General features: G+C 40.8%; 1 protein-coding gene across 1 annotated transcript; it reads right to left on the bottom strand.

Annotated features, from left to right (window-relative positions):
- Window positions 1–35,095: 35,095 nt before the first annotated feature.
- LOC116884355 (TATA-binding protein-associated factor 2N-like) lies at window positions 35,096–37,890 on the bottom strand. Its single transcript, XM_032885483.1, is given in 6 exon segments — window positions 35,096–35,120; window positions 35,122–35,290; window positions 35,293–36,423; window positions 36,426–36,694; window positions 36,696–36,843; window positions 37,827–37,890. Coding segments are annotated over 6 exon segments (1,806 nt in total).
- Window positions 37,891–72,089: the final 34,199 nt, after the last annotated feature.

The raw sequence follows: 72,089 nt of genomic DNA on the forward strand, positions 1-72,089 counted from the left end.
TTTGACTCACTCTGTCTGTCATTTTGAGTACGTAACTAATTCTTGGTTTTCACGCACAGATCTGCTACCACCCTCTTCCCCATTCTTCAGTGTAGTTCTGCAGTATCTGTCATTCTTTAGTAACACATAAACCTAACCAACCCATACCCAGAAAAGTTAACTATGTCCTGGTAGGTTCTAGGTGTTTGGCATGCCTTTTAGATCTCATTTCTCCCTAACCCTCTAATGGATCACTTGCCAAGCCACACTGGACTGCAGGATGCTCCCTGGGCACACCTTTCCTAATCACACATACCCCAAGCTTCCAGGGCTTCGTGTTTACAGCTTCTAGCACCACAGAATGAACCCAGGCATTCCCTCAACCTCTCCAGACATAAACTGCTTCCTCCCTAGAAAAGCGTCTTCTGGCTACTGCATACCTCCTTCTCTGCCCACTTACCCTGTCTTATGTTCTTTTCTTAGTGCTCTCACATGTTGTTGTTATAGTCATCCCATGTAGGATGTCAGGTTCCTAGGTAAAGATTGAACTGCATTTATAAGTGTATCTGAAACTGAGACTGGCACAAAGTAGGGCTTCAAAATTTTTTGGTGGGGAGGGGTGAACAACCATAATGAAACTATCATCTTTCAGAATATAACAATATCATATTATTCACATGGTCCCACTGGAAACCGTATGCGAAGAAAATCAATAGTCACAAGAGGTTTTTGGAATTTGGGATAAGGAGGAGAACATTAAGAAACTTATTGAGAGTCAAGAGCATTACCAGACAATTCAGAACATCTACAATTCAGAAAGAAGGTCAGGTTGGTCAGGAAGAAGTCTACTAGAAAAGACAGCAGCTGAAAGTACTATTGGCCATGTTCTTACTCATTGGATCTCTTTCCTGAGTTTTACTTTAACAAAACTGTCAAGACATGTTGGAGTGAGAAAGGAAGTAATGGGAGTACAAGGCCAGTCACCATCACCACCACCACCACCACCACCACCACCACCACCACCACCACCACCACCACTACCACCATCACCAGCACCACCACCACCATCACCACCACCACCACCACCATCATCAAAACCATCATCATTATCCTTGTCATCGTTTTGTGATTTTCTAAGAGCAAAGTAACCTCATTGGTTCCTTTCTAGGCAAAGATCCAAGGGCCTTGCAAACGTTAGGGACTAGTCATATCTTCTCAAGCTAAGGGGGTAGATAAGTAATGACCAGATGTCTGGTCTCAAAAGCAGCCATACCTTTGAGCTTTACTTTCCTGTACCCCATCTTTTTTTTTTATTTTTTTTTTATTTTATTTATGAGTACACTGTCACTGTCTTCAGACACACCAGAAGAGGGCATCGGATCCCATTACAGGTGGTTGTGAGCCACCATGTGGTTGCTGGGAATTGAACTCAGGACCTCTGGAAGAGCAGTCAGTGCTCTTAACCACTGAGCCATCTCTCCAGCCCCTCCTGTACCCCATCTTATTGTGATTTAATGACTGACTGTTTCTATATTGCTTTTGTTTAGCCCTTAAAACAAAATGTTACCAATAGGATGACTGGAACAATACAAATCCTACACACTCTACAGGGGTAAGTCTCCCTACAGGCTATAGATCACTCCCACGGAGAAAGGAAGAAAAGAGTGAGGGAGGAAAGGCTCATGATCATATCAATATATATGAGTGCATGTAAATGTGTGAGATGTAGTATGAGATGGTAGTGAGAGGTTTCAGGTTGTATATGTATGAAAGGGAGTGATTTATAGTTCTTTCCTTTTATCCCTCATAGGTATTTTCAAAACTACAGAGGTCTTAGCCTGCACTAGGTTATTTTGGATTGACTGGTTTGGATATAATAGGTAGAAATGAACTAAATATGGTATTTTCAAAGTATTCATATTAGATTATTTATCATAAATATCCAATATAAAATTATATAATCTATCTAGACTAAATTTTATGTTACTTTAATTTCTATTTATTTATCTACTGATCAACTGTTTATTTGGGAATCTCATATCATTCACTCAACTCTATTCATTTCTGTCTTTCCATGTGCACCACCCCCTTCCCCACAGAAAGCAAGTCTGTTTTGTGTTGTTTATGTACTCACCAGAGCATGGTCAAATTCCTAGTGGCCAGCCCCCTAACACCCCACTCCCCACCCCCAGGGAGGATGAGACTTTCTCCTCTTGCATGGGGGCATCAGAAGCCATCATCTGAGGAGAGCCATGTGGTTTCTGGGGAGGGACAGGCTGGTTCTCCCAAGCCCATGTCTATGTGGTAAAAACGAGGGAGAAAGAATTTAGTTTATTTGAGCTGACTTGTTCAGGCTACTGGGAGGAGAAGCTAAGCTGAGGTGTTTGGAAATAAAGGAACTGAGACTGTCATATTCAACCCTGCTTTGTAACAAATAATCTATTCTGATGTCCTCCTCAAATACTGTTTTATGTGGGATGTTCGTAGCTATATGTCTTCTTTGAATGTTTGCTATTTCAGTTGGTTTTCTCTGTGCTTTAGTGAGCTAGTGATTCTTTTAATATTCTTCCCCTCGTGGGTATTGTCAGAACTATAGGGGGCTAAACCAACAATGACTTGAGTTCTTTTGGACCTCTTGCTTTGGATGTAATACAAATTGATATTTTCAAATTGTCCATATATGGTTGAGTACAATATTCAATATAAAATCATTTAATCATTTTATATCACATTTTTTGATGGCTTATCTTCCAAGAGGCTTCAGAAATATTTTTATACTCAGCTGGCAGGTAAAGATGATAGCAATCGCTTTCCTCCCAACAGACAAAAGTATGTTACATGACAGCAGTTTGCAGTTAGGTCATCCTACATATTTATGTCATCCTTTAAATTGTTGGTTCTATAAATTCAAATGCTCCAAAGGGCATGATTTGTCCTTTGAAATACTTTATTGGGACTATATTCCATACTGAATTCATTTTGGGTAGGCTTTTAGAGGCCTTACACTAAGCCCATACTTCTTGACTCTAGTATTTGGTAAATACTAACATTTTCAAATAAAACATTCCGACCACTTTTAAATTTATCTGAATGTGAATTACATCTTAATTTGCTTCTTACTATTATCTGTTAAAATGCAAAGAAGAAACCATTCTTCTTTCATCTGGTAGGAAGTCTTGTATCACTTCTTGTCATAGAAATCATAATTGTATGGTTCACTTACCACACAGAAATGCATTCTAATACAATACAGTGTGATGTTTGAAAGTCTTTCAGCTCGTTATACATCTCTGGAACCCAAATGTGTGCTATGTAAATTTACACTTTAGAAGGTTTTCTAACATCTTAAAGTTCTAAGGTGTGAATATTTTTTTCATTTAGAATGGGTTACTGTTGCAATTATTTTTTTTTGTTTTTTTGTTTTTTGTATAATGATGAGAAACAGAAGTTTATTGAATATTAAAATCAATCAGTTCATTGGGAATGCATCCCATACTGAATTCAGTTTAGATGCTTTTCCTCTCTTTGTCACTTGAGAAGATTCACCAAAGCAGTGATTCCCTTGGGTACTTTCCCTTTGTTAGCAAAGAATTTTTATGAATGAGGGAATCCCTATATGGCTGCAGGTACTATTCCAGGTCATTCATGGTTTAGGACTGTGTACTCAGAAACTAAACATTGCAACAATGGACCCATACACCTCATGTGCCTGTATTGCTCTCAAGGTGACAGTAGCCTCCTCTAAAGACACTGTTTTCAGGAAATGCTGCCATGGTACACTTCAAGCATACTGGGGAAGAATAGATACCAGATTCCTGTCTAGGCTTTAGTTTCAGGATACTCATTTGGGTGGCTAGACACCAAATGAGATGATTTGACTATGGCTAGAAGAATGGATTCATATTTGTTTTAACATGGGAAACAATAAAAGAGCAAGTTAAACTGACAGATACCATTTCTTTTTCAGGTACTAGGATATTGGGTTAAATCAGTGAAAGCTAAAATTAGTTATTTTAAGGGATTATTAGAAATTAATTCTAATACAGTTGCACTCTCATAAGGGCAGAAATGACCTCAAAAAGTCACAACAAAAGATATTTTGGGGTTCAAATGAACAAAAGACCAGTGCAGATACCAAAGGGGATTTATTAAGGGTTTATTATTAAGGACCTTAGGGAAGGTTTTCTACCAGGGCCCAGTGAAATACAAGCCAAGTGGGCATGTCAAACATAAGACAAAGAATGCTCCTAATAGAACTGCAGAATTAAACTGCATTGATGGATTGGCTCAAGGGAAAGCAGGACAAAGGACGTATTCCTACAAGGTGAGGTATTGTCTTGGAATGGAGTACCTCATGAAATTTCGCTTTTAAAATGAGCTCAATTTACATTCGAGACCAGTTGTCTGACTTAAAAAGAAGCCTTTAGATTAGAACACGAAGAGGAATACAGAAGCCCTCTGCTACCTGAAGACCATCTGGGGTTCTGTTAGGATTTGGTGGGAGGGTCAGCATTACCAGCTCTTTTCTAGTTTCCTGGGTAGGGATGGCATCTCTATCCACTCTTGTGACAGGTACACATGCTGGACCACTGTGAGGAGCTCTTCTGTCTGTCCCAAGTGCAGGGCATCCATTTTGCTAACCCTACTCCTAGGTAGATGATTACACAGCAGCAAGGCTCTCCATGACCTCCTACTTTCCCTGGGTTTCTTGGCAGGTGTGATGTACTATTTTAATATAGAAAGCGTTGGAGAGTGTGAGGTACTGGACACTTCAGGAAAAATTCTGAGAGCAAGTGCAAGAGTGTTCCTTTGCTTTTATTTGTGCTCTGGCTCCCTGATGATGCACCGTTATTGAAAAGATATAAATATCTCTGCTACTGTGAATTTATTCTGGAACGTCTCTAATGATAAGAGTTTTGTTGCTTCAATGCTAAGAAAGGTAATTGTTTTAAAGACTTTGGTCTTTTCTGTACTCTGGGTCTCTTGTAATCAAAGACAGTGGCATTAAGTATTAGGAAGTAAAGTAGATTACTATTTCCATTTACTTTTTAAAATGTATTAATCTGCAACTGCAGATGTAGTTCACTGGTAGTGTGCCTGCCTAGCATGCACAAGAACCTGGGTTCAATCCTCAGTACCGCAGATGATGATGGTGATGATGATGGCGATTCTGGGCAATTTTTACTAACTTAATTAATATTAAATGAAAAGAATGTGAAGATTTAAAAAATTAACAAGTGACACAAATTACATATTTACATAATACTGTTGTTTTTTGGAGAATCCAGCCTCACTTTTTAGCAATTCCATAAGTGTAAGGTGAACATATCATTGATAAGCTGGGTGGTGGTGACACGTACCTTTAATTCCAGCACTCAGAAGGCAGAGGCAGACAGATCTCTGAATTTGAGGCAAGCATGATTTACAGAGCGAGTTCCAGGACAGCCAGGGCTATACGAAGAAGCCCTGTTACAAAAACCATATGTGCATATATGTATATATGTATACATATATGTATATGTATATATGTATATATGCACATATGAATATATATTATTTAAATGGTGTTTATTAATTAATTAAATAAATGATTTTTGTCTCCATGAACAACAAATGTAGTATTGTTATGTTTATACTCAAATTATGAAATTACTGATGTATATACTTCATACATTAATACATTATAAATCCATAAGTCATATATATTATATAAAATATGAATACTTCACTTTATAACTTGTTTATTCAAACCTAAAATCTGCCTTAAGCAATAGTCACTGGAACGTTTTGGCTGCCTTTGCTATAGGTACAAGGCACGATCTTGAGTTATACCAAGATAAACATGAAGGGACAAGGAAAGGGGTGGGGAGAATTGGAGGATTTAATATTTAGAAAGATGCTTACTTGGAATTAAATGACCTTCCCTATAAATCAGAAGAGAAAAATTGTCAGCTCGGTGCTTCCTCATTTGCAGCATGTGTAAGCAGCAGGAGAATGAGCCCAAGTACCCTTTGGAGCAAACACCATAGACTATGCAATCCAATTCACTTTCACCGAGGTCTCTCCAATACATATTACTAGAGATAAATCAGGTGAGGCCCTGGTGCGTCTCAGTCCCCGACAGGCTGTTCCAGTTAGTAACATCTTTATTTTACGGCTCAAGGTTGAAGAACTCTTGCCTTTCTGAACATTCAGAGCCAGATAAAGTGAGTGTGTGCTGAATTAGCACCTCGTGATAAGAAAATGATTGATTCGCAATATTGCGAACAGGAGATTTGGGTTGCTTTATTTCAGGAGGTTTTATGAGTCAGATGAACATTTCTTGGGGTTAATTTCAAATTGCCAGTGCTTTGTGATTCCTGGAAATTCTGTTGGTTTGGCATCATGGAGACTTTCCTTGGACACTCGTGAAACCACAGTAATTCTGTCTATCTCTTTAGACTCAGAGAAATGTCAGAAATCCCAATGACTACCTGAGAACTGTAGTGCTCCTCTCTCAAGGAAAAGGTCAGCCTTCTTTTCTTCCTTGAGAAAAATGTCTTATAATATCTTACTGCTAATTTTCATCTGTATTCCTTTTGTGTACTACTCTTAACTAATTAATTAGAGACAAAGTCCTGCTATGCAAGCCAAGCTGGTCTCAAACTCATGGTTCTCTTCTCTAAGTCACCTTCCATGTGCTGGGATACCATGAGCTGCCATGGTAGCAGGATGTTATTTTTGATGGCACTGAATGTGTTGCTTGTCATTCTATCCTGCTTCCCAAGTGGCTATCCCACCATACTCTTCCCCTCTCTGAGCTTCCATTCCCATTCTCCTCCTGCCCTTCTGATCCCCTCAGCTACAAGTCTAACATGTCTGCTACTGTAGGGGAGTGCTCAGGATTATTTTCTTCTTTCTAACCCACTTCCTCTTTTAAACAGTCACTGCCTTTTTCATTGTGACTCAGTTTGGCGGGGAGAGTGCTCCTAGAGAGTGTTAGGTGAGTTTCCATATACAAAAGGGAAAGCAGAGTACTGTCATGGTTAGATTAGATTGCTACTTATCACCCTCGAGCACTCATTTTTGCCCTCGTGTTCACAGCTTCAGCAATACATAAATAAAATGTCTGAATGACACACAGCATCTAATAAACTCCAATACCTAGGATGGTTCTTTTTCCAGCGTTTTAATAGTCTCGACTTTAGAATAGTATTTAGCGAAAATAGACATGTTCTGATCTGAGCAGTAGTCCTAATAATACAAGAAAATTAAGCCCAACTCTCGTCAGCTATGGAGTCTTTAGTCGGGTTTTGGAAGCATGTTGTTTTGGGAGGGGTTATACTGAGGGAGGACCTTCAGAGATTGGGACCGTTATCAGTGGCATGAGATTTAGGTACTATGCTAAGCATAGGGGTTGGGCATCAGAACACAACTGATGAGATGCAGATACAGAAACCTTAGTGTCCCTCCCTTGGCTGCTGGTATTAGGATTTCTACTCTGTTTGGTCTCAACTGTTCTGTCCAGGGATTTAAGTATTCAGGCAGAACATTGTATTAATTATGAATTCCCTTCTGCACTGGCTAATTTTATGTCAGCTTGTCATAAGCTAAAGTCATCTGAGAGGGAGGAACTTCAGTTAAGAAAATGCCTCCATAAGGTGGGCCTGTAGGCAAGGCTGTAGGACCTTTTGTTAATTGGTGATTAATGTGGGGGATCCAGCTCATTATGGGTGGAGCCATCCCTAATCTGACCATGACATTTAACATCTGTTCCTTTCCGTATATTCACCTAAATTTACCTAAATCCCCTAGGAGAGCTTTCTTCACTGACATCTTGAACCAAGACACACTGAACAGACAGTTTTAGAGGGGAGTAGAGTAGAGGAGAAGTATCAATCCTGAATGCAGAGATTGCAGAGATGTTATAGTTGGGTAGCAAGAAATCAGGCTGAGCAAGGCATAAGGAGCAAGCCAATAAGCAGCACTCCTCCATGGCCTCTGTACCAGCTCCTACCTCCAGGTTCTGTTTGAGTTTCTGTCCTGATTGCCTTTGATGATGAACACTGATGGTGAAACGTAAGCTGCCCTCTCTCCTACCCCAGTTGCTTTGGTCATGGTACTTCCTCACGGTGATTTTAACCTTATCTAGGATGTTAGGGCACCTTCTTACTAGAAGAGTGCTCCAATATTTTGATTACATGGAATAATAGAAGTATTGTAGGAAATGTTTGGTGAATACTTGTGAGAGGGTTAGTTTAGGCCTGCTGGACCAGGTACTGCCCATGCCCAAGGAGCCTTGATAGAGGTCATTAGAAGCAAGTCTCTCTCATCATTGTTCCTAGGCTCATGGACAACAAATACCTGTCTTTTTTTTTTTTTTTGATTTATTTATTTATTTTATATACATGAACACACTGTTGTTGTCTTCAGACACAGCAGAAGAGGGCATCGGATCCCATTACAGATGGTTGTGAGCCACCATGTGGTTGCTGGGATTTGAACTCAGGACCTCTGGAAGAGCAGTCAGTGCTCTTAACCTCTGAGCCATCTCTCCAGCCCACAAATACCTGTCTTAATGTTTATCCCATGTCAGATCACAAAGAACCAGATACATATGCCTTGGCCTTTGCCTTAATGCCTTCTTCCTTTAGAACCATTCCCAGGGGCTGGACCTTGGTGAAAGACAGGAGGAGGAATGGAAGAGTAATGTATAATGAAGTAGGCACACATGCTTCCTCCCCCAATTATGCTTATAGATCTACAACAAGAGCGTCCTAGGTTTGGGGGGAAGACATTCTAAAATAGATAAAATTTGGGTTTGATTTTTCTCCTTAGGGTCATGATTTCCAAGTTGAAACATAAGGTTATTCAAAAATCAGGGATGAATTAGTTTCAGACACAGTTCAAACCAGAGCAGGTTGTATTTGCTTGTACCCTCTGATGTGTAGCCTAGTCCATTAAGCAACTACGGCCTTTACCGTCCATTTTATGGAATTCCAGTGCAAAGTGACTCGTTGCTTTAACTAGATGGGATTGTGGGTAATTTCAAAGATGCTCTTAGCTAGTCTTAACTCAGTTGAAATCCTGTGTATGCAAGGGGCCCTCAGTGGTATCAGTCCTCATGATAATTCATGTTGGAATGAGCCGGAATATGGGGCAGCAGCAGTCCGACCTGGCTCTATCAGTAGCGTGCTCATCCACATGCAGCTTCTTCCTATCTCAATCCTTGGAATGAAGGCTCAAAGCTTCAGAGTGTGTTCCTTCACCCTGATTTCATTCTCAAGGAACGACATCTCGATTTTCTTCTGTTCTGCTCTCCCTGTTAACTCCACGTTTCTTCTGGCTCTCTTTTACTCTCCCCCTGTTTTCTTCTCCACACCTTCAAGTCTTCCTTCAGTTTGCTGCTGTTTCATGGCTGTGGCAGCACAGGTTGCAGTGGGAATTGTATCTGGGTCAGAGGTCATCTGCAACCCTGCAGCCTTGGAGGGGAATGCTTTTCCTTTGCAGTGATTCTGTGGCTCTTGCCACAGGAATAGTGAAGGAAGTGACTACAAAGGGGTGATCAATTTTTGGCTTAGATTTTGGTTTTCCCTCAGGAAAAAAGATTGTACCCCCGTTTTCCCAACTGTGTATTTTGAAGTAAAATGATTGGTTTCATCCTGTCTGGAACTAGTGAAATGTGCATACACAGGTTCGGAGCTGTGATGAACTGATCCTGACTTAATGCAGCTCGACAGTGCGAGCACTGCAGAAGTCACTGTTAGGGGGATGCACTTCCTCACTCACTCAGCTGAGAGACAGAGAGCGATAAGGTTTCAGCTTTTGCTCAGCACTGAACCAGAAACTCGTGAATTGTTTCCCTTTTGTGAGAATTGCCTCACTCTATTCAGACAAGGTGACAACCATGCTGGAAGAAGCTCTCCCAAGCCAATTTGTCTCAGGCATGTGGGCACAGATTTTTGGAGGAAAACTGTAGTTAATGGAGCACTGTTTTCCCAGCTCAAAAGTTGTCTGATGGCCATGTGACTGTGCTATGCTTTCAGAAGCCATAGGCTTTCTCCAAGGATAAAAGTTCCCTTTCATACACTCATGGGCAGGGAGACCTCGGCAAAACCTTTCGCCTGATAGAGCCTTATCTGCTTTAGCATTAACACGGTGGAAGGCCCTTAACGAATGGCAGATGATGTGAATGCTAAGTCTATTTTCTCATTTTTTTCTGTAGATGGGTCTCAGAGGTTCTGTGAGTGATTTAGACTGTTAATGGCTGAGGTGGTCTATCAAGTTCTGGCCTTGTCATTTGAAGACAAATGTGGGCCCTGACACTCTGCCCTCTCATGGCTCAGAGATAAAGGGAACTGCAAGCAGATTCATTATTCTAAAAGGTAAGAATGCTTTGAAGTGAAAGACAGGTTATAGATTCTCATCTTTTAGTATCGAATAGCTCCATATAATATTACACCATTTCTGCTGATTCTTAAAGAAAGTTGCATCAGGAGATGCAATCTGTAGCTCTTAGCTGAAATACTCAGGTTATGAATGTCGTCCGTTGAAAACAGAAGTTTTCTTAGCATTCTTATGTATTGGTCACCCTGAGAAGAGACTGTAGATATGTGTATGTGTGTGCTTACTTGTGTGGATTTGTGTTTGTGTGTGGAAGTGGAAGGAACAAAGGAGGAGGGAGAGAGACACTGGAAAAAGAGAAGAGGAAAGGCTTCTATGTACTTTTGATGAACTTACCTTAACTCTTAGAGTGCCGTAGAGATGCTTTAAGGTAGGTCTCTCCTGAACTGAAGGTACAAGACAGACTCCTGAAACTGAAAAATGACTCACGTCTTCCCTTCCCTTTCATGGTCTCCACTGGGCTGCTCAGTCTGAGCCACCGAGGTGCCCTGTACAGTTGCTGAGGGAGTACAAAGTTCCACGCTCAGTGAGGGCCATGCTACAAATCTACAGGAGTAGGAATGTTGAATCAAGGACCAATTAAACTTCAAAATCCTATCAATTTGTTATTCCGTGTGTCTTTGTTCATATGTTGTGAGTGGTGTGAGTATGGGTATGGGTGTAGGTATGTGCAAGGTCAGCTTTTGGGAGTTGGTTGTCTCTTCCCATTTTTTTCTTTGAGGCAGGATCTCTCTTCTTGATTCCACTGTGCTTTTTACTCCAAGCTACTGGCTCCCAGTTTTCTGGGACAGTCTCCTGCCTCTGTCTCTCATCAGCCTTAGGAGTGCTGGGATTGCAGGTTCAGGTCAACACATCCAACTTCTTTGTATGGGTTCTGGGGACCAAACTTCAGTTTTTAGGCTTTTACCCTCTAAGCCATTTATTCTCTGGCCCTAAAACCAATTAAACTTTTGACTTTGACTCAAATACATGGCTATATAATGTACTTGGCTGATTGAAATTTGGATAGGGTATTTGTACTGTCAACTGGAATTCTGATACATGGTCCAGAAAGGAATTGATGGCCTTAGTGTTCCAGTGATTTTTAAGAAGATACTTTTCAAAACAACTTACAGTTTTTCATTTTGAAATTATCCAGGAACAAATCAAATGTTAACAATAGATAATATTTTATTACCCCTTTGAAAGCATATTGATCTAAATTGTTCTGGAATCTTTGAATCATTAGTTAGTATTCAGGGGTTGACTCTCATGTAATGAGATGGCTTATAACAAACTCATTTAAACACATTCTGTTGAGAAAAAAATAAATTGAATGTAGACTATTTGTAGGGCAAGCTAGGAAAACTAAAATGCATAAGACAGTCTTTGCCCCTAAGGAGCTTACATATGGTAATAATTTTTACTTGCACATAATCACCCTAAAAAGCTATCATCTTTTTGCAGTGAGATTACTACTGTAAAACATTCAGGCCCTTTTGCTTAAGAGTCATCTTCAAAGAGAGTTTACCATGTTTACTTCTCTGTGCACATATCTACTACAGCCACTGCCCTAGTTATTCTTTGGTACCCTTACTAGTAAGGTAGTATGGTTTGTAAATAAAACCCTGATTCATGAGTTTTGTTTTTTGCTGCAACCCTATAACTAATAATAATTAAAATAAATTAAATGCCCCAAAGACATACTAACAGTAATATTCCATGACACATGAAATTTATGTAAAAGTCTAAATTAATCACTCATAAATAACATTTATTCTTATAAGTAAATGTCAGTTCTCGCTCTCACCTCACATGTTGTCTGCCACTGCTTTCCTGGCACAGTAGCTCTTGCAGAGACCATGCACCTGAGAGCCCACATATTTGTTACCTTATTCCATAAGTACATCATGCTTTGGGACTATGTATTGTTCTCTTTTAAGTATTCCTCAGTTTGAGCTATGGTGTTCTACAGACTTCCTTTGAATTGATTTATATTTCTTCTTCAATAATAAAATATTTTTACAAATCAAGATTATATTTTTTTCATGGACATTCAGAGAAATCTGAATCAAGGTTTTAAAGGTGGTCCCAAGAGTTCATAAATGCACAATGAAGAGAAGTGTTGTTGAGATGATTAAGATAGAAGAAATAGTGAGAACACAGACTGTCATCTCAGGAGTTCACCAGTAAGGCCTGAGAGAGTCTTGGAACAATGCTTGGGTACAACAGAAACATATAGACCACTGTCTTTTGTTTAAATGTCTTGCTTCTAGGTCCCTTTGTGTCTGATCCAATTTTCTCTACTTGTGAGTTCACAGACTGCCACTTCTCCCTTCCAATGTTCCCTACCTCATAGTTACAGTTTGTTGGTGGCCACCATTGTCTTGCTGCTTCTGACAGTTAGTGTTAGAAATCATCGTGACAGAGTCTAGAATTACCGGAGAGGTGGGCCTCCACGTAGGTCCATGGTGTTGACCTTGAGTTAACAACCAAGAGCATGCCTAATGTATATGGCATCATTTCCTGGCTGGGATCCTGGCCTGTCAAAGTAGGGGAGGGAGCTGAGTCACAGCATGGAGTCATCATTCCCTGCTTCTTAGCTGTGGAATGCAAGTGACCAGTTCTCCCAAGCTCCTGTTGCCATGACATTTCCCAGTGACAGACTGGACCTTGGAACTCTGCAGAGACATAAACCTTTTCTTCCTTAATTTGCCTTCTCTGGAGTAGTTTGGCATAGCAATAGGAAAAGAATATTCACTGCCCAGTGGTTATTCAGACATTTTGAGGGGAGGGAAACTGTTAGCTTTGACAGTGGCTAAGGTGTGCAGTGTGACTTTGATACACACAGTCTTTGATTTGGATTCTTTCTCGGAGAGTGGAACAGTCCCTCAGTAACTGAGTGATCAGGTAAAGGTCCAAATGTGATCTGTTACCCCCGCTTTGGAAGTGGTTCAGGAGAATCATCTACTGACTTTTTGGTTCTCTAAGAGCCTGGTGCATGGTTCTCCCAGCTTCAGGAACTCTGCTCAGCTGCACATGTATCCTTACCATGATTGCAGAAAGCAACCAAACAGCACCATCTTGGTGAATATGGTCAGGAAATGCCAGCCGTGTCCCACTGATAGAGATCTCACTGTAAGTCTGGGAGGAAAAGGAACTCAACTACCATTGAGTGTAATCCAGATAGTTAAAAGGGGAGAGCGATGTATGTGAAGACTAAGTTTAAAATGGTCAATAACCACCGGACTGTGAATCAGGGATCCCCAAACCTTGTTATTTGCATTGTTTTTTCTTCTGTAACAAAATTACCATTTTAGGACATTTAGTGGCACATACATAGGTCTTTATTCTATATTTAAGACATTTGAATCTGAATAATGAGTCAGCCACATTTTCAAAACTGCAATCTTTTTCTCTCTCTTCTCTCCCTTTAACTAATGTTTTGGTCCTTGTAAGTTGGAGGTTACACCAAGGCCGATGCTCTGCTTTAGTGAAGGGTTGGGGCAGAGAGACAAAAGTGACCTAGACTTCTGGAGGCAGGCCTGTGGTCTGAATCCTACCACAGACCTTCTGATTGACTTGCCTGAGTCACATTTGCCTTTCTGGGGGGACCTAGAGCTCCTCACTCTAGTGTGAGGAGAATCTTGTTTCCTCAGTCACAAACATCTATGGCCCAGGGAAGCTAACTCTGCTCTTCCTTTCCATCCTCTCAGAAAGAGGAACAATGGGTTCATAGAAAGCCACTCAGTCCATCCCTGAAGGGCCTCTGTTAGAATCTGCAACATCAGTCTGGCTGCATTTCCCAGGGAGTACACAGTTTATCGTTCCTATAAAATGCACGCGTGGATCCAGTTTGTAGCAGCTGCTCTCCCTTTACTAGAGATCACTGTATAATCACTGCCTAAAACTAAACTAAACTCTGGGAAGCAAAGCAGGAAAGCCTGTGACAATGAACCTGGTCCTCAGATTTATCTCAAGATACAGGGACTGTAAATGCACATCTTGGCTTGTATTAAAGGTGGGTTACCCACTAAGATTGCATGAACACTAATAACTAATCATTATACCAGGAAAGGAGGTGTATACCTGTAATCCCAGCATTCTGGAGATGGACCCAGGCAGGACTGAAATTTTTATGCCACCCTGGGCTACCTACTGAGACCCTAAAACCCTCAAAATTAATATGTAATAGGGGCTGTAGTAGAGAATAAGGAAAGAGATCATTTGCACACTATTTTATATTTAGTATTTTATATGGAATTAGCTTCTCTTTCTGTCTCTCTTTTTTGACCATTCTTCCTAAGTTTTTCTTAGTCGTTAAATGCAATGGTTGCTGCAAACCAAAGGAATAGACTGTGAATGGCCGTCTACCAGTTATTACCTCCTTGTTTCTCTTTATGAGAGAATGGACAGGAAGAACACAGAGTGAACCCTGGGCCATAGATGTTTGTGACTGAGGAAACGAGATGACGGGAGCTGCTGTGGTAACCATTCTGCAGTGCAACAGAACTGTGCAGGAAATTAATGAGCCCATCCAGATAAGAGACAGAAGCAAGAGGCACATTTCAGAGCTCCAGACAGATTGGGGCAGCAGGGTAGTTTTAGAGTAAAATATTTTGAAATTATACAGTGATCACTATTAAAGAGATAACAGCTGGTATGAACTTGACAAGCCAGTGAGTTCTATAGGAAAGATAAACGGCATACTTTCTGGGAAACCCAGCCAGACTGATGTCGGGGACTCTAACAGACCAGAGGCACTTACCACTGTCAGGACAACATGCATTCTAGATGACCTTTCGGAGATGGATGATAATATGTTTAGCAAACCCCAGGAAGATATATTGACAGGTACCCAGAGGTGAATGGTGGGGAGAGGGGGGTTTCAGGTTTGCTAAACCCACCAGTGATTGCCGCACTGCTTGCTATAGCTCTGCAAACCTTGCTGCCTGATGGAGAGCGTGGTGCTTGGAGGGCTCTTTATTGACTCCAATTGCTGTTCAGCAGGTGTGTCGCTCCCTCGAACCTTCGCAATCATGTTCGTCAATTTGAAACTCAGTGTGGCCAGCATCCTCCACCAGCCTCCACAGCAAATGCTCCAGCCTTGGATCCCGTCCTGTGTTTAGCCAGTGTTCTCCTTCGTGCCCTGTAGTTTGCCTTGTCGTCTGAGGCTTTTTATCAGGAAAGCGTGTTTCCGGTTCCTCCGGCATTGCTTCTTTTAAATAGCTCTCAATGAAAACGAGGCCCTGGGGATGATTACAAACAAGGTAGTTAATATCTCTGTCTGTGGGCCACAGAAAGGTTGTCAGTATGTGTTCAGTTCAGGACCCCTGCTTTTTTACTAAGACACATATACCAAGCCCCTCATTTGCTGGGATTGGGAGGCATTTTATAAGTAGGTGACCCTATCGCTCATTTCCTGCCCATCCCCCAGCAACAATAATCAATTAGACACAACGGCCAGAAATGCTTCTCAAATGTTAGTCCAAACTTGCTACTTCCACCGAGCAGAGAGCTGTCAGAATTGTCCCAGTGACCTCCCAGGAGACTGAAATTCAAGGGCAATGGGACTGAGCCCTCAAGCTGGAATGGAACACCAGTGTTCCCATCTCTCTCCTTAGCTCAGTAACGAGGCAGGTTATTTACAGTGCCCTCTTTGTGTGCTGCCTCTGTTAGCACTTTTCTTTTCAATTTGGACCTTGGCCCGTATCCTGCCCCCTCTCACGAGGCACGTGCCATTTTGATTTTAAAATAATGGGAAGAACGCTTCATTGCTGCTAGTTGGTGATATGGCTCTCAAACTGTCCACAGATTGCCGAGTAAGTGAAATGTTTTGACAGAGAGAAATATGTGTTGTCAACATTTCTTTCCCTGTGGTTGAGAAAGGAAATTGAAACTGTACTTCAGCAGAGTTCAGATGTTGAGAACTACAATGAAGTGACTACGGACCACTTTGTTTCTCTTTCTCCTCCATTCTTCTCTAATGAAATGCTCAATTAAAGGCATAGCTCATGTGCTTTAACAAAAGGCTTAGGGAGGATTCTGGGGTGGAACAGTGATGGTAGCAGTTCCTTAACAAAGGAGAAAAATAGCAGAGAACAGTACCATAGTGTGATCTACGGGGTCTGGAATAGTGACTGTACCTGGCCTTTTTAAGATGACAAGTTTGTGGTGTGTGTGTGTGTGTGTATGTGTGTGTGTGTGTGTGTGTGTGTGTGCATATGTGTGCACCTGTGTGTATGTGTATCTCTGTGTGTGTCTGTCTGTATGTGTGTATGTGTGTGTATGTGTATATGTGTGTATGTGTGTCTGTGTGTGTATGTGTGTATATGTGTGTGCATGTACATGTGTGTGTGTGTGTATGCACGTGCATGTGCAGATAGGTCACTAAAGGAAACAGACTATTGAGAGATTGACTGTGGTATATGTATCCAATAATAGACACTGAAAAATTAAAAACTAAAAAGGAAGTCGAATCGCACCCAGACTGGAACATTTAGGGCAGTGTGTGCATTTATCTCTGGGCTTAGTAGAGTAAGGGTCTGCACAGCTGTGTGTTGTCTCCTGGCAGAATGAGGTGTGTTCTGTTTCCCTGGCAGGCGTACTCTTGTCAAGAGCTTGTTGGAACAGGACTACGGGCAGCTTGCTGAGCTCTGCTGACCATTATCTTCACGTTCAAGTTTGCAGTGTGGAAGCTGTTCTCTATTCTCTCACTGAGAGAACACTTTGATAAGAAAAAATGTTGACAGCTTTGCCTTTCCTCAGGCTCATGGAGGAAACATTTCCTTTTTTTCTCTTGCCAATCTCCTTTCACGTGCTGGGTAGAACAAAGGGAAGGAATATTGCTTTAGAGGCTAGCCCGACTTTCAACATCTAACAACCTGCATGCGTGAGCCACGACTAGCCATACGAAGATGAGCAATACTGACTATCTTTAAGTAGTTGGGTACAGCCAATCATCTGACTGGAAAACCTATAAGAAGAGCAAAGGTAAAGTAATATAGTTACTTATATGGGTTGAATGTGGCTCACTCTATGGGTTCTAAAATTAGATAGATCTGAGTCTACACTCTGACTCCAGAACTATTCTCCATAGCATGGGTTTGCACGGTACATTTTAAGTTCTCTATATGCCTGTTTGTGACACTTTCCTTGAGCACTGTTAGGCCGACTAAGTGAGACATTACATGTATCATGTATAGTGCCTGGTACTTGCACATCTACCTGTAATGTCAGCTTTCTTCTTTTTTTTTCCATGTGGAAAGGTTTAATGAGAGAAGAAGAGGAGAGGAGAGGAAAGGAGGCCGGTCATGGGCACGTGGAGGGAAGGGGAGGTAGAGAGAAGGGACAGGGAAGAGGGGAAGAACAGCGAAGAACAAAGAGCAAGAGCAGCTTTCTTCTAGCTCTTTCATGCTGAGCTGTATTCTGTGGTAACCATTCTCATGCCTCTCACAGGTTTCACCATACCTACTGCCCCTGAGGATGACTTGTATGAGCTTGTGAGAGGGCTGTAAGAAATGTAGAGGTAAAGTAATAAGGTTACTTATATGGGTTGAACATGGAGCACTCTATGGGTTCTGATATTAGACAATATGGCCATACAGTGATAATGGAGTTTGAAAAACGATTTTCCTTTTCATGCTTAAAGTGTGATCACATGGAAAGGATGTAGATAGGCATTATAGGTTAATGAACAATAGACTGCCTTTCTCATTCCCAGAACACGAAAGAGTTATACTTTTCTGTCCCATGGAAGTTAGATATACTCTTTGATTCATCTTGGCCAATGAAATGTAATCAGAAGTGACTGTCAGTTTTAGAAGGAAGCTTTAAAAGACTACATTCACTACCACCATGGCCATGGAGTCCCATGGTGAGGTGAGGGTTGAATCAGCCCAGGCTCATGAGATGTTATAAGCAGCAGAGTATCACTGGTTATCCATGTTAAAAAATATATAAACTGGATGGGAAAGTAACTTCTGTTAAGTTGCACTATAGGGACTTTAGAGAACTTGGCCTTTGTCTGCGTAGATGAATAGAGGAAATCCTGCACACATCCCTCCAGTTTGCTGGGGCTGACGACACTTCAGTGATTCTTCTCATGGTACTCCTTTCAGGCACAGTCTGTTGATGAGCCATGCTTGCTCTCTGCCCAATAACACATTGCCAGGCCACAAATTCAGTTTTATTCATCAGACTTGACCCTGATGGCATCTCCTGCAAAGAAGAAACTAAGCATCATTGACTAATTGGACAGACTGCACCCTTCACTCTCAATGCCATGTAAAAGTGTGGGAATGAGAGGCCATTTTCCCAGGGTGTTGACCATAGGAACGGCCATTGACTTCAGGAAATTTTTAAGGCAATAGAAGCAACATTTTTTTTATCATTACAAATCCACAATTCTAAACAATGTTAGGAACCAAAGACTTTTTCACTGTCAACTTGAATTCTTAGCACACTGTGTAGTAGCCCAAGATGAAGGTACAAGGGGGCAGGAGATTCTAAAATGTTTGAAAACAGAAAGGATAATTGGGATGTTGCTCCTACTGCAGTGGAAGCACTAACTTAGAATGTGCCCCGAAGAAATATCGCTCCTTTTTTATGTTTGCTTTCTGTACATTGATTTGGATAATACTAGCTTACGATTTTTCTCTATAGTTACATGTACTTGTTGCAATTTTTCTTTCTAGAGCATATAAGACCTGTGAGGGCAAGGCTGAACCTCTTTCACCCTTGGGTGTCGTTGGGTCTGACTAGTACTTAATACTTATGTAATTAGGGCTCCGTGCTAGATTTCTGTCAAAGTTACAAAAACTGGAGATGATCAACTTATAAGGATGACTGAGGATTCCAGAGATTTCAGTCCGTGGTTGCTTGGCTTTACTGTTCTGGGCCTACTTTAGTATGGTTTATCATGGAAGGAGCTTGTGGTAGATGTATTCTCCTCATGATTGTCATTAAGTCACAAAGGAGTTGTTGTTGTAAAAATATAAAAATAAAAGAGTATTGTTGTCTTTTACCCCGCTGGGTCTGCACCGCGGTGCCCCAAGATATCTAGCAGATATCTTGGCGGAAACACATCCTAGCTGTACGCTTTCCTACACTCAAGCCCTCACATAAAAGAACACACAACACAATAATCTTTGACCCAGTTGGTAAGATACAATTGCCCGTTTAAACATACAAAGCCCAGTACCATCCATCCCTTAGGAACATTAATAACAACATGTAAATACACAGAGCAGATTCTTTTTTTTTTTTTTTTTTTATTATCTTTTGTATTTCTTATATACATTTCGACTGTTATTCCCTTTCCCGTTTTCCGGGCAAACATCCCCCTCCCCCCTCCCCTTCCTTATGGGTGTTCCCCTCCCCACCCTCCCCCCATTGCTGTCCTCCCCCCAACAGTCTAGTTCACTGGGGGTTCAGTCTTAGCAGGACCCAGAGCTTCCCCTTCCACTGGTGCTCTTCTAGGATATTCATTGCTACCTATGAGGTCAGAGTCCAGGGTCAGTCCATGTATAGTCTTTAGGTAGTGGCTTAGTCCCCGGAAGCTCTGGTTGCTTGGCATTGTTGTACATATGGGGTCTCGAGCCCCTTCAAGCTCTTCCAGTTCTTTCTCTGATTCCTTCAACGGGGGTCCTATTCTCAGTTCAGCGGTTTGCTGCTGGCATTCGCCTCTGTGTTTGCTGTATTCTGGTTGTGTCTCTCAGGAGAGATCTACATCCGGCTCCTGTCGGTCTGCCTTCTTTGCTTCATCCATCTTGTCTAATTGGGTGGCTGTATATGTATGGGCCACATGTGGGGCAGGCTCTGAATGGGTGTTCCTTCAGTCTCTGTTTTAATCTTTGCCTCTCTCTTCCCTGCCAAGGGTATTCTTGTTCCCCTTTTAAAGAAGGAGTGAAGCATTCACATTTTGATCATCCGTCTTGAGTTTCATTTGTTCTAGGCATCTAGGGTAATTCAAGCATTTGGGCTAATAGCCACTTATCAATGAGTGCATACCATGTATGTCTTTCTGTGATTGGGTTAGCTCACTCAGGATGATATTTTCTAGTTCAACCATTTGCCCTCTGAATTTCATAAACTTCGTTTTTTTGATAGCTGAGTAATATTCCATTGTGTAGATGTACCACATTTTCTGTATCCATTCCTCTGTTGAAGGGCATCTGGGCTCTTTCCAGCTTCTGGCTATTATAAATAAGGCTGCGATGAACATAGTGGAGCACGTGTCTTTTTTATATGTTGGGGCATCTTTTGGGTATATGCCCAAGAGAGGTATAGCTGGATCCTCAGGCAGTTCAATGTCCAATTTTCTGAGGAACCTCCAGACTGATTTCCAGAATGGTTGTACCAGTCTGCAACCCCACCAACAATGGAGGAGTGTTCCTCTTTCTCCACATCCTCGCCAGCATTTGCTGTCACCTGAGTTTTTGATCTTAGCCATTCTCACTGGTGTGAGGTGAAATCTCAGGGTTGTTTTGATTTGCATTTCCCTGATGACTAAAGATGTTGAACATTTCTTTAGGTGTTTCTCAGCCATTCGGCATTCCTCAGCTGTGAATTCTTTGTTTAGCTCTGAACCCCATTTTTTAATAGGGTTATTTGTCTCCCTGTGGTCTAACTTTTTGAGTTCTTTGTATATTTTGGATATAAGGCCTCTATCTGTTGTAGGATTGGTAAAGATCTTTTCCCAATCTGTTGGTTGCCGTTTGTCCTAACCACAGTGTCCTTTTGCCTTACAGAAGCTTTGCAGTTTTATGAGATCCCATTTGTCGATTCTTGATCTTAGAGCATAAGCCATTGGTGTTTTGTTCAGGAAATTTTTCCAGTGCCCATGTGTTCCAGATGCTTCCCTAGTTTTCTTCTATTAGTTTGAGTGTGTCTGGTTTGATGTGGAGGTCCTTGATCCACTTGGACTTAAGCTTTGTACAGGGTGATAAGCATGGATCGATCTGCATTCTTCTACATGTTGACCTCCAGTTGAACCAGCACCATTTGCTGAAAATGCTATCATTTTTCCATTGGATGGATTTGGCTCCTTTGTCAAAAATCAAGTGACCATAGGTGTGTGGGTTCATTTCTGGGTACAGAGCAGATTCTTAACATCACCTGCCATGGCTTCTCCCCCTCTCCTCTTCCTGTGTCTCCTCTTTCTGTTGTAGTCTCCTCCTCCTCCTTCAAACTTCTCTCCCGCCCATCCTTCCTTCTCCTCCAATGACAGGCCTCCTTCTATCCTGTACCTGCCCCTCACCTGTACTTTACAAATTCAATGGGGAGAAGGTTCTGGTGAAGTCACCAGAGTTCTGAGTACATGTGACTAGGCAGCTGTCTTTGGGGCAGTGGAATTAGCATCAAAATACAGATAACTTCAGGGCAAACCACAACAAAGAATGGTGTTCCAGTATCTCTTTCAAGCACATTCTTCCAATGAGCTAAGCTCTTCCAATTTGGCCCTGACTCTTAAAAGAATGACTTTATGGTGTCACAGGTTCTGTGTAGCAAACATTGCCACTTTGGGGGACCTTTAAGATACAAACTAGAGAAATCCCAGTATACATGTACTTGCATGAACTTGAGCTAGGGTACCAATGGAATGACTTTTCTCTTTGTAGCAGTCAGGTGGGTGAGAATCAGGGGGATAGTACTTCTGGTGGTTGATACTAAGAAACCCCAGATACTTGCTATTGGGAAAGAGATGTGTTCTAACTGATTTTGCCAATAAAGATCTGAGGCTTTTATAAATAGCACATTACCCATGCCTAGCAGCATTCCCACAAGTTGAGATGGGCTGCCTCCCCTATGTCCATACATATTCTTTTCTGTGAGTATCATAGTTAGTTACATATATCCATAAACTTTATGGCAGGATGAAAGGGGGCAGGTTGTTTTGTCCCAGGTGCTACACTCCTATGCAAGAGTCCATGTGAGGTGGGATTTTGTAGAAGGCAAGAGGCAGGGGTGTAGTTGAAGGACAGCTCCAATGCTGTCTATGACTTCGTACTTGAGTTTGGAAAGGCCCACATGAATAGGGCACTTACAAAAATAGTGGTTGGGATTGGCTCACAATGGTAAGTAATTATGGTGTTTCCTGTTACCAGATCATGATGATCTCAGCTTTGGGGGAAACCGTCCTCCTGAATTCTGTTTGTTTTATGGATAAGTTATGTAAGTGGGGGGCGTGGCAGACAGAGAGAAAACTGGGCCAGAAAAGTCTTTTGCTTTTTTTTCTTTGCTTTTGTTGTTATTGTTGCTTTCCACTACTCTACAAGCCTGTTTTAATGTTTTCCATTTAAGATTGAAAGCAAACACTCTAGCTTACTATCTACCCATTTCTAAGGGGCCTACCAGATAGAGCATGGTATTTGACGGCCATGCTGTGAGTTATAGCATAGCTCTAAGCTGGGTAAATGTCACCTGGACTACTCTCGAGACTGCTCAGAGATTTTCATTACTGCCTTCCTCTCTTGGAAAAATAAAAAGATATAGTCATCTTAAACTTCTGGGATGAATAGTTGAAAATAGAGAAGCTAGAAAATAGCAGTATTCAGTATTTCTCTGCTACAAATGCTACAATCAAATTTGCCAGAAAGAGTTTAATTGATGGGTCTGGAATGCTTTTGAACTTAGTTGATAAGATATTCAAATTAATGAACATCTCATATGTTTAGCTTTGGTTTTGTTCACTGAAAGAACTGATAGTCATCTTCTTGTATTATTGTTTGTTCTTTGATAGTCAGTGTCACACATATAAGTATTATTTTTTTGTCCATATCTACCTCCTTTTGCCTTTGCCTACCTGCTTCCCTCCTTTTCAATTAGTTCTTCTACTTCATGTTGTGTGTGTGCACATGTATACATGCGTATGTGTGTCCATGTGCATGTGTGTACATATATACCTGCATACGTATGTACATGTATATAAATGCATATGTGTGCATGAGTGTACACGTATACATACACATGTGTATGCATGTGTGTATACATGTATACATGCATATGTGTGCCTATGTGTACATGTATACATGCCTGTGTGTGTGCACATTCATACAGGCATATGTGTATGTGTGCATGTGTGTGTACATGTATACATGCATATGTGTGTTTGCATGTATACATATATGTGTGTGTATGCATGTGAATGTGTGTACATGTAGACATGTCTATGTGTGTGTATGTTTGTGTACATATAGACATGCCTATGTGTATGTATATGATCATGTACATTTTTACATGCATGCGTGCGTGTGTGTGTATGTGTGTGTATAGTTTGCTGACTTTAGTTATGATGGCTTTAAAACAGAATATAGTTTTTCATTATAGAATGTAGATTTATATTAACCTTTGTGGAAAGAGCAGTTTTGTGAGCTGGATGATTTTAAATAAAGCAAGTATACTTGGAATAATACCTGGTTTTAAAAAATACTTTTCTTGCCTTTGGAAACTTATCCACATGCATTTCTTGTTACTAAGAAAATGCTTTAATGGATACTTGGATTCAGGAACCACGATCATGAGCATTTTCTTTACAAGAAGTCTTTGGGCAATTCATTTATTTTGCAATATCAGATATTGGATCCAGAGCCTTGAGTGTCCTAGGAAACTGCTCCACTAATTGGCCATAGCCACAACCATCCTATTCTAGGGCAGGGGGATTACAATATGGCCTCCTTTGCTTTTTTCAATTTGATAATTTGTTATTTAGACAACAGAAAGACGACAGCTTAAGTATGACCTTGTGGGAATCACTTCACAGTTTTAAGCCCATAAACTGTGAGATGCCTGTGTTGAACTCTGTAACAACTCAGGTCCCTGGCAACAAATCGGGTCTCTGAATTAGTTGCATTCAGAGAGGCAGCTGTCGTGGGCAAAGCTGTGTATGCACCCTGTGTTGTTCTTTCTCACTGTTGCCTTACAATTTCCTTTGTGCCTGAAAAATACCATTTCATCACAGGCAGGCCTTAAAATAGTTTTTTGCTTCTAAAGTAAGTGTTTGGATTTTACAAAAACATTCTGGATAAAATGGAACAATTAGAGAATTATTGAAACATTATTTTTAGTTCCGCGTATTATTCCATGAACCCATTCCCTTTGTCTCTTCTTTGTCAAAGGATTCGAGCAGCTTGTTTCTTTGGCTTTCATCAAATATCTTTTTTTTCTTTCCTGTTCAAAATAAACTCTGTTTCCTTTTTCCCAGCCAGATGAAAGCCCAAATACTCTGCTCTTTCTGATACCAACCCCGGGATGGTGGGACACGGGTCCACGTCATTCACGATTGTCAGTTTCAAAGGATAATTTGGAGACTGTAGGATGAAAAACAAGCTTCAATTTTCCTCTTCAGATCTTTCCCATACACACTGCCTGTGTATTATTTTAGAAAACCCATTCAAAAGTAGACTGTTTCCTTCCCTGACTGGGCACCAAATCAAGAAGCTGTGGATAGTGCACCATAGTGTTTATTATGCATCATTTTGCTGCTGACACTGAGCCATCAAATATTGGGGAATTTACAACCAGGGAGGTTCAGTCATCATGCCTGAACTGAAGGACAAAATATTCTCGTATTCATTCCCAGCTTTGGTTCTTTATGGTTAGACAGTAAGCAATATACTTATCAAAGTCAAAATAACCTTCCTTTTGCAAAGCACACTTGTTCCTAATTGGTGGACGAAAAGTGCATACGTCATCTCTTCCTCCATCATGGGATAAAGGCTGAATTAATATAACTGAGTATTTTGAAATTTAATGACAGCGATATGAGTAGTGAGTTATGTTTTAATTTACAGACTATATGTGTGCTGTAATGAAGAAGCAGAAAGGTTCTTGGAGTTGAAAACACCATACAGACTAAATATTTTATTTATGAAATATCTATGATGTGTTTTTATTTGTTTTTCTATTTTTGTTTTTTTTTCTTTTTTGTTTTGTTTTTTGAGGCAGGATTTTTCTGTGTGGCCCTGGTTGTCCTGAAGGTTACTTTGTAGATCAGGTTGGCCTAGAACTCAGAGTTCCAACTGTCTCTGCCTCCCAAATGCTATTTCTTTTGAATAAAAGCTAAGGTTGGAAGTCCTATTTATGTACTTTAGAGCATGACTAGTGGGTCTTGGAATCTGAAACCAAAAGGATGTGTGTTTGAATCCCTGCCTATCCTGTAAAAGGGACATATGCCTCCTTCTACTTCTCTGTAAAATAGTAATAAAGAGTTCTGACTCCTATCAACATGTTTCAACGATTAAATGAGACTCTACACATTGAACGACTCTTAATAAAATGCCATTTTGTTAAGAGACCCAGAGAGATGCAACCACTGTTCTGACTATTCCTAGTTTCCCCCCTGTTACTCTAAAGAGCAGTAGTCCCAAGAGTACCCATACATGAGGCAAGAGGGAAACGTTAGTTCCAGCTGTGAAATATATTATCATTTCTCTTATGGAACTCGGTGGCAAATGGGAGGTATACAGTTTTGGGAGTTTTAGTAGACTTCCAAAAGCAAGCAGAAGCAATGAGAATAATTCTTGATAATGCAGTTGGTTACTATGATTACCTCAGGTGTACTTTGTGGAAGATATAGGATGCCTCTTTCATCATTTATAAAGTAGCCATCTCAGCATGCAAAGTTAGGGCTGCTTATTTGCAACAGGCTGGTTCTCCTGTGTGGACATTAAACTTGCTGCCTGCTCATTTCAGTGGGGACAATTAAAAAAGACAGAGAGTGGCCAGAAAATGATCTCCACCTCCATTCTGGGAAAAGCAAGGCCATTGTTCTTCCTAGCTGAGACCTGCATTGACAGGTAAGTATCTTCAGAGCTGTAAGATCGAGCTGTCAGCATTGGTACTTCACTGTTTTCAAAGGTCCTCTGTAATGAGTGTGTGAGGTTTTAAATAGTGAAGTAGACCAAGGGTCTGGAGAAGGAACAAGTGAAATAACCGACCATTTTAGCACCTGAACAACTGGCCTGGCAGGTCTGCTGGTTTGGTTGTTGTTCTCTGTGGTGTTACTTTAAGATTAAGCTTATGCAAATGAACTATTAATGGGCTGTCATTTCAGGCAAGCAGCTCATTCAAAAGCCATAAGACAAGCAATAGATTCCATTTGAAATGAAAATTACAGTTTGAGCATGTTTTCAAAATTTTTAATTTTCTCCTTTTCAAACTAAGTAGAATGCAAGGTGGAAGGTAGAAGGGTAAAACTATTGGGATCTATTCATGAGTCTCTCTTACACACACACATACACACACATACACACACACACGTGTACACACATATGCACACATGCACACACATACACACACACACCAAACCCTCAAAGCCAAAGTCTTATCTACATCCTTCAAGCAGTCCCACTCAATCTCCATGTAGATTACATAAAACTCATTTGGCTTTCCTAGGGGTCACTGTTGTGAGAAGAGGAACTATAATGCATATTAATAAGGGGAGAAACCCTTCGTAGGAAGGACCATAAACCCCAGGAAGCCATAAACCTCAGAACTGGACTCTAGACTGGAGGCATAGGCAAATGTGGGGAACAGGAAAGACTGAGCAAATGAAGCTTTGGGTCCCAAAGTGCCAACCACAATGAGTCTGTTGTCTACTGGGTTCCAACACCTCCAGCTTTCCCTTGTTTTCTTAGGCTGTTCATTGCTTTCTGAGTGTGAGCTTGCAGTTGACCAAAAATGCACAATTTAATATAGCAGGATAAAATAAGAAAAGGATTTACTATAAATTTTAAAGAGATGTCCTCAACTCTGCCATTTTGGTCTGAACAGGAAACAGACCACCATATTAGTATGTTTACCTTCTGAGGTCTAGCTCTTTCCAGCGGGACACCTTTGTGGGCACAGCTGCTTCCCTGGGCCAGAGAGGGAGACTAGAACTGTTTTGCCTTGTCCATAGGCTTGAAGCTTAAAAGTGAATGAGTCGACTTTCCAAATGGCTTCCTGTTTCTTCAGGCTGCACTCTCAAAAGGGCCTGTGTTTTCACAGTCCTCACAAAGCTATGAAGGAGGGCTTGTTACCAGATTTACAGCCCTGGTCTATATACATCCACACCAGGCTGCACTAGTGTCTCTGCCAAGCTCCACAGGCTCTACCTTGGCCTCCCACAGTGTGGTGAGAGCACATGTGTTCTGAGGAAACCCAGTGCTGTTGTCTTTGTGTGTATTTTTGTCTTTAAATCTTCCATGTTCCTATGACTATTCTCTAGGCCTCCAGCCAGTAGTGTATTGCATGTGTGAAGATCATGTCTCTCTACAGAGAGTTGAGCCTTCCTGCCTTGAAGGTGTTAAGAAACCTCATGTGTTGCACGGAATAGACTTTAGTTGGAAGAACGCTCTTCTATGATCTATACCCAAGACCAGAGCCAGCCCTACAGAATGCAGATGGATTGCTTATTGTGACAGTACTCGTGTGTGTAGTTCTCTAACTATGGCATATGTTCCTTTTGCTTCAAGTTTCACTGAGCCACAGTCACTCTTTGTGGGATTATCTGGACTTCTTGTGCTTAGTAGCACTAGGGCTGAAGCTGTCTTCCACAGGAAGTGAAGGATTCCGCCAACAAAGAATTGACAAGTGTACATGAGCCCTTGGAGACCGGAGACAAAAATGTCACATATGTCAGTCTTAATCCCCTTGGGCAGCGTTCTGCTGTGATTTGATCAGTTTTAAAGCATTGGGGTGTGTAATCTTTTAAGACAAGTTAGCTTGTATGCACCTGGGGTCGGAGAGGGAAGAAATGGTGCAAGGTAGGTTGTCACTGACAGTGCAGAGCCACTCCTGTTGGTTAGCACTGTCACCTACCTTCTCTAGACTTCTTGCCTTAGTTCCTCACTGAGAAGTGAAGAAGGTACTTGAGAGAGTTGAGGATGATGGTGATGATGACGACGATGACAACGACGATGATGATGAAAGGAAAAGAATTTCCAAGATAGATTCTGGGTGGCAGACTCCAAACAGAAAGCTTATCACTTATGAACATGATGGAACCTCTCTTTTTCCTTCTACAATCCTTCGTAGATTGCTGACTCTATGCCATAAATGTTTGCCTGGAGGATCATGAGCTGTCATCATTAGTCACATCAATATTTTTATCAAAGGTTTTTTTTAATCAATCCATGCATGCTCTGTGCTCCAGGAGAGTTAACTTGAGTCAGTAGTGGCCTTCCTGAACTCTGTGTAAAAGACAAGGGGCACAGGCTTCTTTGCAGTGTTTGCAAAGGAGCAGTTTCATAATGTTATGCAAACACCAAGGTAACAGAACATGGCTAAATTACAATAGATAGAATTACTCACAGAGAGATTTATTAGTGCTTAGTTATGTTATTGTGTTCAGTGTATATTATCGCTTGTTACTAATATACTTACCCACTTAAGTTTCAAAACAGAAATGAAATACTGGCACATCTTCCTTTTTCAAGAGTGATATATGTGCTTCTTATATTACATCAGGCAGGTTAATTTGCATTTATAACAGGAAACTTTATTAGCATGATAAAATAAATGCATGCAGGGCAATATCGTCTGAACCAGTATACCAGTAGATAAAGTCTGATGTGGCAATTGCTAACTGAATGTTGCCTCGTGGTTATTACTGAGGTAAAATCATTTACTATGGGGTGATCAGGGATATTGTAAATGATAGAAGAGTCACATCTACTTTCTAGTTTTAATTAGCTCAAGAGGTGTCCTGGGTATTTTAGAAAGCTCATCTTATCAATACTGTTATTTAGAAATGATTTACAATATTGTTATAGGCGCTACTAATGTTTTTCTCATTAGAGGTTTGTATCATTGCTTCCATTGTAAATTCTGTTGTTGAAGGCTTTAAAGATGCATTAAATATTTACATCAAATCCCTGTATTTGTAGAAATATGTATATAGGCATGTGTGTGTTGTAGCAAAAACAGTTTTGTAAGACCTTAAACCCCAGAAGTTCCTGTTAGTGGATGTGCTAATATAGGACTTCTTTGCTCCTGTATCATCAGTATCCAGCTTTAGTTTCACAAAAAGATGTAGGTTCAGTGCTACTTCAGAAAAGATTTTTCTTTTCTTCCATTGACTATTTAAGCCTGAAAGAGAGGCCTGGATACCCTAAAAATCTCCATGAGCAAACCTGATGAGCTACAGTTCTGACATTTAATCATTAGGTTGCTGCTGCTGATGGTGCTCCAGCTGTTAGTCAGGTTTCCAGTGAACACCGGAAGTGGTACTAACAAAGTGCACAAACCGCTCAGCTCCTGAATGAGAATTAGAAGTATTTTTGTAGAAAATGGAGCTCCTCTTCCTCCTGACAAAGATATTCAAGAAAACCTTGACAGATGACATCTCTGCAGCTAAAATCCCTTTCTTTGGTCACAGTGTTTGCAGCATGACATTTCCCAGGAACAGTTGGGGGTAGTTAGCTCTGCCCCTCAGGAGAATTGGACACTGGACCCAGGCTGTGCAGTCCATGGATATTTTTGATCCACTATTTACATGTGTCTCACTAACGATTGGGGAGGTGATAAACATTTTTTAAAAAGATTTATTTATTTATTTTATGTATATGAATCCACTGTAGCTGTCTTCAGACACACCAGAAGAGGGCATTGGATCCTATTACAGACCGTTGTGAGCCACTATGTGGTTGCTGGGAATTGAACTCAGGACCTCTAGAAGATCAGTCAGTCTTTTAACTGCTGAGCCACCTCTCCAGCCCCCAAGTAATGAAGTTTTATGATAGTTTTTGTTTGACACCTGAAGGGACCGACAATGCCAAGCAACCAGAGCTTCCAGGGACTAAGCCACTACCTAAAGACTATACATGGACTGACCCTGGACTCTGACCTCATAGGTAGCAATGAATATCCTAGTAAGAGCACCAGTGGAAGGGGAAGCCCTGGGTCCTGCTAAGACTGAACCCCCAGTGAACGTGATTGTTAGGGGGGGAGGGCAGTAATGGGGGAGGATGGGGAGGGAACACCCATAAAGAAGGGGGAAGGGAGAGGGATTAGGGGATGTTTGCCCGGAAACCAGGAAAGGAATAACACTCGAAATGTAAATAAGAAATACTCAAGTTAATAAAAAAAAAAAAAAAAAAAAAAGAAAGGAAGTTTAGCCCTTAGTAGGCTCTGAGAGTCATGGTGCTTCCTCTGCCATTACTGTGCATAGAGTGATTATGGTGACCAAACCTAGGTAGAATGTAGTCTTCTATAACATGCAAGCTAGTTACCAGAGGCCAATCACAAGTCCACTGATTCCTCCAACTATGTCCATATGTCTGTATTTGTACATTATACCAGCACAGTCATACAGTTAACATGCTAACAAGAGCCTACCAAAGTCTGCAACCAAATCTTCTATTTTATAGACTGGGCCATAGAGGTGACAAAACAGGCCTCTTGGATCTGGAAAAATGGCTCAATAAAAGATCACTTGATGCTTTTGCAAAGATTCAGCACCCACAAAAGCAGTTGGCAACCTACTGTAACTCCAGTCCCAGGAAACCTGACACCCTTTTCTGACCTTTCTGAGCACACATACACATAAAAACATGCACGAAGACACACGCACACACACACACACACACACACACACACACACACACACACACACTGAACAAACAAATAAAGCACTACATAAATAGATAAATAGATATTTTTTCCCCAAAAGCAAGTTTTCAAAGGCCATACAGAGACTGCCCCATCTAGAGATCAATCCCATCTGATGACACCAAACCCAGACACTATTGTTGATACCAAGAAGTGCTTACTGACTAGGAGCCCAGTATAGCTGTCCCCTGAGGGTCTCTGCCAGAGCTAGACCAATACAGACATGGCTTACACAGCCAAACAAACATTGGAGTGAGCATAGGGACCCCAATAAGGAAGTTAGGGCAAGGACTGTAGGAGCCAAAGGGGTTTGCAACCTCATAGGAAGAACAGCAATATCAATCAACCAGACTCCAAAGCTCCCAGGGAACAAACCACCAACCAAAGAGTACACAGGAGGTACCTATGGCCCTAGCTGGATATGTAGCAGAGGATTGCCGTATCTGGCATCACTGAGACGGGAGTCCCTTGGTCCTATGGAACCCTGATGACCCAGGATAGGGGAACACTAGGCCACTGAGGCAGGAGTGGGTTGGTGGGTGGGGGAGCACCCTCATAGAGGCAGGGGTTGGGGGCTGAGGATGGGATAGGGGTCTTATGGAGGGGAAACTGGGAAGGGGGATAATATTTGAAATGTAAATAAATAAAATAACCAATAAAAAAATTACCCAGTTTTTAAAGCAGGTAATTACTGTGTGATATTTGTGATATGTAAATTTGTTCTTCATTCTTGTGTACTACTGTGAATTAATTATTGTTATTGATCATTTACAAGTAAGAAAAATGAAAGTGAGGTGTGAACCAGGAACCCAGTATCTTTTTATCTTGCAAGCCCATCCTCAGTGTAGAATTTTCCAGTGTGATTGTTTCCACCCTGGAGCAAGTGAAGGTCTGGAGGGTACTCTGGATCCTTAACAGAGCCAGGTTTTCTCATCCCCAAGAGTGGTCCCTCTGGATTCAGGATACCCTTTGTCTGTCAGGTAAATCTTTCTAAGCAACACTTGTGTATTGTAGAAATACATGGAGTTGTTACTTTGCTCTGTAACTTACTTCAATTTACATTCAAAACCCATAATAAAGAGTCTTTGGAGGCTAATAAATTGAACAATTGTTTTCTATGACTGAATAAATCTGTATTCATTCAGAAGGCATGATTTGGCAGTGGCTTGAGGTAGGTTGGCCCAGATAAGTACCCCAACAAAACTACATCTCTTTTCAAAGTAATAGTTAAAAATATTTGTCTGATAGTTATTTAGCATGGATGAAGAGGTTTAATCTGAAAAATATAAAAACATTTATGTCTTAGTATATGGAATATCCAAGGTAGATAGCTTATTAAAGGATAGTTTTCAAGTGTAAGGAAAAATGATATCATGAAACTTTCGGATGGATTATAATTAGAAAAGATCATAGTGAATGAGGAAACCAGACCCAGAATGACAAATGTCAAATGTTCTCTTTCATTTCAAATTCCCAGTGTAGGGGGTGGGGGTTCACTCTAGAAGGAGGAGTAATGGGAAATAAGTGATTCGAAAGGGGAAATTAGAAAAAGAAGGGACTTTAATTAGAAAGGGGGAGAAAATACACATGAAGGAAAGTAAAATAATAGAATTATGTAAGTCAAAGAATTATGTATGTCCTCCACCATATATATATATATATATATATATATATATATATATATATATATATATATATATATATATATATGACAGCATGAGAAATAGTCTTCTCCAGAGAAGAACACCAACTGGCTACCCAATACCATATGGTCAGACCTGAAAATATTTCATACAAGTAACAGTATATAGACAGAGCAGGTTTAATTACATATATATATATATATATATATATATATAAATTTACACACACACACACACACACACACACACACACACACACACACACACACGGATTTTAATCCAGCAATGTGACTTGTCTGGCAAGGGATTAAATATCTGGCTGGAATGCGGACATGTCACTCATGTTTAATCCCTCTGGCTGGAATATAGAGATGACTTTAGTACATACTTAATCATAATTGGTGATGTCTAATTGAGGGGCGGACAAAATGACAAATCAGAGAAAGATTTGACAGAATAAATCAAGAGATAGAATATGCCCAAGTGGCACTAGAACAGGCAGGAAAGAGATGTTATGAGAGGGAGAGAGAAATGAGCAATTCAATTCAGTTCAGCATGGAGCAGAGCAGTTGAGTTTGGAATAGTTCAGTTTGTGGAGTTCAGAGGCAGATTTTCCAAGAACAATTTAGGTAGAAGCTGAAGAAGCCAATTTGAATCAGTCAGCTTGGAGAGGAGTTTGAGCTGAGTTGAATCAGAGTCAGGAAGAGCTAGAAAGAGTGAGTTTATTCAGCAGTAAGACTCAGAGGTTGAGGGGTTGGGGATTTAGCTCAGTGGTAGAGCGCTTACCTAGCAAACGCAAGGCCTTGGGTTCGGTCCTCAGCTCCGGAAAAAAAAAGACTCAGAGGTTGAAACATTCTAGACCTAAGTTAGCAGATGGAGGCTAGAAGCTGAAGTCTTCAAAGTCTGGGCTTGCAGAAGATTAGGTTGTACAGAGGCTAGAAGCTAGGGATAGTTAGAAAGAAATGCTCTGGGGTCAACCCAAGACAATATCCGTAAAGTTTGGGTATGGCTCTTATCCCTTCCTCTGAGTAATTAAAGTGATATTTACATTTATACATATATGCTTAAACATATATGTATATGTATCAACAAAGAAAGAGTGGTCATAAATTTGAAAGAAAGCAAGGCAGATACATGGGAGAGTTTAGAGGGAGAAGAAAAAAGAGAGAAAATATATAATTAAATTATAATTTTGAAAAATAAAAATTGATTTTTAGAAAAGAGAATTGGGGATTTGCAAAGTCTAAGGTTAACTCCCTAGCTACACATTCTCTCTCCCTCCCTCTCTCTCTCTCTCTCTCTCTCTCTCTCTCTCTCTCACACACACACACACACACAGAGAGACAGAGAGAGACAGAGAGACAGAGAAAGACAGAGAGACAGAGAGAGAGATTTTTAAAGGATTTCTGGAGCTACCTAGCAATTCTTATCAGTTATTTTAGAATAGCAATAGAATAGAATTAAATGAAAACAAAATGATAGAATTACCCATGGCCCTCAAATTTTATAACTAGCTTAATTACCTTTTGCCTGGCTTCAGAATCATGTCATGAAAGTTGTTTTTCTTAGTAAAAAAACTATTTTAACTGAAAACATGATATATGTATGTGACATGTGTAAGAAATATACAGTGTACTACATACATACTTTCTTTTATGTCTATAAATTATCAAGTAAAGAATAAGCCATTTACTCTAAGTTCAAAATTTCACACACCATGCAGTAGGAGTTTGAACAGACTGTGTCTGCTAGGTTACTCAACTCCCAGGGAGTTGTTACAGCAGGCTTCAGACATGGTGGCTTTCTGCAGAACAAGGTACAATTTACATCACTGAAACCTCAAAGATAATGGGTCCAAAGTAGCTGAGAAGAGATTTTCTTGCCACTTAAGGGCACTATCAATTTGAGCACAAGTGTTTCCATTCCAATTTTGTAGTTACTATAAAAACTACGTTGAAAATCCAAAATAACTGTCGCCCTCTTCCCAATTTACTCCAATAGTATGTCAGCCTCAGGGTTGCCCACCAATTATCTCTGCTTGCCCTTTTGTCAATTTTTTTGCCAGATTATTCCACAGGTCTACAACCTGACAGGATTTATTTATGGTCTCTGGAGAGGTATATTGCTTCTAATACTGACAAAGGTAATCAATCCCTGTAAGATCTATGGATCTGTCTCTACACAGCAAAGTGATGTTTGGAGGACTTTTTTGAGGTCACTGTTCTCTTAAAGGCATGGGGGCGCTGAAGCAGTTGTGTTGACTGGCAACATCTTCTCAAGCAATGCTCAATGGTTGGCAATGCACTAGAACCACTGCAGTAAAAGCTTTTGAGGAAAGCACTGATGGTAGCTCTCCTCCAGCCCTGGTGCCTCAGGTTATCTTAGAATGAGACCCTCCCACCCAAATAAAGACCCAAATGTCAATTTCACTTCCCAACAGGCCATGAGGAAAGCAACAGGTACATTCTGACAATTCCCCATGGATTATGTCAGAGACAAGGGAGTATTGGAAACAGTCATCAGTACGGTCGGTTGTGCTGATCATCTGTAGTCATTTCTTCCTCCCATTTTGCCTCCATAGCCACCTCGGTCTCCTCCATAGCCACCTCTGTCGCCTCCATTACCCCCACCTCGGTCTCCTCCATAGCCAACACTTTGGTCTCCACCATAGCCTCCACTGCCACCACCACCACGGTCTCCTCCATAGGCCCCCGGCTGTGGTCTCCTCCGTATCCTCCTCGATCTCCTCCATAGCTGGCCCCTCGGTCTTCACCATAACCATCTCTGTCTCCTCCATAACCACCTCCTCTATTCCCACCATAGCCACCTCCACTCCTGTCTCCACCATAACCACTCCCACTCCTGTCTGCACCATAGCTACCACCACTCCTATCTCCACCATAACCACCCCCACTCCTGTCTGCACCATAGCCACCTCGGTCTCCATCTCTGCCCCCACGACCTCTGAAGCCCCTTTCTCCGCCATAGCCTCTCCTCTGGAAATCTCCCCGTGAGGGACGAGAGTCCTCTCGTCTTGGCTCATTGCACTGATTACAAGAATTCCTTTGATCAAAATTCATATTCCCACATGACGGATTAGGGCAAACCCAGTCCCCATTCTTGGGATCTCCACCTTGCTCCTGAAAACTTCCACGGCCTATATATCCTCCACGACCTCGCCGTCCACCTCTACTTTCACCACCTCTCATGAATTCAGGCCTTCTCGTGGCAAATGACACTTTAATGATGTTTCCATGGAATTCTTTTCCATCAAACCAATCAATGGCTGCCTTAGTTGATGGAGGGTCATCAAATGACACTGTTGCTTCCCCTTTTGGCTTTCCTGTGTCTTTGTCTGTGTAAAGATTTATCATTGGTTTTCCAGTCTTTTTGTTAGTCTTGATAATTCCTATTTGCTTAAAGAACTCTCCCACTTGATCTGTAGACAAGCCCTCTCCAAGTCCTTGCACAAAGATTGTATTGTTATCTAAATTATCAGACTCTGAATCAGCATCTGGTCTGGGTCCATAATCCCTGTGACCACCAAAATTTTTGAAGCCACCACGGTCACCACCACTTGATCCTCTCACAGGACCTCTTCCATCCCTGTTATATCCCCCACGCCCTCTACCTCTTCCCTGTGACCCGCCATATCCTCTATTATCTTCTCCATACCTACTCACATCACGCCGGTCATCTTGTGTGTGGTGGCTGTAGTTTTCCCTTTGTGGATGGTGAGACTGCTGGTTTTGATTATAGGAATCATGCTGCTGAAAATTGGACTGCTCATCATACGAGCCTTGGTGCTGATCATAACCTGACTGCTGGTCATAAGAATCTTGCTGACATAGTCTGACTGGCCATATGAAGGTGCTCTTCCACCTTGACCTCCTGATGATTCCGTGTTTTGTTGTCCCAGGTTATATGACTGCTGGCCATAGGAACTCTGCTTTTGATTCTCATAATTACCATAAGACTGTGAATAACCTGATTGATTTTGTCCATAACCAGAGTAACCACCATAGTTTTGTCCATATGAAGAATCAGTTGTTTGCCCATAGCCAGAATAGCTTTGTTGTGTCTGTCCATAGTCTTGACTGCCTTGATTTCCATAGGAAGTAACTTTGCTGCTCAACCCTAGACTGACTGTAACTTCCAGAATCTGACAAGACTAACAGTGGTGGGGGGCTCCGCACCGCCCGCCGAGAACAAGGAAAACGAAAAGCCAGGCAGTGCAGCTGCTGGAGCTGCTCCGAGTCCTCCTTTCCTCCCCCCCCCCACGCCCTCCTTTACTTTTTTTGTAACTTGTCATTTTCCTATGGGCCATGTCTGTCTCCTCTCTGTTTAGAGGCAGTCCTTTGATGACCTCTCCTAGCCCCCACGACAAATATCCCTCCTCCTTCTCCCTTGTTAACTTTCCTCTTCTCCCTGGTCCTATTATCTCCTGTCTTTGTCTCTTATTTCCTCCCTGTACTTTATCCTTCTGGGGCAAATAAATTCCCTTTGTGCTGAGTACTTGCTATTGGGGGTTCTGAGCCAATACTGACTACTTTAGCAGTAATGAGCACTCAGAAGACGGGGCAGTAGAAAATTAGGCTCAGATAGAATTGGAGACCCTATAGGATCTTCAGTTCTATTGTCCAGCTATATGTCCAGGCCTTGAGCTTGTGAAAGGCTGAGTTTAGGAGGGATGAACCAGGATGCACATTTCTTAACTGGACATTTTTCTGGCTTTGGTGTGCCTATTATCTATAAGTCATGTTATTGTAAATTACAAAGAGACTCAGTAGCAAAAAGAAGCACAATGGGGAGATTGGGGAAAGTCACAGGTTGCTTAAAATTATGACAAACCATTGCATTTTTGGGACAGTATAGAATATTCAGGTGACTGAAAACAAGGGATTCAGATATTGTCACAAGGCAGTGAGACAAAGGCCTTCAGGGTGGCTCAAAAGTCTTAGCAACTGTTCTCTCATTAGAGTCCTAGAGGCCCAAGCAGTCAGTGGGTTCAGGATATCCCATATTAGGTATCCCATAATGCTCTCTCAGGATTCTGCTTTATGCTTCCTAGAGAGGTGTTCTTAATCGTCAGTTAATGCAGGAGTGCCTGAGGCACTGTCGGATGCAAGCAAGGACAGGAAGTAGCAGCCACGTGCTGTAGATTCTACAGGTATACAGAATGAAATGGTGGTAGGGTCATAGGGGCTTTCTGTTTCTTCTTTTGTGATCTCAATGAAAAGTAGACATTACCTTGGAGATGGAGCAGTGACAGAGATTTGTCCAGTGAGTCCAGGAGAGTATAGGTGGAACCCATGATTGGGCCATCAGTGGGAGAGAAAGTCAGGGACTACCAAAACTTGAGGTGGGGCTGCCTAAGCCCTTCACACACACACACACACACACACACACACACACACACACACACACACATATATATAGTACAAGCTACACAGGGGTTGCCCATTTGGAGTTGGAAGAGTTAATGTTTATTATTATTTTTTTTTCTGGCTTTCAGTTTGTTATTGGACCAGTCAATGTCTTCTGCTTCCTTGTTTCCATCCCTGTCCTACCAGAGAATCTTGGACATAGTGACTTGTTTTGACTTTCTGGTTTGCAGTGAGAGTGTGTTTTCTTGAGTCTCAGATGTAACTTAGGGTTTGGACTTGATTGAAGATTTGGGGACTATCAGAGACCGAATTGCTTTGTATCAGAGAAACAAATGAACCTTGGAGAGTAGGGGAGAGGTGCTATGTGTTGGAATGAATTGGCCTCCAGGGATTCATATAATAGAGACCCAGTACCCAGTCCAGAAATATCAAGTAGTGGTAGAAGCTTTAAGAGGTAAAGTTTCACGGGAAGTTGCTAAGGCACTGCCCTTTGTAGGTATTGATGTTGGTTTAGAGAATGAATTAGCATTAGTTGTCATTGGAAGATCATCTCACATCCTTGGACCCCTTTGCACATGATTCTCTTTCTGCAATCTGCACTTTTGCCTCAACATAGATCAAACAGCTGAAACTCTTTCCCCCAAATCTCTCAGTCAAATAGAGTGTTTTCTTTGACTTTCTTTCCTTTCCTTTTCTTTTTCTATCCCTCTTTCTTTTGTATTTATTTATTTATTTATTTATTTATTTATTTATTTATTTATTTATTTTAGACAAAGTCTTATTCTATAGTTTTGGCTGGCTTAAATCACTGTGTAGACCAGGATAACCTTGAACTCGTAACATTCCTTCTGCCCTGATTCTCAAATGCTGAAACTATATAGACATTTACTACCATGCATGACCAAAGTACTTTTTATAAAATAATTACCTAGCCTCAGATATTTTACTGCAGCAACCGAAAACACCAAATCTACTAATTAATCTTTTTATACTACTTTTTAATTCCCCAGTACCATTTCTCACTCATTAATTTATCAAACTTTAATAGCTAAAATCTACATAGCTCTTAATTTATGTCAATACTCTATTCATTTCTTAAAATATTAACTTACACAGTTACTATAAAAAACACTATTTTCTTATTCTACTTACAGAGATAAAAATTGAACAGGTAAAGCTAAGTAACTCACCCAAGTAATGAATAATCAAAAACAAAAGCTAATAACAGAAACATTTAAAGACTCAGAAGTGATATTATACCTTATAATATCACTTGGGGGGTGGAGACAGGAAAATCAGGAGGAGTTCAAGATTATTCTTGTCTCCATCATTAGATCAAGCTCATCTGGGGCTATATGAGACTCTGACTTGAAAATATTTTCCCTCATAGATAAATGTTATAGATGAATACATGTTAGTCATAGTTATTTCTGACTACTTCTGAGCATACAACTATAGATACCAGAAAAAATAACAATATTACTGAAAAGAACTGAAACAGACATTTCAAAGACGTCCTGAAGCAAGTGTGTGACTTCTAGAACACCAAGGTGTTATACTTCTAGTTATTTCCCAATGTTCTTGAAATCCATAATTTCTTAATACATAAAATGTGTTTTGATCAAACTCATCCCATATTTTCTATCCTTCAGTTTCTCTACTATGTGACTTTTTCCTCTTAACTTCATATATCTTTCTATTTTAATCTTTTTAAATCCTTTGAGTCTACTTAGTTTTACCTGGGGATAAGACCATCTACTGGTGAATGGATAGCCATTAAGGGACTCCATCCTGAAGAAAACTTACTCTTTCTCCCCCTGCCAACATCTTCTCAACTATGAGTAGAACTTCATGAGAAACCCACCCCTACCATGCCCGGGATTTGTCTGGGGTGATGTTAGGGGAAATAGATGGAGTTGGATACTATCACACCAGTGAAGTAATGCAGACCCAAAAGAACAAATGCCGCATATTCTTTCTATGGAGTGAAGGCCAGATTTGAAACTTTGGAGATAGGTATCTAAATAATTGGAGTTTCCATAGAAGCTAGGAAACTAGTAAGGGGCCATGGAATTGGGGTTTCAAGGATATAATGCAGGTTATATGAAAGAGAGAGGCAAATAATGAAGCAAGAAGAATAAAATAAAATAAAGGTTAAAAAATGGGGGTATTTGGGCATGATAGTAGAGAAAGGACGTGAAGAGGGATAGCTAACACTTAAAACCTTTGAAAGAGTCATAAGGAAACCTACGTTTTAGAGCTGCTTAAGGTATTTATATACATTGTATCTATGGAACTTAAATGGAGTTACAATATAACTGAAAGACAGTGCCTCTCCTAGACACCAGAACTTATCAAATAAAAGGCCCAGTGCCAGTTTATTCCTTTTTGGATCATTGGGCAGTTAGGGCCATGGACTCCCTTCAAACATTACAGGTCACGTCATTGCCTTTGATTACTTTGGAGAATTTGATGCTGAGACCTTATTACTTGAATCATAGAACATGGAAACCTCAAGCTTGTTCCAACCTGAATAGCTTTCATGGTGCTAGAAGTTTCTATTTATGCTGCCAGTGAAGAAAGTTTCAACACACTCTCTCTCAGGCATGACACTTGTAAGTTGCAATAGAAGATGGGCCAGGTAATGCAATAGGGCACAAATGCTCTAGGTGTTTTCATCTTCAAAATGCCCTTGTTCAAGCATCAATACTGGAAGATGTTGAATAAATGAGTAAGGAAAGGGCCTCCACCAAGGATGCAGTGAGCCTTGAGCCCGAGAGCAATGAGCCTCAGGCATGATTGCAGGTGAGGCAGTGCAAGTGAGGCAGTGAGCCTCAGGCTGTGAATGTGGTCAACCTCAATGCAAGTAGAGTGGGCCTCAGAAATGAATTCAGTGAGCCCTGGATGTGAGTTCAGATTAGTCTCAGATGTGAGTACAGTGAGTCAGGGATGAGAGTACAGAGATCCAGTGAGGGCATGACTCTGAGAAAACAGACCTTTCTAATTCTATTGCACTACCTTTGTAGTTAGGCAGAGGACACAAGCACTTTATCATAGTACAACCAGGAGACATTTGCTAGAACAGAAGCCAGTTCTCAGCAGCATCTAAATAATAAGTAAAGTTGAGTCATAAAATAACACTCTGACTCATCTCTAAGTTTACAGTGCAGAAAGAATTAGTCTTCCAGTGCAGGCAAGACATGGAGGAATAACTATATGTTTTCAAAATAGTCCATTATTAACAACTGTACCAAACTGATTGGTGCACCCAATTCAGCCAGTTTTTACATAAGCTGGACATTAGCTGAAGTGATTGTTTAGAGTAAATACTGCCATTGTAAAATGTGGTAAATATCTTATGACACCAATATAGAGATTTTTTTTCTCAATTTTCCAGTTCATTCCACTTCTACTTAGACCAGTCTCCTTGCCAGAAATAGAATCTCTCTGTCAAGAATGTTTCAGTTATGTGAATGAGGCAAGACAGGACATATCTTGTAAAAGTTTTCCATTTTAATATTCCTTAATGACCAATAATGAAGCCTTTATAGTTAATCTGCTGTTCTCATGAAAACAATCTAGATGGCTTAAAAAAATCAATCATTAGTGAACAGTAAGTGACAGCTCCCCAACAACACAGCTGTATTTTTGTGAAAGTGATTAAACATTGTCTGCATTCGTAATTGCATGGTTAATAAGAATGTTGAGCACTAAGTCAAGCATTGTTGTTAATGATGACAGATTACGATGCTATGAATGCTTTGGGTTACCAAGCTAAATTTTCAAAGGCAGTCCTTGGAACGGAATGCACACAGACCCACTAAGTATTCAATTTGCATGGACCATTACCAGGTTTGTGTATGGCATTTGGGAGTTTTTCAGTTGAGTTTCTTTTGAAAATCTGGCCCATTATGACAGAAAACATCTGTAATTAACAGTAACTGAGCTCCCTTTACCAAGATTGGTAAAAGGTGTAAAAAACACAGTGGGTGGTTTCTTGTAGTCCAAAGCCCCTTTGATGAAGAGCCCTGGGGCCCAAGAAGAAGGCAAGAACCTGTGTGGATATAATTCAGATAGAGATGGAATAAGCACTGGAGTTTGCCAGCAGGTGAGGAGTGGGCAAGCCTTCCTGAATAGGAACGGGAAAGGGCTTATCTTTGAGCTCTTATCAGTGATTGCCTTTCTCATTTCGGCCATAAACACAATCATGGAATCTTGGGAATTAATGGGTCATTTCACTGGTTTAACTATTCAAAATCTGAGGTTGCCCCATGATTCCCTGGGGATTGAGAGCTGTACTGTGGTCTGGATTTCAGTCTGTTTGGAGCTACAGATGGAGTGAGTCACTTCGTTATTGAAAAGCAATTCTTCATCTCAGTTTGTCTATATTTTTGCTCAGGAAGGAAACAATTCCATTTATGGGCTATGCATATCCACAATTTATAGGCAAAGCTACATACTGAAAATAATATATGAATTTGTATGTTCCTGAAAATATTGTGCATCTCTTGAGATGTTGAAGATCTGATGGAATTTTTTGGAAGCATTGGTAGTATTATGACTTGTGGTGTTTACTTATTCCTTCTTTTCTGTATATCTCATCTTGACAATAGCTTGGCCTAGAGAAGAGGAACAATTTGTTATGTGCTCTGACATACTGATAGCACCTCATTCAGTGCTATTTTTCCTGTCCTAGTCAGCGGTGGTATGAGCAGAGGGCTATAAACTCTCCCAGTTGTCTAAGATGGATTCACACAGGGTTGAGAACATGGCTTTCTGATGACTGGGATTGAACTGCCACTCTGTCGTCCACGAGTAACATTCTACGACTCTTGGAGTGTTTCTTTTTCTCATTAGTAAAACAGAAAATAAGATTAATAGGTACTGGATCGGGGCTTTATGAGGACTCCTGAGGTAAGTGTAAGAGAGTCTTAGTTTGGGACATGATATACACTAGATGAAAGTGTATCCCTTTTGTCTTTATTGCTGTTAAGGTCACAGGACTTGGATATGGGCAATTACAGGCCACAGTGGAATCAAGAATCTCATTCTTCATGGGTCTCAGAGGAGATGAGGCAGAATCTTTTATCCATATGTGACGTGATTATAGCCAACAATCAGCTACTTACATATCGTGAGATACAATGCACTTCTCTTACCTCTTGGAAGTTACATACATATGACAGAGTAGTGAAAGTATGCTCATTAGCCCAGGAACACAGGTTAGCCCCTAGCTGTCACAGGGCCAATGGGACCTATACCCTATTTCTAGTATTGGATATCATGGTCAGAGGTACTGCAGCTCTGTATTCAGAAGTTGAACTGAAATATTGATGGGCAGGGAATTTTGTGTCAAGTAGGACAATGGAGTGAGCGATGCTGCTGCTTGCTCAGAGTCTGCTTGATTCCTACTTCATATAGTAACCCTCCCCAGTTTCACATTAGGCCTCTCATCCTTGTATGTATGGGTAGGGAAAAATGTTCATTCTTCCAAAGAATTATTAATTTTGATACAATATATTTTGATCATCTTTCCCTCCCCCAGCTTCCCCTAGCTCCTACCCACCTCCCTATCTACCCAACTTTGTTTTTTTCCCTCTCTCTACAAAATGGATGAAAACCAAGAAACAATGGCCAAAACCATGAAAATCAAAATAGGAAAACTAAAAAATAGAAATACTAAAAATAGAAATAAAAAATAAAGAAGAAATCAATGAGACTTAAAACAATATGAAAATAAGTTTTAAAAAATTGTACACTAATATATGGAGTCCATTTTGTTTTGGCCAATTACTCATGGGCATAGGATCCACCCTGAAGTGTGGCTGATACACCCAACACAGTTGCTGGGAGAAAACTGATGTTACCTTTCCCAGGAGGTATCAATTATAAATAATTTCTTGATTCGAAGTGGAATTTTTGTTTGCTTCCCCTTGTTAGTGCTGGGATTTTGTCTGGCTTGAACTTGTGTAGGTCTTATGTACACTGCCCCAGTCTCTATGAGTTCTTATATCAGTCCTGTTTGTCTGGAAAAAAATCTGCTTCCCAGAGTCATCTACCACTTCTGGCTCCTATGATACTTTTGCCCCCTCTTCTGCATAGATTCCCTGATCATTTCTGAATTACTGAGCTACAGAACCCATAAGCATAATTAAATGGTAGTTATGTCCCTCATTGAATACTCTCTCTCTCTCTCTCTCTCTCTCTCTCTCTCTCTCTCTCTCTCTCTCTCTCTCTCTGTGTGTGTGTGTGTGTGTGTGTGTGTGTGTGTGTGTGTGTGTGCAGCAAAAATAATTAGAATAGGGGTTAAAATTTATAAACAAGTATTTTGATAAAGGCCAAGCCATAGGTCAAGTAAATTAGTTTTTTGCAAAGAAAGTCTTAATGGTAGATTAAGCTAGTCTCAAGCACTGGCCTCATAGTCTGAAGCTCCATGTTTTGTTCACTATACTAAATTTCTTCCCAAATCTTATTTTAAAATCCGCACTTTCTTATTCTTAGAAGTTTTCTCCTCTTTTTTTCAGAGGTTACGTGTTCTACAAAGGATACTACTCATATGAAAAGCTATGAGAAAACGAATTAAAGAATTTACCCAGCATAGGGGGGGTTCTCTTGCACACTTAAGGCTGTGAAGATACTAAGGGCTCCTATGATACAAAAATAGAAATGGGGAGTTTATCTGAGATTGGAGCTTTACAGGGGAGAAATTGGGAGATGGCACAGCAGGGTGATAAAATTCCTCAGACTGGTAGGAGAGGGCCTGAAATGGCTTCTGTTCTGTTTGGGCAGAGGACATCATGCTGACAAGGGGGTTGTTGATAAGCAGATTTCCCTAGACTCTTGCTGTCTGCAGCTAAACTGGAAGTGAGAAGCTGCACATATGCAGCCTGAAGTAGCAGAGGGAGTCAGCATGGGAGGAGGGAGGATGTTGAGGAGAGATAGGGAGCCCCAGAAAGGCACTGGGAACAGTTGGTCTAAGTGTCAAAAACAAGTCACAGAAAATTAAAGACAGTGGGAAACAGTGAGAAGGGTAAAATGAAGACCCCAATAAAACGTGTAGAGTGGTTATCTGGGATGCAAATGAAGGTATGCAGTGTATGGGGGTAAGAGAGGGAGGGTAGAGGCATAGTGTGTGGGGGATGGTGAAAGTTTCAACTTTTTTTTAGAAAAAAAATTAGTTCAGCCAAGAGTCTACGTAGTAGTATGGCATAGTTTGCGTTACTGGCTTAAAAACTAAGAATTCAAGTCTCTAGGTTTTGTGGCAAGTGTCTTTATCTGTTGCTAATGTTAAAATAAAATCTGGACAAGGTCTTTGTAGCTAAGGTTAAAAGCTTCATTTCTTTTCCCCATGTGAACATGGATCACTTTTTTCATTAAGAAATTATCACCAGATAAAAAGTCAAAAAATATTTATGATATTTAGGTAAATAAGAAAAAAATCACCTGAAAGAGAAAACTATTGGAACATGTTAAGGCAGTGATCCAAATTTGTTTAAATTCAACTCCTGGAATCTTTGACTATGCCATTGTATACAGTAAAATGATTTCACATACACAATGAAGTCAAGGCTACATAGGAGAGATCACGTTGGTCATCTCAGTGAATGCAGTCCAGACACACATGTGTTTACAGCTGGGGAACTTTGACCAGAAACAGACATTATTGTAGAAGAATGTCTAAGGAGATATACTGTTGTTGGTTTTGAAAACAGGGAGGGGCTGTGAGCCAAGTAGTATTTTCTAGAAACTATAGAAAGAAGATTAATCCTGATGTCACCTCAGATTTCACTCAGGGAGACCTACATTTGCCTTCTGATCAACAGAATTAAAAGTAACCGAGCGGCCTTGTTTGTAGTGTTTTGTTCCAGCAGCTCAGATTCTTGCTTCCTCCTTCTGCTCTCCAATCAGCCTGGTCATGATTTGGTGCGCACAATAATTTTAAAAGTGTCCGTGTAATTGAAACCTAGTTTGTGAGCTTCAGTGTTCTGCCTAATTGCTGACTTATTAGTGGAATTATATTGTCTTCAGATGCCTGTTGAAAAATGTCAACTCTAAATTTCTTAAGCTAAGAATCTCCGTGTGACAGAATCCTTTTGGAGTCATGCTATGGTTGGATCCCTTTAGAGTACCAAGAAATGGTGTTGCTGTCTTGTGTTTGTCTCACAGGTACCCCTTGTAGTCATGTTTGTACAGTGGAAGCCACTGCCCATCAATTCACTCTTGCTGTATGAACAAAGGGTGTTTCTTGGCTCAGTCTGGGCTAATCAGCATCTAAGATCCTGGTCCAGGAGTTTCTGTCAGGTTTTGAGAGTGGGTAGGCGCACCTCTGCATGCAGTTACCATGGATGATGTAAATATGGCCGTTGAGTAATGGCCATGGACATCGATCTAACTATCAGGTCTGTAGAGAGCAGGACCTGATGCAAAAGCACAGAGCAGAGAAGAGTAGAAACCACAGCCCAAGAGAAAGAGTCAAGAAGGTGGTAGCCTTGCTTGCTTTTAGCAAATACTTTTCTTTTATTGGTGCCCAGATTCATCTCTGACCCAGAGTCTACAAGATACCACTGTCTTATTACAAAAGCAATATTTATTTAAACCTTGCTGAAGGAGTTTCTGTTACTTATAAACAAAAGAGCCTTGACCAATACACGTATTGCGGTGTAGATGATTCAAGAGGGAGGTAAGGAGATTTTATTAATGCCATCTTGGGTCCTCATTTGTGCTTATCCCAAGAAAGCCTACAGAAAATCAGGCAGCTTAATTATTCAAGCAGGCCAAGGGCATTTCATCCTTCTGTGACTGTAGCTGTTGCTCATAGCAGGTCTTGCCTTTGTAGGGGTTGGGGCTTCTGGCCATAGAATGCTTTATTAGGCTTTTGCCAAAGGCATCTCATTTTCACATTCAAAATTAATGTTGGCAGATGGATATCTTTGAATGGGGACTTTGTAATTCTAGCTGACTTTTCTCTGTCAAGCCTGTGCGCGCTAACACAGTGGCTTGGACACCTAGTTGTGGATCTTCAGTTGGTAAATTTCATTTCTTAGGAGAAAAAGTGAAGCCAAAATGTTAGTATTTTTTAATTATCACTAATTTTACAATTTAAAAGGCAACCACAGGGCTGAAGACATGGTTCAGCAGTTACAAGACCTTGCAGAGCACCTGACTTTGGTCCCAGCACCCATGCTGGGTGGTCACAGCTGTGCCTAACTCTAGCTCAGGGGATCAGATGCTATACTCTGGCCTTGATGAACATCTACATGCATGTGCATGTGTGTGTGCACATGTGGAACACACACACACACACACAGAAAGAGAGATTATAAAAATAATCTTGTTATCCAACTCTTTAATTATACATACAAGAAAATATAAGCAGGATGGCTAGAAGGATTATTTCATATTTTTGAGTGGATCTATATGTATGTAGAATTAGGCTATGAAAATTTAGATGAATCATTCATTAGATCAAAATCATACAAAACTTTGAACTGAAATGTTTTATGAGTACCGAGTAAAGTTTGTAAGACACACAATGTTATCAGTTTTATTAATTTAAAATTTTCTATGAATCTATGTGTGTCCAACCACATACAATGCATTTGGTGGACGCAGTGTTGTGGAATGTGAATCCCGGAGACATCGTTTAGGCATCTTTTCATGTCCCTGTCTCTCTCTCCCATCCTTTCTTTTTCTTTTTTTATGAGCACCTACCTTGTGCCTCACAACGTTTAAAAGCTGGAAATACAGTAGTTAGTAATGTGCCCTCACGAGATGCTCTTTTTTGAGATTCTATGCACATGATGCTCATGTTTGAGTTGGAAGAAATAGAAAATGAGTAGTTAAGAGCTTTAGTTAGCAATAAAATATTACAAAAATTAAAAATACTTATTAGAGAGAGGGTGGACAGTTCATGATTTCTTAGGGAAATGGTTCTATCATGTGTTTATTTGATTATGTAAGAGAGTACAATGACTCCAATTTATTCTTAGAAAACAGAGACTAATCATTTTTCCTGATCACAGATTTTCTCGTTTTAAAGTTTTTCCCTCCGTATTTCTCCCATTGATATCTCAGAAAGGAATTAGACCAGGAACTTTTCTCAAACAACCTGTTTTCATTTTAGGGAAATATGTTAAAATATTCTGTAGAACAATATTTTCAAGCACCAGCTGATTTCTTCTCTTTCTGTACAATTTTAATAAAATGCCTTCTGTTGTATCTCAAGGACTTGTCTGGCATAGAAACAGTTTTAGAATTGTTTTTGTGGACTAAGAGTCTAGCTTATAACATGTCAACTGTTACTGAAGCCAACTCCCTCTGTCACGGGTTCCTGCCAGCTTCAATACACTGTGTTACTTCTGATTTCCTGTGGATGCTGCTGTAGCCAGCCTTCAGGAGTCTTATCCACTCATGGGGGATGGAGTTACACAACCCATAGAGAAGGAATCCAGGTCTCAACTTACTGTTACCATAAGAACATAGAAATCCCTCAGTCCTGAATAAAAGGAGGCGGTAAGATGAAGTGAAGGTACAGTCCTAAGATGGGGCTATAGGACTGGACTTTGAACTCTCCCGATGTATATCTTAATGTATATGTATATTTTCATATGGGCCATACCACAGTATAATGCTTCAGAATAAGCCATCCATGAGGCTGGAACTACAGCTCAGTGGTGCTATAATTTGCCTCAGTCCCATGAGGTCTTAGATTGAATACCTAGTACAAAGAGAAAAAAATAGAACAGATTAAAAGAAAAAAGCATAAAACAAAAGTGGAAGAGAAGAAAAGATCTTATAAATCAGTGCCTTAAAACCAATAAACATTTGTTGAGTCTGTGGCTTGGACGTTTAGGTCAGACATAACCTCTAGCTGGTCACTGTTGGGCTCACCCATGCTTGATGTTGAACTTTTGGAGATAGCTCCTGCTGCAGATCCTGAGGCCCCCATAGCTCTTTCAAGTCTCCTGTAGTCAGCTCTCTTGTATGTGTATGAGGGGAAGAACAAACAAGGCCAGTTGTATAGTTGTTCTATAATAGAAGCATCTTATTGGTCAAATAAGTCTCATGAATAACCCCGGAGGCAGTGTGGCATGAGTCACACGGCGAAGAACAGGGGTTAAAAGGGCAGAGGTTAAGAGCTGGAGTTATTAATGCCATGAGAAGCATACTTATCCAGGGACTAAATATTATAGATTACTTGTTTGCCAAATGATTTAGGCAGAGTCTGAAGGAAGCACAAGAGTAGAGGGAACTTGGGAACCTAGAGGAGATCAGAGCTTATCCAGGTAAGTAGTAGCGATGTCTGCCTCTGAGGTGACAGGGAGACCAGGAAGTGGAGTGGTGGTAGAGACTGCCTATGTAGCTGGCTATGCTACAGATAGAGGAGTGTAAAGAAGATAGTCGAGATACAGGTGGCTCTGGAATGTGACCTGGAGGGTGGTAGTGACTGAAACAGAGTAAGAACCCACTGTGCCTTGCAGGTGAGGATCTGAAAGTTTCTTGTCAAAGAAGCTTGGTGAGTTGAATAGATCATGTACCTGGGATACAGAGTAGCAGAAAGCAACTTGGCAGAATAAATGTCTAAGCAGAGCTGGGAGGATGGAAGAAGAATGGTGGTTCATGTGTGCTGGGAATGTGGAGACGCCCCTTGCCTGGAGCCCTTGAGGCTCCTGGGCAATCATTTGGAACTGCTGTGTTGGAGCATTGCCGGGTTCCTGGAGCTTTAGCTCGGGCATCATGAAGGAGACTCCCAGCCCTTCCTGGGAGGGTAGGACCACTCTGTTGTATGAAGACTGTGTTCCCTGATACCCTGTAATTGCCAGGGCCTACGATGTTAAATCAATCACACTGGTTTCACCTTTCCACCAAAGATTCCAGTCCCAGTACACTTCCAGACACTCTCTGACTGTCTGTCTTTCTTTCATCCTACCCAGTTCAATAAACAATTGCAAAACCTGGCAATCAGGATGAAGCCAAGCATTCTAAATTTTAACTGTTTTTTTACTTTTCTTTTTCTTTCCAATAAAAACCTCCTTTAAAGATTCCCCAAAGTGGAAACTGTTTTAAATTACTTTCTTTGACTGCCTGTTCCTGAATTCCTCAGGATCACCACTGATAACATTCACAAAGATTTCTGGGACACAGCAATGAGCTTAAAAGAGTTTGAAGGCTTCTGCAAGCCACCTGGTACAAGTGATTTGTAAGCTGTGTTGCAGGAAAGTCGGGTGTCACGTTAAACAACGCTAATGAGCAACAACTGCTTCAGAGCTTGCGTTCAGCCCAAGATGTCTTCTCCAGTTTCTCCCTATGCACAGGGACTTAAATGTTTCAGATACTATTTTTTCTAGGTCTCAGATTTACTCAGTTTCTCTTTTCCTCTTTTGTGCTTATGGGAGGTTCCTGTCATTTGAAGTCAGTGTTTATTGTCTTTGTGAAGGGCCAAGTTACATCCAGTGTCATGGAGACCAAAAAACAAAGCCTGGATGGCAAAAGCAGCCATTTGTGGGATTGAATGTGTATCAACTATGGAAAAATCTGAAACTACACTTCTTGCTTCTTCAGAGCTGACTTCTGCTGGGGTTGGTGATGAGTCTGCTAAGTGCCAAGTACATTTCTCCTCTTGCCAATCTCACATCTCACAGCCATTACATGTAAATCACTTGTCATGGAATGACTGTAGTTCTATATCAGGACTTCATAAAATACAGTCTATAGAATCTGCCTTACCTAAAACTTGCTGGGTCTGGGTAAGTTAAAGCAAACAAAACTAAACTGGGCATCCCATGTGATCTTATACTTCCTGATAGATACTATCTGTCTTAGTCAGGGTTTCTACTCCTGCACAAACATCATGTCCAAGTAGCAAGTTGGGGAGGAAAGAGTTTCTTCAGCTTACACTTCCACATTGCTGTTCATCACCAAAGGAAGTCAGGACTGGAACTCAAGCAGGTCAGGAAGCAGGAGCTGATGCAGAGGCCACGGAGGGATGTTACTTACTGGCTTGCTTCCCCTGGCTTTCTCAGCTTGCTTTCTTATAGAACCCAAGACCACCAGCCCAGGGACGGCACCATCCACAATGGGCTGGGTCCTCCCCTGTTGATCACAAGTTGAGAAAATGCCCTACAGTTGGTCCTCATAGAGGCATTTCCTCAAGGGGGCTCCTTTCTCTGTGAAAACTTCAGCTTGTATCAAGTTGACTCACAAAACCAGCCAGTGCACTATCCTTTGGACACAAGTATTTATTTATTCATTCTTTCTCTCCTTACCTCCCTCCCTTCCTTTCACCCTCTCTCCCTCCGTTTCTCCCTTTCCAAATCAGGTCTCATGTTGCCTAGGCTGGCCTTGGATTTGACCTGTAGTTAAAATTAATGACCTCTGCTTCCTGAGTACTGGGATTACAGATGTCTGCCACCACATACCATTGCACATAGTGCTGGGAATCAAGCCCATTGATGCTAGGCAAGTGCTCTACCTAGCCACCAAGCTCTACTTTTAGGCCTCTCCCCTGCATCTGTTCCAAATGACTCCTATGCCTCAGATGACTACAGAAGAGCAGCAAATACTAACTTCAGATTTTAAGACCATTATCTCATGGCCATTATCCCAACTTGGTTGTGATTAGTAGGCTATGGTATGGCAATTAAGCATCAGTTGCAGTTCATACTCTGCTTTTTATAGTTAATAAGAGGTGGCCATGTAGTTCTTTTGCATTTAAGATTGTGTCTGTTTCTTTTCCCTTCTTCCTTGGTGCAGAGGAATTCCGACTTTAAGTTGAATGTAGCCTGGTCCCTGAGTAGCCTTGTACCAGAGAACCTACTTTGACCTTTTATCTGAGTGAGAAGGGAGCCTTTGAGATGTATCAATGGTGGTTGGTGTGGCATGTAAGTCATTGCTTAGGTGGTTCTGGATAGTAAAGAAATAAAGTTTCATAGATGTGAGAAACAAACTTATAAAAACAAGGTTTTGAGAATTACATCTGGTGGTCAGGATGCCTGTGACAAACTTGTGATCTTTCTGAGAGATACATCTGACATCAGTATGCCCAGTGATATGAAATAAGTTTTGGTGATCAAGATTCTGACTAAGCTAATTAAGACAAAACAATAACAACTGTTCTCAGAAAGACCTCCTACTCCTCCCTGTGGTAAATCTGGAGAACAACCACAAGATGTCATCCTGCCCTTGCCCGACCACCCAGTTCACCCCCCCCCTCTAAGGGGTGTGCCAACTTAGCCCTTTCCCAGTGATTCACCAAGGCCAGGTGTAGGGCTGGATGAGGAAAGTGACCAACTGAGCCAAGAATAGCCCTTTGAGCAGGCCAGCCAATACCTGACCAGATCCTTTGTCCTATGTACTACCAATGAGAATAGGCCAGTTAACCCTGTTGCTGAAGTCTGCCCTCTGTAACAAATAAAAGTTGTGTGCTTTTTGGGTTCATTGTTGCCTTTCCCTGTGTGGATGAGCAACCTCGCGCACATGGATTATAAAACCTTATACCCTCTTGCTGTTGCAGTAGTCACTTTGTCAATCTGTGGGTTGCGCTCCTGAGGTAAGGCCATTATGGGGTCTTACAACAATAGGAATTGTGCCCTTTTTATGCTTAGATCAAAAAATGAGTTTTGTTTTCACAGACCATAGCGCTCTTTTCAAAGGGAAATCATTTCATGGGGAAGGAATTTGATTTTCTGAATTAGGGAAGAGAGGTCAAGTCTCAGCTTTATTCCACAGGGCTATGGAATGACAGTTAAATCATGAGATTGCTCTAGGCTTCAGCTTCTCTTGTATAGTGAGATCAACAATATTGTAGTGTTTGTCTCTTAAGGTATATAGAGATCAACTCTGTAGATTTCTCATGAAAACACTATAAATTGCAAATCTCTAGAACACAACTGCAAGAGATGTCTTATTTCTATTCCTATGGAGTTGGGAACAAACAATATTTCTGTCTCCAATACTCTCAATGGCTTGCTTCCTCTGGAATATGGGAAGAGTGGGGATAATAAGGCTTACCAGGATCACTGTACTGATAAAAATATGATATCCTTTTTGATGGTGTCTAGCAAGATCACATCTTAGAGCAACTCAAAGATTTTGATGTCCTTTGAAGCACAAAGATAGGATTTACATCCTGCTCCCTTGGGTTTCACAGCCTGTGAACTTTCCTGAATCTGAATTTTCCTAGAAATATGAAGGGGTATAAATAAATTTTTGCTGTCTAAAGAGACTGTACATTTAGTTAGATGACCAACAAAGACACAAGCAGTATGACAAGGAAACCTTGCCTTCTGCCACCCACCATTCTTCAACAGCTTCTGAATATATAGTATATGGTGCCTACTGCTGCAGACACTGAGATTAGCAATCCGCACCTTCCTTGGGTGAGGAATTTTTATAACAAAACAAACCAGCAAGAAGACAGACAAATCATGCAATATGGAACCACGATGACTATGGAAGCAGGGAAGGGTTGGCTCTCTCTGTATTGCAAGAGGCTGGTCAAGGTCTCTCTGAGGAGGTCTCCTTGAGTAGAGACCTGCATGGAGATGAAGTCTGAAGGTAGTGTATGAGAGGAGATAGCCCCTGGCAGGGGTCTGACAAGGATTTCTGGGTACATCCTGACTGGAACAGGCTTGAGAACAGTGGCAGTAGGAGACCTGAATGCTCAGAAAAGATTTGTTGGTTTGATGAAGGCTTTCAATTTTGTTCTGTTGCAGTTGGAAGTTATTTGAAGCATTTATGCCGTGTGTGTGTGTGTGTGTGTGTGTGTGTGTGTGTGTGTGTGTGTGTGTGTGTGCATGTGCGTGCGTGCGTGCGGGGAAGTACTAGGATCTGACTTAACATCCCAGAAGAACAACTATAGATATTGTGGGTAGATTCATATATAGGCTTTCAGAGTATGAGCCAGGAATCCTATTCCCACCCTGCAGCATTCATCTGTGTAGGATGAAAAGCCAATACGAGTGGTGGTGTCAGCATGAATGAGCGACGTGGCATTCTGTTACTTTCTGCTCTTATTTTGTCTTTTTTCCACTTCAGTTCTCTATGGTTCTCATCACAGTCTCAAAGTTCACCGTGTTCAAGGCATTGTAAAAACTATCATCTCTATCTTTATCCTTTTTGGTACTTTCCTACAACTTAGATTCTTTTTGTAATCCAAATCACACATTGTTCCACTTATCTCAACAGAAGCAGGAAGGAATCAGTTGATTTGGTCTCCTAACAGTATAGATTTTTCTGCAGATCTGAAACAAAATGAACCACCATTAGAGTGACAGCAGATCAGACTGCCAAAGCACCCTTCCTCAGTGACGGCACGTTAGCTTAGGATGCCAGCTCCACCAAGGCCTGAGTTTGCAATCAGCTTCGAGCTCAGACTCTTCCATTAGAATAGTATTGTTTTCTAGCAGAAGAGGGCGATTGGATTGGGACCATTATCTGCCGAATGCCACTAAGAGCTATTAATATGGGCAGAATAATTGAGTAACCAGATTTGGTGGGAAACGTAACTACTTGCCACATCATTGTAAATTCTTTTCCAAGCCATATGGACTTCAGCCACAAAAACTATTCAGATCTTTAAAAAAAATGCTTCTTGAGTACTTAACCATAAAAGTAAATGAGATTGCTTTAGACTACTTTGTTAACACAGCAACCATCCACACATGGAAATTATTACCTACCCTGAGTGTGTTTAAGTGTTAGTAGATTCACTGTCATCCCTGCTAGCATATCAATGTGTACTTCAGTGTAAAAGAGAGATCCAACCAGCACCCTTCATCCCTATTTTAGGGCAAAGATAATTATGACAAAGACATGGGTTTTCTAAATATCTTGGCTAATATTTTAAATTTCTGATATAATAGGTAATATTCTTTGGGCTTGAACCTGGATTACATTTACATGGAGTTACTCTCACATAGCTATAAGGGGTAGTTATGGGACTAAGGCAGCAGCATCTGAAGGCTGATCCCAGGTACATCTGGGAAAACATTCAAACAGGCCAGTTGTCTTTGCTCAAATGATTTCTCCACATGGATGGCACTTTTCATCAATGCCTATCAGTCTAAATTCATCTTGCTACTCAAGGTCAAGCTCAAATCCCGTCACTTTTAAGAAGTGTTATAGGTATGGTTTGGCATGTGCAATAAGGAAAGGGGATAAACGGGACAGTTTCTCAGCAGTGATTGTGTAGAATTGACATGCAGCTCATTGAGTCTCTGTACGACCACCCTGGGAGGTAGGTATTAATGTCCTCGTTGTGAACCAGTGCCTGTGTGCTCTCAGAGATAAGAGGAGAGTCAGGGTACGGAGTTAGGTTAGAATCTTTCACTGTACTATGTGACTTCTTGGAGCTTTCAGTGTGCTCAAAGCAGGGTACACGCACCCAGGACTACATTGCTATATCCTGATCCTACTTAGCATTTGTGGTTGTGTTGTGCAAGACTTTGTAACACTGTTTTAATAGTCTTGAAGAAAGCTCTGGAGACCAAAGAAATTGTATTTTGATATAATCACAGAAATAGAAAGAAGATATCTCCTGACTTATAGGAAATCAGGTAGAATCTACAGGGAATTTTTAAGTGACACGGGGGGGGAATTTGGGATGATAGTAGGATCAGGAAAGATTTTTTTTCTTAATAGAGAATGACTTTAGTTCTGAAAGATGAGCTGGTATGAGGAATCCAGTAGACTTGGATCTAGTAAGGGCTTTGGGAAGAGGCTCAAAAAAAAAAAAAAAAAAAAGACACTTGGCTTTTAAACTAGAGCAAACTGTACAAATGCCAGTAAGTACTTGAGGACAACTGGTTATTCATTAAAACAGATGTTTGAGAGGGACGGCCAAAGGAGAGGGTAAGGAAAGAGACAAGGGGAGAGCAGGGCATGTCTGTGGGGTTTCGTTTGTTTGTTTTAAAGCTTAACTGAGTTTGAACTGAATTCATTGTCTCAGGCCACTAAAACTTGTAAGCATGCTTGCCAAGTAATCCAAAAACAAGTAATTTCGTTCAAGGTTATAGGTGGCAGAGAAATTAGTTTGCAAGTGTTTGAAGAGCTGAAGGGAAGGGAGGTAGTTGGGTGTCTATTGTGATTATTCAAGCAGGAGACAATGAGGGCCTGCACTGAGTGAGGGAAGGGTAGGTTGCCCATGATGCCAAACCCTGGTTATTATTGTCCTGTCTATTGTCTTGAATGGCTCTTGTCCGAAGGGTTCATCTCCTACTTTCTGTTAGTATAAGAAGCACATGAATCTCCTTTTATGTCTCTGCAGTGCTGAGTCTGTTGGCTATAAAATGCTGAGAGCATCTGAGTGCCTGCGACTGCAAAGCGTGCCCTTCTCTGCATTTGGGCTGAGGAATGCAATGCTGTCCTGCTTTTCTGTAGCACCAGCATGCAGCAGAATCACTACTGTCATCAGTGGGGACTTGTGGCAGTCACTGGAAGCTGAATACACCGTCAGAATATGTGAGGAAAGGAGGAAGGAGATCAAAAGTGGGCTCTATCTTTTTATATAAGTAGAACAAATTATATCAGTATGTTCTGAAGCAGTTTCCTTCAAGTTCTCAGCTGTGTGGCCTTGAAGCCTGCAGTATTTGTAGTGCATGCCTTTACTGCCTTAAATCCGTATTGACAGGCATAAACTTACACTAATAAATTAGTAACTCAAAGAAGCAAAACAAACCTCAGCTCCTAGGATGCTGGACTAACTCTAGAACTAACAATATCAGGGATGTACAGGTCCAGTGGCTTCTGAGTGATTTTTCTTCTTGATTATAGTAAGCCGCATGCCTATAAAATTTGTGACGCTCCCTGCTTTTCTTATCTGTGTTTTCACAGAGGACTCGCCACAGTCCTCTGTCGTTTCTATACCTACATGATGGGGGCAGGTCTGGGAGAAAGGGGGAGTGAGATGTGATCGGGATGTAACATGAATAAATAAATTAATTTATGGGGCAAAAAGACAACTACTATTTTAAGAGTTAGGCCATATATATATATGTATATATATTTATACATATGTATATACATACACACACACATATATATGTATATCTATATATATGATAATAAAAATCAGGCAAAATTTCTTAAAAAGAAACCATTAAAATCATATATTTAAGGAACAGGATTTTATATCCTTCATCCAAAAAGACAGCTTACAGATCCTTAACCACGCATGCAGCAGATATGCCCTGTCTCTCCCATACTTCCTGGTTAGTATTGACTTTTCTAGCTGTAATGTATTAGAGGTGAACCACCCAAAGCACTGCTCAGCTCCCTTGAATACCTGGGCAGCTCTGCCTTCTCAGACCACTCAGATCAGAATCTTCATTTCCACCTATTGCTTGTGTTGCCTTCCTTTGTCTACGACTATCACCTTACCCACTTTGTGTATACATTTAGGGTGTTTGTTTATTATTTTGCTTTTTTGTAACAAAGAAACTTGTGCTCCTTTGGGATTTCAAATACATCATCATCTTTTCTCTTCTTTCCTTCCTGGTAGAAACAAAAAGGAACTAAAGGAGAACCAAATGATTCCAGAGAATATCGATTCCTAATAAAATCCAGCAGGTTCCACTGATTCACCCATTGAGTGACAGGGCTCAAGTCATTGTTGGGGGAGAATTCTATTTCACAAGTATCATCCTGAAAAACACTTTTTAAGCACACAATTAAACATGCCAAGGAGAAGCCATGCTGTCAAATACCCCCTTAACCAATCCGACCATCTAAGGCTCACCCCTGGCTGACCCGTAAGCACACTTTTGTATTATATTTTGTTTTCCTTCTTAAACAAAAGGAAGCAGATGGATATACGAAACTATATGCCAAGTGTCCACACTCATATAGAGACACAATCTAATCTCTGGGCTCAACCCACAGAGGGCAGAGAAAAGCTATGGAGTTCTATACAGCAGTAGAACTCGATCCAGCTTTGTCCAAGTCAGTAGAGGAAGCAGGACTTTTCTTTCCTTACAGTCTGTTTTTGTTTTTTGTTTCTTTTTTTCTTCTTTTTTTTCTGAGCTGGGGACCGAACCCAGGTTGTTTTTTGTTTCTTACTGCTGCCATGACAAATTATGACAAGCGTGTGGGCTTCAGGCAATGTCCATAGATCTGTAGGTCAGAAGTCTTTGGAGGGTCTTTGTTTGGATGGGTTCTTGGCTTAGGATCTCACAAGACAAAATTAATGCATCTGCCAGGAAGGGCTCATGTGGGTATCTGTGGAAGAATATTTAGGCTTATTCAGACATCACAACCTAGTTTCATGGTATGGAGCTAAAATTCTCGGCTGGCTTTGCTCTCTGCTCCAATGGCTTCCTTCATGTTTCTCATGATGCCCACGGCCTCCCAATTCAAACCTTTTGTCCAAACATCTTTCTCTGCCTCTTCTGCCACCAGGCAGAAAATGAGCCAGATTTTGAAAGCTTACACCACGCCTGCTCGCAATAATCTCATCTACAAGTCAACCGGTGCAACGCTCAATCCATTTGTGGGATCCTTTTCATCCTGTAGGGAAATCACTTAAGCCTTTGGGGGCTGGGACAGGCATTTCTTTAAAGAGGCCATCTTAGAAAGCCTGCCCGCACATCTTCGGAGAAGGAAAATTTTGCCAGATGGTGACGATCAGTCTCCCGTAGACTGCAGCTGGAGCCCACACTCCATTAACAAAACACTCACTTTGCATAATGTCCTAGTAAGTTCCCCTTAGGTCTATGTTGCAGAACAGTAGTTGGAATAAAACTTTATATTTAGCTAATGTCAAAAGAAATTCCCTTGCTGGCAATTAGAGGATGAGAACTCAGGATGTGTTTCATGTGACAGATGAACTTGTCCACGTACGCAAGTACTTGGTTTGTCTCATGGTCGTTCAGCTATGTTCCGGGACTGATGACTCCATGTGTCATGTAAACAATACCTCAAAACAGCATAGTACAGTCGTGAATGAAGCTGTGCTTGTGCATTAATGTCAGCCAGGCAGGAGCACTAGCCGGTGGAAATTCTGGATACATACCAATTTCTTCTCTTTTCCAGGCAAGGGCAGGTTGCAGGAAACATTCTATCATGAGGGACTAGTGGTTAGTGTCTGTCATCACTGGCTTCCATGTGACATCCAAGTGAAGTTTTTCTATTTTAGGAATCAATTTAACAAATAATCAAATAAACACAGACTGGTTAGATGGCTTACCTGGTAAAGGAACGTGCGGCCAAACTCTGAGTTCCAACCTTGAGATTCAAACAGTGAAAGGAAGAGAAGTGACTCGCACAAGTTGTCTGACCACCCTATATGCCTGTGGTGATCTGAATCTGCTTGGCCCAGGGAGTGGCACTATTAGGAGGTGTGTCCTTGTTGGAGTAGGTGTCAGCTTTTTGGAGGAAGAATGTCATTATGGGGATGTGCACATGAGAGCCAATCTTCTCCTGTTTACCTTCCAAATATGATGTAGAACCCTCACCGTACTTACCTGGATGCTGCCATTCTCCTGCCTCGATGATAATGGGCTGAACCTCTTTACCTATAAGCCAGCCCCAAGTAAATGCTGTCCTTGTAAGAGTTGCCTTGGCCATGGTGTCTGTTCTCAGTAGTAAAACTCTAAGACAGTGCCTCTCCACTAATAATAAATGGTGTAATTTAAGGAATTAAATATACAATAAATTTGATTAAATGAGGGATAAAGATTAAATATTTGAAACCATGTGATCAATACTACATTTGCTAACTGACAAAGAAGGCGATTCTGGTTGATGAGCAGTGTGCAGACTTGATGAGATGAAACTTGTTACAGACATAGATGATGCTGGGGTGTGATGAACAGGAGGGGCACTTAAGCTGACATTCATACAAAGAAGAGACGAGCTACTGGCCACCAGTTTTTAAAAACATAACTATGTGTCACCTTTGTTAAGTTGGTGTGTTTGACAATTCCTAGGGACAGAACCAAGGAAGTTAGGAACAATAGTCACACATCAGAAGTGTCCTAGCAATAGTCACACATCAGAAGTTCCAGGTATCTGCTTTATGTTTTATATAAAAGAATATTAGGCTGTTTTGTACATTTTCTACATAGTATATGCTTTCTGGCTTATGTTTTATATTTTAAGATATGACTCTCATGGAAGAAAAGTGTACAAAAATTGCTAGAAGTAGAAGGAGGATTGTACAACAATAAAAAGACAGTTTTATTAAAAATCTGAAATAAATGGTAAACTCTATAATAACGCTATGACATGGATGATGGAATTCTAACCTGAGAAGGAATTTCTCAGGCGTTAACTTGATGTTATGACTGCTGATTAGAGAGGTCTTCTGTTTCTCCTATGAAGAATGATGACTCTGCTCTGTGCCTTTCTGCATGAAACCACTTGTAAGGGCAAAGGTGGCTTAGCACTTCAACTTAATTCAACAAGCTCTTTTATAGGACACTCTGAAGGATTTTTGATTTTATTCTATGCCAACTGTATTCTTGGATTGAGAAATCAAATTTTTAACGTGACCTTATGTTGAAGATGTTGAAGAACTCATTCATATTCTAGCAGCCTCTGCTGAAGCAGGAAGCAGAGTCAAGTTGTTGCCATGAAGCTTGCTTCGAGAGCTTGGGAATCCTCGGGGGACCCCTTGATCATGGTTTTCAAAGGAGCCTTTGTCCCCCCTCTTCTCCTGTTTCCTGCAAAGGGGTTGTGTCCAACATGCAAAGGTATCATGAGGCCAACAAGGCTGTGTGGAGCCTTCTGGGACTGGAAGCCCCTAATTTGAAGTCTGCTTTCTGAGGAGTGTCCTTCCTTCCTTCCTTCCCACACCACCACAGTGACAAGCTTCTTTTCATGCTACTGTATTGTAAAACTTTACAATACAATAAATAAAAACTGCTCTACCCCTTTTAAGGGACATGCTTCCTGGTCAGTTGATACTTTTTCCAATTTTAGTTTTTCCTGCAAAGGGCTGTCAAATTCTCAGTAGAATAGTATCTTTGGATACTATTGTCTGCTTGGAAACCTTAGTAAATTTCCTAATTACTAGGCACCAAAAAAATCAAATCTATAATATTACTTCTAATTTAAGTATTTCATGATCCTTTTCTACTTTTAAAGATATAGGAACAGAGATGAGACTAAATAAATAAAAGTAAAGATAAGTTTGTATTGACATTGCTATTTCTAATCATAGCTATAGATGTATGCTGAAGGTTAGTATATAAACTTAATATTGTAGGATTAAAAACCACAGTTTCATTTTATTTTAGCAATCTGAGAATTGCTGTTTTTCTTTAAAAACTGTTGATAAAAGGAAGCCTTTAATATGTCTGTCCTCTTTCATAGTGAACACATAGAAAGAGATAACAAGGTAGTTTTTGAAGGAAGCCAAAGGAAGTAAACTTGTTTGGTCATATTTGTGTTAGCCTGATTGACAATTGTCTTCTGAAAGGGAAAATGGTCTACATGCTGAGGACCACTGACTAGAATGTGAGTGTATGAAGGATCTGTGAAAGTAGAGAATAAACCGTTGATAGATTTTGTCAAGTATATAGCTGCATTCCTCAGCTAGTCTTAAACCTGACTTAAATGATCCCCCTGTCTCAGGCTTGCAAGAGCTGAGACTATAGATATGTGGCAATGTGTCTTTCAGACTCATATGGTCTAATTGCTATACTTGACAGTGAGCTGTTAATCACTGTGAAATGCCAAATATGTATTTATTGTATGTATACATGTATGTGCACATATATGAAATGGAGACTTTGTTAAACACTTTCGTGTTTATTTTTAAGATAAATCAAAGTTCAAAATCAATTCCTAGCACACGAGAAGCAAGGCTTTCATCTGAAGCATGAGAGGGTTTTAGTGATAAAGTCAGAGAATGCATATCTGTGTAATGGAAAAGGTCTGATGTTTGAAAACCAGAGACGAAACATGAGCTCATTCATAGTCTGCAAAGGAAAATGATACTTGCTCCGAGGTATTGCATGTTTGGGCTGGAGAGATGCCTCGGCAGTTAAGGACACTTGCTGTTCTTGCAGAGGATTCAGGTTCAAATCCCAGTATTCAGCTTGGGATATTCACAACTACTTGTAATTCTAGTTTCCGAACATCTAATGTCCCTTCTGGCCCATTCAAGTACCTGTGTACATGTGACATACACCTACTCAGACAAAGTCACATGCTCAGAAGTAAAACTAACTGAAACACGGCATGTGTAGGCTCACAGTCTGACTGCATTCTCATTTTCCATTTTTTGAGGACATAAAAACAAGACAAAATGAAGCAATTGTTGGACACTTACTTTATAAATCAAAATATAGCAATGTGAATGGAAAGGGTATCCTTGTTAGAAGTTGGGCACACAGCAGCCCAACTTCAGAGAGGCAAGAAAATCTAGGTTGAAGCAACCTGACTTGCTCTACATTTTGTCACTGGTGAACAAGTACAAGTCAGATGCCTCTGTCTGGTCTAAAAGAGGTCACAAGAAGATGTTGTCAGGCAGATGAAGTAAATAGATGAAGCATATAGGAGGAAGCATTTGGGGAGAACACAGTAGGTCTGGCTGATGGTAGGGACAACTGAGTCTCTGGGAACTGGAGAAGCAACTGACAAGTAGAATAGGCCTTTTGTTTAAAAGGATCCAGGTGTAGGGTACATCATTAACTGAGAGGGAGCCTATGGGGATATAGGATGTGTGGGGATGATTCCAAAGTTGATTACTTGATTGGGTTGAGGTGGTATTAGCAGTCTGTGTGACCTCATGCTCATCTCTCAGGAATGCCCAGTGCTAGTTAACCTGTCTAAAAGAAAATAATTAAACATCCAAGGACAGGGTAGAAAATTCAGAGAGCCTTATAGTTTGTGGTAGATGAATGAAAAAGAAACCCATAGAGCCATTGGGAGTGGCACTATTAGGAGGTGTGGCCTTGTTGGAGTAGATATGGCCTTGATGGAGGAAGTGTGTCACTGAGGGTGTGCTTTGAGGTTTTAGATGATCAAGACAGGACCAGTGTCACTTTCTCTTCCTGCTGTCTGTGAATCTAGATGTAAAACTCTCAGCTACCTCTCTAGCACCACGTCTACCTGTGTGCCACCATGCTTCTCAACCATGACAATGATATATTAACCTTCAGAAGTAGAAACCAGCCTCAATTAAATGGTTTTCTTAATAAGAATTGCAGTGGTCATGGTGTCTCTTCACAGCAACAGAAGACCTCACTAAGACAGAGACTCACATAAGCAATGAGGAAAGCCACTTCTTTAACTGCTCAGTGCAGGTGGGAACATTAACATAATGTTTCTGTCTTAACTGAAAATGATATTTATTTGGTGGTGATACGATATAGAAACACCTTTAAATTAAATACCAATACATGCTTTCATGTTTTTAATTAATGTATGTATTAAACAATTTGAATTTACAAGGGATTTCAAAAGCTAATTCAGCCTTAAGCATGACAGGAAATTAATATTTAGACAAGGAATTCCAGTTTGTTTTATAATGGCATGTACTCATATTTCTAATAAAGCTACTCTATTCTTCAAATCATGCTAGGGATAAAAACACAAGTCTACTTGGCATGAGAATATTATTTTAAAAATGAGTTTGTTAGAAACATAGAATTCAGACTTTCTGTGTAGGAAATGTGTGAAGTGTAGTCAGAGGTGACTGGTTGGAAGTAGAACTAGCCTTGTCTTATCCCAGGAAGGGATAGGAAATGCACCCACACTCAAGCGAAGACAGAAAGTCTAGTTGGGACAAGCCCTGGGGGGTGACACTCTCTGACAGTTCTCTTTAGAGCTTAGTAGGGGTACATGGGTATGATGTGATTGTTTGCGTGTGCTGGATTTGACCTTTGTGTGGGAATCAGGATCAGAACACAAATCATGTCTTTCCTGGACTCATTCTTTTGCAGCTCTTGGGTCTTCTCATGCTGCCTGCTCACTGGAGTCCCTGCTTTACCCATGCCTGGCAGTAGCTGATTGGAATGTTGCCTCTGGCAGCTCTTGGTTTCAAGGATCCAGACCTGTCATGAAGCTGAGGAAGGGCCTCAGGCTGTCACCATCCATTAGGTAGCACATAGCTGACACCCCGGCAAGTCACTGAGTCCCCTTCTTTCATAGGCCTTGGGATTGAATGTCTTGGTAGAAAACAAGGAAAGAAACACATGCAGAATCTAAAGTGAGGAATATTATTCAGTTTGCCTAATTCTTCACTGAAATGATTATGAGATCAGGAAAGCTGTGCAGTGGACATTTTCCCCTTATACCTCTCTCCTCTCCTCTCCTCTCCTCTCCTCTCCTCTCCTCTCCTCTCCTCCTCCCTCTCCTCTCCTCTCCTCTCCTCCTCCTCTCCTCTCCCTCTCTCTCTCTTTCTTTCTTTGCCACAGGAATGAATAGACAGGGCTTTATGAAAACTGGATTAACTACTCTTTGTCATCCTGGACTCAAGGATAATATCAGCCATTCCTTCAGAAATCTCTCTTGTCATGGAAGGGTGACAGGGCCATACCCTCATGGGCAACTAAAGGCAAAGCCTGAGCTCAGCACGATTGGGTTCCAGTTTACCCCAAATATGATGATGACTGTTGCAATACCTAGGACTGCATTTCTTAACTGTTTTAATTAGGTTTTTTTTTTAAATCTCTTATAGGTATTCTTATCTTTCTTTCCACAGAACCATGATTCAATGTCTTTTAGAGTGAATGTTTATTTACAGATACTCTGCTTCGGTTTTGCTTTTTTAGTAACCATATCCTAACCCTTCCCCACATACAGAGCTGGGTGCATGATTTAATTCCATAAGCCCTTGTCATTGTTTTTGTTGTTGGTTCAAGGCTGTGACAGAACCAGGTTCTGAGAGGGCAGGATAGAAAGGATTAAGCTCAATCCAGTAAGTAACAAACTTTAGTTTTGTATGCTAGAGTCTGGGAGGCTGCAGGGTCTAGGGCTTCAGCAGTCAAATATTAGATGTTGACAGGATATATTAAAAATGAAGGTTTACTGCAAGGGAGGACCAAATCATTGATAGACAAATATCAGTCTTGCAACATCATTTGAATCCATAGCCTCAGCCAGTTTATTCTTGATCTGCTTAACAAAGTTTGCATTAGATATTTCTTTACCTTGGTTTTGTAGAAGCTTAACTAATGAACTGTGGGTAATTAGAGTCTTGATTGAGAGTTTCAGTCTAATGGCTAGGACTTGGCCACTTGCTGCCAACCTCCATGATACTACCTGAGTCCTGGGTCTCTGGTAGTCTCCATCCATTGTCCTATGTTCTCCATTGGCTTTATCTCTGCTCATATTTTTCCCTGATGTAGGTTTTTAGTCTAGATGAAATCTCAAAATATAGAATTATCTTTTTCAGCATGAGTATTTCAGGATGATTTAGTGCTCTACAAACCTATTATATTTTTTTAATAACTCAAAGCAGGAGACTTCCAGGAATATCATTAAGCTGACCCTGAGATGCATAAAAATATTAAGGTCAGTGGCTATTTAGTTTTGCTTTTTCAATTTTAGACATTGCTACATCACTTTAGTTTCTTTGTTGGTGACCTTTACTATTTGATTGGAAAGGAACAGAAGCTGCTTTTAAAAAGCAAGTTATGATGACAGAGATTTCTTTAATAGACTGTACTGCAGGGGGGTCAGAGTTCAGAGAATGGAGGCCAGTTAGTGGCAAGGCAGCCCACTGCTTGCCAGTGAGTTCTTAAGGTTTTCTGAGAAATTAGAGGTAACCTTAAATGTTAGATAAAGACAAAGCAGAGCAAGACTAGTGAACTTTTAAGGCTCTGTGTGCTGGCTAATGTTTTTTATTTTTTATTTTTTCAATTTGCTGTGAGCCAGAGTCGTATAGAAAGAGGAAACCTCAACTGAGAAAATGCCTCCATTAGATTGGCTTTGAGGCAAGTCCCTGGAACATTTTTGATTTATACTTGATATGAGAGGACCCTCCCACTGTGGGCAGCACCACCCTGGGTAGGTGGTCCTGAGTTGTCTAAGAAATCAGACTTACCAAGCCAAGAAGAATAAGCCAATAAGCTGTGTTCCCCATGATCTCTGCTTATGCTTCTGCCCCCAGATTCCTGTCTCAAGTTCCTGACTTGACTTCCATTCATGGTAGACGATGAACTGTGAACTGAAATAAACCCTTTCCTTCCCAACTTGATATTTTATCACAATAATAAACCCAACTAGGGTAGACTATAATCCTGAAATGAACAATGACAAGGCCTGGGAGTCTTTCCCCCACAGATTCTAGACTGTGCAAGGATGAGAACTGGATCTAGGCATCATGCACAAGGTCAATACATGTTCCAAATTCAGGAGCAGCTGAGCATCTCTCGGGAGTACTAAAATAGCCCATAGGGAAGTTTCCTGTCTATGTTTATATTACATACTATCTCTTAAGCTTAGTTGCTTTAATTTTAATTAAAATGGAATTTATTGTCCCTTAAGATTTATTCTTTTTTTATGGTTAATTCTGGGCTGAAAGGCCAAAAACAAAAACAAATCCCTTTATAGCAAATTGAGAAGCAACTGAAGTCCCCTCCATTCTGTGACCACCACTTTCTTATCTGTCTTCCAGCTCTTTCTCCCTCCTTGCATTTATTCTGTCTTGCATTTTTATTCTTAACTACTTTGTAACAATATTTTCATTCGGGTGATAAGGAATATTTCAGTGTGATGGGCACATTTGAATATGAATGGGATTACTAAATGGATGGTTCAATTGGAAAGGATTGCCTCCTTTTGCTAGGTAGAATTAATTTCAGCTCCTAATAGGAATGGCTATTTTATCAAGAAGTAAATCACATAAAGCAGTTGGGGGAAAGGGACACTATATATGTATATGTATATGTATATGTATATGTATATGTATATGTATATGTATATGTATATGTATATGTATATGTATATGTATATCTAGGTATATATATATATATATACCTAGAATAGAGGATGCTGGGTACTGTAGGTAACACAGACCTTTCCTGAAGGAATGGCTGCCACTTGTCTGTAGTCAATTATCCCCAGGCCGGAAGTTAGACCTTTACATAGCTTTGCATATTTCTAAATCACCATACAGCCAAGCATATATGCATCCAAGTTGGATTTGTTTAGTGGCTCATAGTCTTGCTGTTCTTTTTTTTTTTTTTTTTTTCCAGAGCTGGGGACCGAACCCAGGGCCTTGCGCTTACTAGACAAGTGCTCTACCACTGAGCTAAATCCCCAAGCCCTCAGTCTTGCTGCTCTACATCTGGTTTAGTATTCTTCTTCTTATTTTGGTCTGTGGCTTGCAGAGCACTATGCAGCTCATCTGTGGTGAAGTTGCATGAGACTTCCATGTCTTCATCCCTAGTTGTCTGTTGATGGGACTCGTGACAATGGATACGGTGGCGTCTTAGTCACTATAGTGTTGCTGTGAAGAGACATCATGACCAAGACAACTCTTAAAAAACATTTAATTGGAGGGTTGCTTACAGTTGTAGAGGGTTAGTCTATGATTATCATGGCAGAAAGCAAACAGGCATAGCACTGGAACAGTAGCTGCCAGCTTTTCATCCGAATCCGCAGGCAACAGGTAGAGAGGAAAAGCGATACTGGACCTGGTGTGGAATTTTGAAACCTCAAAGACCACTTCCAGTGACACATCTTTTGAGACCATAATGGTCTAGGGTTATGGAGAAAGAGTCAAGGGAGTTTCAACCCTGGATACCTCAAACATGAAGTAAGATGTCAAGAGTTGGCTTCCTGTCCCCTTCCAACCTCCTTAAAGCCAGCTCCCTCATCATCACCCCTACCCTAGTAAGAATTTATTACTCTGACAGTTATCAGGCTTCACTCCTTGTTTGACCTTATAAGAACCTCCCACCCCCTAGTGTGTAGATAAAGCATCTTCCAACATCACTGTCATGGGCAATGGTTCACAACCACATAAACCCCACCCCAGAGACCCTGGCACCTCTCCAGTGCCAATAAATGAACCAGGTCTCCAAAGCTGGGCACAGGTATGTTTATTGCCTACGCAGTCATCACTAACTGAGATCCTGCACTGCAAACCTGTGTGTGGCGAAGCTTCCTTCCCTCCAGTCCAGCTCAGTGTGAGACAGAGGGAGAAGGGCACACAGGCAGCAACATTTCCTTCAATAAGACTGTACCTATCTTGTTGATTTTCTCAAAGAACCAACTTTTGGTTCTGTTGATTCTTTCTGAGAAACACCTAAAGAAATGTTCAACATCTTTAGTCATCAGGGAAATGCAAATCAAAACAACCCTGAGATTTCACCTCACACCAGTGAGAATGGCTAAGATCAAAAACTCAGGTGACAGCAGATGCTGGCGAGGATGTGGAGAAAGAGGAACACTCCTCCATTGTTGGTGGGGTTGCAGACTGCACAACCATTCTGTCAGTCTGAGGTTCCTCAGAAAAATTGGACATTGAACTGCCTGAGGATCCAGCTATTCTCCTTATACCCAAAAGATGCCCCAACATATAAAAAAAGACACGTGCTCCACTATGTTCATCGCAGCCTTATTTATAATAGCCTGGAAAGAACCCAGATGCCCTTCAACAGAGGAATGGATACAGAAAATTCATCTAAAATGGAATATTCCAGCTATCAAAAACAATGACTTTATGAAATTCGTAGGCAAATGGTTGAACTGGAAAAATATCATCCTGAGGACCCCAATCACAGAAAGACATACAGGGTATGTACTCATTGATAAGTGGCTATTAGCCCAAATGCTTGAGTTACCCTAGATGCCTAGAACAAATGAAACTCAAGACGGATGATCAAAATGTGAGTGCAGATCGCTCATGAGACACAGCTCAGAATAAAGCAGATGAACTGAGAACGGGACCCTTTGAGGGAATCAGAGAAAGAACTGGAAGAGCTCTTGACCCCAAAACAGCAATGCCAACCAACCAGGGTTTCCAGGGACTAAGCCACTACCCAAAGACTATACATGGACTGACCCTGGACTCTGACCTCGTAGGTTGAAATGAATATCCTAGTAAGAGCACCAGGGGAAGGGGAAGCCCTGGGTCCTGCTAAGACTGAACCCCTAGTGAACTAGACTGTTGGGAAGAGGGCAGCAATGGGGGGAGGGGTGGGAGGGGAACACCCATAAGCAAGGGGAGGGGGGAGGGGGATGTTTGCCCGGAAACCGGGAAAGGGAATAACACTCGAAATGTATATAAGAAATACTCAAGTTAATAATAAAAAAATAAATAAATAAAAAAAAAAAAAAAAAAAGACTGTACCTGCGAACCCTTCTAATTCTCAAAGAGTTCCACTCACTTAGGACCACACTTTCAGACACGAGTCCATAGGGGCATTCTCATTCAGACCACCTCAGACGGCATATAGGCAGATGCTATTTGAGCTGTCTTCAAAAATACTTAGCACAGGGCTTAGAATGCATAGGGCCTTTCTGTCTATCTGAATTGTTGAGATCATATGGGTTAATGAGTTAAATAGTAGGCAAGGGAAAGATGCAAAAGAGACCTCACCAAACCTTGGGGAACCCTCATAATTAACAATGGAAGCAAGCTAATTAATTAGCAAAGACAGTATCCAAGAAGTCAAGAGCAACCAGGATAGTTTTGTGAATCTCCTGCCTTTACCTTTGCCCTAATTACAGCTTTAGGCTGTAAATGTTTTAATTCAAGGGTAATTTTCAGCCCTTTAATACATTTCTTTCCAATTTTCTGCTCCTTTAAACTTATAGCCTCATGATAAAGGGTGGCCTTCGGAGAATTCTCCTCGTTCCTCTTGTAGAAACTAGATAGATTGATTAATTTTGGCTCACATTTCTAAGAATGTGCAGTTGTATCTTGAGAGTATGCTCCATTAGTGGTGAAATGTCTCCAGCATAAGTAATTACTGCCATTTAAAAACAGTTTAATTCTTTGAAACCCCCTTTCTCATAGGCAAGTATTTCATATGTCACAAAATTTGCTAGAGTATCTCTGTATCAGGGATCTCAGGGTAATACACATTAGTCCAATTCTGTTTTACATGTATGTGTAATATTGAGATTTTTCTATTTTTTGTTATTAGTCTCAGGATAGCAGACTAACCAATGGGCTCATTATTGCACTTTTACACAAATGTGTCATATTTTGTTCCCCTCATTCCCCCCCTTCTCTCCATCTGGAAGGTTCCTTACCTCCCTTGAACAGTCGCCCACCATGCTTTCATATCCATTCCGTAGTTTTTCTTCTTCTTTGCAGTATGCCATACAACTAGAAATAGACACAGTTGTAGCTATTCTGATATATATATTAAAACCTGGATTCCACATAAGGGAGAGAAACGTGGAGATCTTTTTTTGAGTCTTCCTTATTTAACTTAACATACTGATTTCCAGTTCTATTGTCCTGCTAATATCATGATTTTAAGTTTTATTTATGGCTACTTACAACATTGTGTATATGTACCCCATTTTCTTTATCTGTTTATTGGTGGATGTCCATCTAGTAGTTACTACTTCCTGGATGCTGTGAATAATGTAGCTATACATAAGGCATGAAAGTGTCTCTGTGGCATGTTGTCTTAGAGTCCTTGGGGTACACAACCCCACATGATATAGATGTGTCATATTGAAGCTCTGGTTTTAGGTTTTGGAAGAACCTCCATACTTCTTTTCACAGTGGCTGTAGAGGTTTGTTGAATAAAGGTTACTCTTTCCCCACATCCTTACCAGCATTTATTGTTATTTAAAAATATGATAGCTATTTGACTCAGCTGAGATGGGATATTGTGGTGGTTTGATTAAGAATGGCCCCTGCAGGGCTGGAGAGATGGCTCAGCCGTTAAAGGCTAGGCTCACAACCAAAAATATAAGAATGGCCCCTGCAGGCTGGTGTATTGCAATGCTTAGTCACTGGGGAATGGCACAATTGGAAAACATTAGAGTCATGAGGAAGTATGTTCTTGTTGGAGGATGTGTATCAGTGAGTGTGGGCTTCGAGGTTTCAAAAGCTCATGCCAAGTCTAGAGTCTTTCTCTCAGCCCATGGGTCAGGATGCAGCCTTCTGTTACTGCTCCAGCACATACCTGCATGTTTCTATGCTATCTGCTGTGATGGTAACGGGCAAAACCTCTGAAACTGTAAACAAGCTCCTCATTAGATACTTTCTCTTATGAAAGTGGCCTTGGTGTCTCTTTACAGCAATAACACAGCAACTAAGACAAATATCAAAGCCCTTTTAATTTTCATTTCTTGGATGGCTAAGATTGGTGAGTGCTTTTTCAGGTATATATTTATCATTTATTTGTATTTCTTCATTTGAGGCATTGTTCATTGAGTCCATTAGTACATTTACTGAATTGATTTAGATTGGGGGGCATTTATTTTTTGCAGTTATTTATATATATGATACGTAGTTGATAAGGATTGTTTCATGTTCTGGAAGATTCTCTTCTCTCTGGTGATGGTTTCCAGTTGTCTGGAGCAACTTTTTAAATCCTACTTGTCAGTCATGGATATTACTTCTTATGCTGAAAAAAAATCTTGCTTATACTTATACCTTGAAGTGTTTTATCTGTGTTTTTCTTCATCAGAGGCAAAGGTTTGCATCTTCCATTATGGCCTTTGATCTGTTTTGAATTGCTTTGTTTTTGTTTTTGTTTTTGTTTTTGATGCAGGGTGAGAGAGGGAGATGTGGCTCCATCTTCTCTGTGTAGACACTGTTTCCTCCTAGGAGCAATCTCAAAAGAGCCCATCCTTCCCTATGTGTATTTGTTGACAACATTGTCAAAAATTAAGTGGCTATAGCTGTGTGGATTTATTTCTAGGCCCTCTATTTTATTCTATTGATCACATGGCTGCTTTGTGCCTGTGCTATATTTTTGTTACTGCGGCTCTATACTATAATTGAAATTAGGCATTGTTATACTTTTAATGTTGCCCCTTCTGCTAAGATTTACCTTGGTTATTTGGGATCCTTTGTGCTACCAAATGAGCTTGAGAGTTCTTTATTCTGGTTCTGCAAGGACGTTGCAGTTTTTATAAGGAGAGAGTTGAATGTGTAGACCACTTTAATAACATGTCATTTTCACTATATTGATTCTGCCAACCCATGAGCATGGGAGAGCTTTCCATTTTATAGTACCCTCTTTAGTTTCTTTTGTCAATG

Source organism: Rattus rattus, chromosome 15, assembly GCF_011064425.1.
Source record: "Rattus rattus isolate New Zealand chromosome 15, Rrattus_CSIRO_v1, whole genome shotgun sequence".
Classification (NCBI taxonomy): domain Eukaryota; kingdom Metazoa; phylum Chordata; class Mammalia; order Rodentia; family Muridae; genus Rattus; species Rattus rattus.